The 60,948-nt window shown below is 31.6% G+C and overlaps 6 protein-coding genes and 1 non-coding gene across 14 annotated transcripts; 2 read left to right on the top strand and 5 right to left on the bottom strand.

Annotated features, from left to right (window-relative positions):
- Positions 1-5,430: 5,430 nt before the first annotated feature.
- Positions 5,431-5,514, bottom strand: TRNAL-CAA (transfer RNA leucine (anticodon CAA)). The gene has a single exon. It is a non-coding gene; the product is annotated as a tRNA-Leu (tRNA).
- An 885-nt stretch (positions 5,515-6,399) lies between these two features.
- LOC108827342 (uncharacterized) lies at positions 6,400-11,335 on the top strand. Of its 8 annotated transcripts, none has more exons than XM_056995190.1 (18): positions 6,400-6,453; positions 6,562-6,660; positions 6,839-7,063; positions 7,452-7,573; positions 7,659-7,747; positions 7,840-7,878; positions 7,960-8,053; positions 8,157-8,205; positions 8,332-8,420; positions 8,500-8,564; positions 8,645-9,144; positions 9,230-9,317; positions 9,390-9,515; positions 9,753-10,321; positions 10,483-10,621; positions 10,733-10,801; positions 10,887-11,003; positions 11,080-11,335. In XM_056995190.1, the coding sequence occupies exons 3-18, from the start codon at positions 6,843-6,845 to the stop codon at positions 11,191-11,193; spliced, it is 2,490 nt and encodes an 829-aa protein (XP_056851170.1). In that variant the 5' UTR covers positions 6,400-6,453; positions 6,562-6,660; positions 6,839-6,842; the 3' UTR covers positions 11,194-11,335. The 8 variants fall into 8 exon arrangements, with proteins under 8 accessions (XP_056851170.1, XP_018456219.1, XP_056851175.1 ...); XM_018600717.2 differs by having other exon boundaries at positions 6,401-6,453; positions 6,809-7,063; XM_056995195.1 differs by having other exon boundaries at positions 6,417-6,660; positions 11,087-11,335.
- Positions 11,336-23,572: 12,237 nt separating this feature from the next.
- On the bottom strand, positions 23,573-24,499 carry LOC108825169 (uncharacterized). The gene is made up of 2 exons (XM_018598499.1): positions 23,926-24,499; positions 23,573-23,757 (listed from the first exon to the last, which is right to left on the bottom strand). The coding sequence occupies exons 1-2, from the start codon at positions 24,497-24,499 to the stop codon at positions 23,573-23,575; spliced, it is 759 nt and encodes a 252-aa protein (XP_018454001.1).
- A 5,958-nt stretch (positions 24,500-30,457) lies between these two features.
- LOC108823318 (reticulon-like protein B3) lies at positions 30,458-32,088 on the bottom strand. The gene is made up of 5 exons (XM_018596492.2): positions 31,806-32,088; positions 31,309-31,489; positions 31,096-31,237; positions 30,948-31,017; positions 30,458-30,844 (listed from the first exon to the last, which is right to left on the bottom strand). Exons 1-5 carry the CDS (start codon positions 31,987-31,989, stop codon positions 30,669-30,671), a joined length of 753 nt encoding a protein of 250 aa, XP_018451994.1. The 5' UTR covers positions 31,990-32,088; the 3' UTR covers positions 30,458-30,668.
- A 10,060-nt stretch (positions 32,089-42,148) lies between these two features.
- On the top strand, positions 42,149-44,159 carry LOC108824191 (probable membrane-associated kinase regulator 2). The gene is made up of 2 exons (XM_018597564.2): positions 42,149-43,484; positions 43,575-44,159. Exons 1-2 carry the CDS (start codon positions 42,308-42,310, stop codon positions 43,631-43,633), a joined length of 1,236 nt encoding a protein of 411 aa, XP_018453066.1. The 5' UTR covers positions 42,149-42,307; the 3' UTR covers positions 43,634-44,159.
- Positions 44,160-46,045: 1,886 nt separating this feature from the next.
- Positions 46,046-46,955, bottom strand: LOC108826281 (late embryogenesis abundant protein At1g64065). Its single transcript, XM_018599667.2, has one exon. The coding sequence runs from the start codon at positions 46,880-46,882 to the stop codon at positions 46,235-46,237; it is 648 nt and encodes a 215-aa protein (XP_018455169.1). The 5' UTR covers positions 46,883-46,955; the 3' UTR covers positions 46,046-46,234.
- A 7,433-nt stretch (positions 46,956-54,388) lies between these two features.
- On the bottom strand, positions 54,389-60,322 carry LOC108828059 (respiratory burst oxidase homolog protein F). Its single transcript, XM_018601615.2, has 14 exons — positions 59,466-60,322; positions 59,202-59,361; positions 58,842-58,890; positions 58,239-58,352; positions 57,266-57,688; positions 56,545-56,931; positions 56,364-56,459; positions 56,153-56,268; positions 55,907-56,074; positions 55,669-55,828; positions 55,403-55,594; positions 55,192-55,320; positions 55,017-55,095; positions 54,389-54,770 (listed from the first exon to the last, which is right to left on the bottom strand). The coding sequence occupies exons 1-14, from the start codon at positions 60,115-60,117 to the stop codon at positions 54,661-54,663; spliced, it is 2,835 nt and encodes a 944-aa protein (XP_018457117.1). The 5' UTR covers positions 60,118-60,322; the 3' UTR covers positions 54,389-54,660.
- Positions 60,323-60,948: the final 626 nt, after the last annotated feature.

Here is a 60,948-nt window from a genome sequence, read left to right on the forward strand (position 1 = left end):
TCCGTTTTCCATGATCCATCCGTGAAACACCAACGTCCCGAACGAGCCGGAGTAACCTTATCCGCTGTATGTGTGCCTACATTCTTGCTCTGATCCACCTCTTTCTGTGCTTCCTTCCAAAGTAAAGTCTCTGTTGTTGCCAGTTGAAGAGTATCCCTAGGATCCATATCTATATTACTAAATACTTTATTATTTCGTGCTTTCCATATATACCAAAGCATCCAAGCAAATTGATGATCTTCCATTGATGGCCTGATTCTCCAGAATAAGTAATCCATATTCGAAAATAAAGACTGTCCTGGAAAGTGATCATGATGCGTTGGGATCTCGGAGAGGGCCCAAATTTGAACTGCGGGTGGGCATTCAAAGAAAACATGATTAATAGATTCTTCGGGTGCTCCACATCTATCACAATTAATATCCCCTTTAAGACCTCTTGATCTTAGATTCTTCCGAACTGCTAAACATCCTGAAACCATTTGCCATAGGAAATGTTTCATCTTTGGTGGACAACGAACTTTCCAACAATGAGCCTTAAGAGCAGTTAATGTAGGTCCAAACTCTATTACCCCCTTATCCCGATCTGGATATGCTCGTTCTACTTGATATCCTGATTTAACCGTATATTTTCCATTTTTTGTAAAATGCCAGCCATCCCGATCGACTGTTGGTATCCTACTCAAAGGTATACTTTCTACAATTTTAATATCCTCGGGATCCATAATATCCTGTAGGGCCATTAAGTTCCATGAACGTGATGTTGTGTTGATGAGAGAATCAACCGTGAGATCTGGAAGAAGAGTATTTTGTTTTTTGTTTGCTGGTCTCGGGCGGTTGGTTGGGAGTCAGGGGTCGTTCCATACTGATATGGAGGACCCTGATCCCACCCTTTTGATTAGTCCTTTGCTAACCAGAGATCTAGCAGAGACCATACTTCGCCAACCATAGGAAGCCGAGTACGATCTGATCGGATCCAGGGGTGAAGCATTCCTGAAGTATCGACCTTTAAAGACACGAGAGAATAGAGTATTTGGTTTCTCTATTAATCTTCATAGTTGCTTACCAAGCATGGCAGTATTGAAATCCGTAAAATCCCTAAAACCCAACCCTTCGTCGTCCTTTGGCTGACAGACCTTATCCCACGATTTCCAGTGCAAACCTTTTGTATTTCCACTAGGACTCCACCAAAATTGTGCTACCGCACTGGTTAGTTTTTTCACCACCGTTTTCGGTATTCGATAGCACGACATAATGTGGTTAGAATAAACAAATAATAATTGCAAAAAGGTATTAGAAAGTTAATTCTTTTTTAAAAAAATTATAATGTTTATTCTTAAACTCACTAAAGATAGAGAATTATAAAAGATAAATTCAACTTTTTAAAAAAATTATAAACAAACGAATTGTAAAATCCCACAATTTCAATTATTTAATAAAACTAACTTTATAATAAATACTAATCCATTTTAAAAGCCTAATTAAAATAAAATTGTAAAAGTACTCTTATTATTTTCTTATAAATAACTAACTTTCCTTTCTAATAGATAATTGTATATTAAAAATTATGACCAACAATAGCTACAAACATTTCACATCTATATTTAGGTTTAAGCTTCCACATATTATTTTTACAAAACACAATAGTATTTATATGAAAAGTATTACCTGAATATTTTCTTTTAATTTCTTGATACAACTCAACATTTTATTATCATTATTACATTTTGATATAACATAAGTTTCAATTTTGATGTTGTTGTTTACATCATATATTAAACAGATATTTTTCTATTAAAAATAAAATAGTTGCATAAAAATCATAAGGAAAAACTAATAAAATAATTAGTTTTCGTGTTTTTGAAAAAAGTATAAATAAAAGTTTAAAGGTAAAATAATCTTATTTTTCTTATAACTAAATAAATTTATTTTTTTGGATAATTCTGTGTTAGAAAATATAAAGCAAAAATAACTTAAAACATTTCACTTGATATGATTGCGACATGTGTCAATTACTAAAAAAATAGATTTTGAATGTGTCAATCAAAACTGACATTATGTGAAAATATTTTTTTTCATAAAATCTTAAATAAAAGAGATTTCTAAAAAAAAATCTTTTCTAATGTCAACCAATTAAGATTTTTTTTTCTTTTTCTTTTAAATCCTAACCGGAGAGAATTGTAAAATAATAATAGTAATTTTAATTAAAAATTTTAATGATAAACATGATACTAACAATTATTTAATTAACAATACAAATTGAAAAAAAACATTAGTGATATTGAAAAAAACGAATTTTGAAAATGCCATCTTTTAAAAATAATTAATATTAACTGGAAATAATTACTTGATAGAAATTTTGTTTTTATAAATCCTAGATGAAATATAATTGTAAAAGATTAAGTAATATTAATTTCCTTTTCTAAAATCCTAAAAGCTGTAAAAGAATATCTGATAGTTTTTTTCCCTTTTTTCTAAAATAAATCCTAAACAAAAGAAATTTTGTATCATATTTCTAACTCCTAACCAAAAGAGAATTGTAAAAAAAATTATTTTATAATATTTAAAGAGAATATGTGATGATGAACATAATATTAAAAATTCTTTAATTAACGAAAGAAGTGTAAAAGTGGTATTGATACAAATTGTTAATAAAAACAATTTTAAGATTATTTATTAATAACTAGAAATAATTATTTGATAGCAATTTCTTTTCTGAAATTCTAAAGATAATATAATTGTAATAGGTTATATGACAAATTTTCCTTTTCTAAAATATAAAAAAATGTAAAAGAGTATTAAATTTTTTATTTAATTTATTAATTATAATTAAATAGGAGATTTATAAAATATTTTTTTTCCTTTTTTAAAATCCTAGCAAAATAAACTTTTTAAAACTTAGTTAATAAAGCATTAAGTTAGTACATAAGAACATGTATAATATTTTCCTTGACTCGATTGGTGTATTTGACTTTGATTTCTTTTTACCTTTCATTCAATTTCTTATTTTTGGTTGTGTTGAGTTTAAACGTTTAGTTATAGTATATTCTTTAATCCTAATTGCAAAATTTACAACATTGATCTATGAACAATGATTATATAATACAAATATTAACTTGAACTTATGAGTGAAAAAAGGTTTTTAATTATAAAATAAATCTCACACAACATATGCAGAAAAATCATAAAACTATAATAAAATGTTTTTATTATGTTTTTATTAAACTAAAACATCAAACAAATATCAAACAAAACCCGTTGCAACGCAACGTGCTCATATCTAGTTATTAATATAAAGTGATGTTATTAAACCAATTTTTTGGAGTTAGCAAAACCTACAAAATCTCAAAATAAATCAAAAGCAAAAGAATGTGAAACCAAATCTAACTTTACATATTATATTAATCAACTATTGCTTATATATCTTGTTAATAAATTTTGTAATATTAATTTATAATCAATAATCTAATCTAATAAATAAACTTAACCATTCGTTAAGGGTAATATCGATATTAACCGCTCTAACTTTTAACGAGAAATCACAAAGCTAAATCTAAAATATACTCTGAATCCTAACAAAATCACAAAGCTAAATCTAAAATTGATCGTTTATCACTTCCCTCAAGCTCATTAGATTCTTCCAAGTACCATAGGAATAACACAAGCTATACGATAACGAAGCAAAATCCTAGCGAAATTGAAGCGAAAGAAAGCTGGGAGCAGTCGATTCGTACACGGATGAGGATCATAAAGGAAAGTTATAGTACCTGAAGTGGAATCAATTCCAGTGACGGAGTGATAAATCACCGGAGAGAGACGAACCCTAATCCCTGAAATGGTTTCTCTCTCTCTCTCTCTCTCTCTCTCTCTCTCTCTCTCTCTCTCTCTCTCTCTCTCTCTCTCTCTCTCTCTCTCTCTCTCTCTACCCGATTATAATGAGAACAAAGAGAACCGTTCCTGCTAGTATCGATATTAACCGCTCTAACTTTTAACGTGAGAGCTCCGTTGCGAAAAATCACTTCGCAAATAATAGTATAGATTATAACTAATATGTAAGAATTTTCAATCGAAAATAAAAATAATAATTTATCGTTATAATCTTTTAGTTAGTAATACATATATTAATAATTAATATAAAATATTTAGGCCTGCTTCCACGGACGAAACATCTAATTACTACTTATTGTAAAAATTATAATTGTTAATATGTAAACTAAATATAATAACAAAAAAATAGTTTATTTGATTAGATAATCCCCTAGACTATATTTGAGAAGTGATTTTGCCACATGTCTTCTCTACAATTATTTTCACAAAAATAATATGACATGGCTACTAAAATTGATGACATGTCTTATAGATTAATATGACATGGAAAATTATATTTAACGTTGATTTATATTTTTGGTAAACTTTTTAAAATATGGTAATAACTCATATATATATTACATTTATTGTCGATTTATATTTTTGGACTTTTAAAAATATGGTAATAACTCATAAATCATCATTAAAATAAATATATTCAATTATGGCATTTCAAATTTTGAAATATCATTTAAATTAAAAATATTTCAAAAATATATACATATTTTTAGGAAATTATAAAAATTAAATCATAAGATTAAACTAAATCATAAAATCAAATTAAATCGTAAAATCATTAGTTTCTTATATATATATATATATATATATATATATATATATATATATCAGATTTTATAAATATTGTTTAATTTTAATTTTTGACAATTATGAAATTTTACATATTTATTTGATATATTTAATTAAAAATAAATAGATAGAAAAATCTACCTAAGATTATAATTTTAAATATATACATGCACATTCTTAAATATAATTAAAAAAATAAACAAAATTGTTTTTATCTTAATTTTAATGTTCAGTTAAATCAAATTTATATTAAAATATTGATAAGAAAAAAATTATAATATTAATAAAAATTATCTGTTAAAAAATATTTTAAATTTTTTTACTGCACATGGTGCAGGAAATACCTAGTTTATTATAATTAATAATAGTAAGAATTAGCTAAAATCTAAATATATAGTTTAAAAAGAAGATAATTTATGTTGTTATCTCGGAATTTTTTTTTAATAAAAAGTTAAGAAAACTAAAATATATAACTAAATATTAATCAAGTAAAATTTTTAATTTTATATAATTGAAAAGAGGATATTGAGTGAATTTAAAAATTTATTTCTATATAATGAATATAATGTACAAATAATTTTAACAAATTATGACTAGTATGTAATAATTTTCAAATGAAAATTAAAATAATCATTTATCAATATAGTTTACATATATTAATAAGTAATCATAAAATATCTAGGTCCGCTTATGCGGGCAAAACACCTAGTAATCAAATAAAACCAAGAAATTGTATTGAAGGGAGACAAAATAAAATAATGTCAGAAGTGGGATTTGAACCCACGCCCTCTTTCGAAGACCAGAACTTGAGTCTGGCGCCTTAGACCACTCGGCCATCCTGACTTGTGTTAATCTCACACGTTTTGAAATATATAACTTTTAATTACATATTTTATCACAGGAGTTTATTTTCCTATAAACATCAAAGACGGCCCATCTGAATTTTTAAAGCCTATATATGATTGTTTCAGATGGGTTGGTCTCACAGAAGGCCCATTTTTATCATTCACAGTAACCTCAAGAAAGAACCCACTTACACACTCCTCCATGTATAGACAAATTCACGCGATATATTTGGGGCGTGAGATTATTTTTATATGTATTTATGGCAGTAAGATGGATGATTCAGACATGCTGCGAAGATATGAGACGCCATACCTTTTGATCTAAGCCGCAAAAGTATCCCCTTACGTGGATCTTTTCTGTAATCCAACAGCTAATAATGAACCACGCCTTCCAGATCTAACAGGCATGCTTTCTACTAGTTTCTGTGCCTCCTTGTATTTTATTTTATTTTGTTTCCAAATTTAAATTTATTAAGCTTTCGTTTTTTGGCACAAATCTATTTTAGAAATACCCCACAAACTATTCAGTTATTACAAATAACACCACAAATAAAATCATAATCTCATGTTACAGCGACTTATTTTTAAAGTATTTAAACATCATATTTCCTATAATTCTTGTTTATGATCATTTGTTTGAGAGGATAGTCCTATAATTGCCAAAAACTGAGAGTTACATTTATCTGGGACTAGAAATGCAATTGCAGATATACCTATCAGTAAATTAAAAAGAGTAAAAGAACTAAAGGGCATTAGAGTAAGAAGCGGCAAAATCGAATTAAAAACTGCCAAAACCGAACCTACTAGCCGTTGATTTCACGACACGTAAGCAAAGTACCGTAATGAGTCATCAGTTTTCATGTGTTCGTATGTATGTCACTCATCTCATAAAATAACACATTGATAAACACAGAGAAGCGATCCCAAGAAAAACTCTGTAAGAAAACCCTAAATCTCTCATTCGCCGCCGTCTCCGCCTCTTTTCTGCAGCCGGTGATGACGTATCAGTAGATCCAGTTTTAACATTTGTTTCTGTGATTTTCAGACAGTTGAAGCGGTTTATGTTTCGAGTTACAAGGTTTTCTGTTTTCATAAGAAAGTAAACTGCAGACGAAAAACCTTAACGGTAACCTTATACAACAAGGTTTATTTTTGTCTCTTGTTAAATAATTTAACTACTTGGAAAGTTCGTGTGTTTTGTAGGTTTGGATGTTATTATATGAATTTATCATCGTTACACTTATATTTCGTATAGATCTTTATCTGTAGTAATACTAATGCTCTGTTTTTAGTTTTTGCTCTTTGTTTTCGTTATTGGGAAGATCAATGGACAGCAAACAGATGTTGTTATCGGCGCTCGGCGTTGGAGTCGGTGTCGGTGTCGGTTTGGGCCTCGCTTCCGGCCAAGCCGTAGGAAAATGGGCCACCGGTAATTCGACGTCAAGTAACGCCGTTACGGCGGATAAGATGGAGAAGGAGATACTCCGTCAAGTCGTTGACGGAAGAGAGAGTAAAATTACTTTCGATGAGTTTCCTTATTATCTCAGGTAAATTTATAATCTATTTTATTCATTTTCTGATCATTATTTAAAAAGATTCTTGAGATAAATAGTCGAAACTTTCCAAACTTCAAGACGATAATACAACTACACAAGTGAGGATATAGAAATCATAAATTTAAAAAAAAAAAGTCAAGACAGGTTTTTTAACTTTAGCATAACTATTAAAATTAGATTATTATTAAAAAAAAACGGATAAGATATTCGTTAGAGTGAGAGAAATAAAAGTGAAGGCATGTTGTGAGTTTCTGTTTATGTACGGCGGGGATGGTCTCATTGTCTTCTTGTTCTGACACGTGGAACAAACAGTCAGATCCTGTGATCTTTTACTCCCTAGATGTTTGGAATTATTCCCATTCATTCAATGTTTGTGCAGTGAACAGACACGAGTTCTTCTAACAAGTGCAGCTTATGTCCACTTGAAACACTTTGATGCTTCAAAGTATACCAGAAACTTGTCTCCCGCGAGCCGAGCCATCCTCTTGTCCGGTCCTGCCGGTTAGTTCCCGATGATTTTATCAAAATATGTCCCTCTTTTAACCGATTTGATTGTGTTCTGATTCGTAAATCTGTTTTTTTACAGAACTTTACCAACAAATGCTAGCCAAAGCCCTGGCTCATTTCTTTGACGCCAAGTTACTTCTTCTAGACGTTAATGATTTTGCGCTTAAGGTACTTGAAACCCTAAAATAATTAATCTGTTTGTTTATGTGAGTTTTCTATGTTATGAACCTTATATTGTTTTTCTTTTTGTGTGTTTCCAGGTACAGAGCAAATATGGCAGCGGAAATACAGAGTCATCGGTAAGATGTTTCCTGATTTGGTTTCCATAGTGTTCCTTGTTTCTTGCGTATGATCTAAATTGGAAAATTCGTTATTTATAGTCGTTTAAGAGATCCCCTTCAGAATCTGCTTTAGAGCAACTATCAGGACTGTTTAGTTCCTTCTCCATCCTTCCTCAGAGAGAAGAGCCTAAAGGTAAATGTCTAAACCGACTCTACTTAACCAAGTAATGGACTTGGTGATCAACGAGCATTAATATCAAATGTAATTGTCATTGTTTGTTGATGACTCTATTTAGCTGGTGGTACCTTGAGGAGGCAAAGCAGTGGTATGGATATCAAATCAAGGTAATGTTTGTTCCCTTCAAATTTTGAAGGAACGTTACTATTTGTTAATTTTTTTTTGCAATCAAAGTATCAAACTACTAATGTGTAAGTTTATCGTTTAACGTCTGATGCATGATCTATATACAGCCCAATGGAAGGCTCTAGTAATCCATCTAAGCTTCGTCGAAACTCTTCAGCAGCTAATATAAGCAATCTTGCGTCTTCATCGAATTCAGGTTATTTGCATCTCATCAATGAAATTAAAACTTCAGTCTATATATTTGTGGACTAATAATATATGATTTTTATTTTCAGCGCCTCTGAAGCGTACTAGTAGCTGGTCTTTCGACGAAAAGCTTCTAATCCAATCTTTATACAAGGTAACGTATTATAATACTATGCAGGTAAGGTTGTTATTAGTATTGTTTATAACATGTTGCAACTACCAATTTAAGTGCAGGTCTTGACCTATGTCTCCAAGGCCAATCCGATCGTGTTGTATCTTCGAGACATCGAGAACCTCCTGTTCCGCTCTCAGAGAACTTACAACTTGTTCCAAAAGCTTCTCCAGAAACTCAGCGGACCGGTTCTCATTCTCGGTTCGAGAATCGTGGACTTGTCTAGCGAAGACGCTCAAGAAATCGATGAGAAGCTCTCTGCTGTTTTCCCTTACAACATTGACATAAGACCCCCCGATGACGAGACCCATCTGGTTAGCTGGAAATCTCAGCTTGAACGCGACATGAACATGATCCAAACTCAGGACAATAGGAACCATATCATGGAGGTTTTGTCTGAGAATGATCTTATATGCGACGACCTCGAATCGATCTCTTTCGAGGACACAAAGGTTTTGAGCAATTACATCGAAGAGATTGTCGTCTCTGCTCTCTCCTATCATCTGATGAACAACAAAGATCCTGAGTACAGAAATGGAAAGCTCGTTATATCTTCCACAAGGTTTATAAAAACCCTAACTTGTGTTAGAAGCAAACCTCAATGCGGATAAAGGTACTAATATATATTTTATTGCGTGGTTGGTTAGTTTATCGCATGGATTCAGCCTCTTCAGAGAAGGGAAAGCAAGTGGTCGCGAGAGGCTGAAGCAAAACGCTAAGGAAGACAAATCCAAAGTCTCTCTCTATTACTCTGTTTCTAGCTGAAAACAGAGGATTCTGACATACTCTGTTTCTTAACTGTTTCAGGAACCAAAAGCTGAATTAGCGGCTGCTGTCAAGCCAGAGACAAAACCAGAGAGCTTCACCGCTGCAAGCAGCAAGAACGAACCGGAGAAAGAAACTAAATCTGAGAAAGCAACCCCTAAAGCTCCGGTATGGTTTGACCTAATCTATCAGACTATTACTCACTATGTATCACTATAAGTGATTTATAAGGTTTTTTCGCGTGTAGATTAAGAAAATTCAAATGCTATTAAATTCTACCTAGAATATTGAGAACATCAATTATTTTGGAATATTTTTTTTTTTTAAACACCACTTAAAATGATATGGAGGGAGTATTTTTCTACTTGATTCAACTTCTGTCAATGGTGTTAACCTATGGAACAGGAAGTTCCGCCTGATAACGAGTTCGAGAAACGGATAAGACCGGAAGTAATCCCAGCAGAAGAAATCAACGTGACATTCGAAGACATTGGTGCACTTGACGACATAAAAGAGTCACTACAAGAGCTAGTAATGCTTCCACTCCGTAGACCAGATCTCTTCACAGGAGGTCTCTTAAAGCCCTGCAGGGGAATCCTGCTCTTCGGTCCGCCTGGGACCGGCAAAACAATGCTGGCTAAAGCCATAGCGAGAGAGGCAGGAGCGAGTTTCATAAACGTTTCCATGTCGACCATAACTTCGAAATGGTTTGGAGAAGACGAGAAGAATGTTAGGGCTTTGTTTACTCTGGCTTCGAAAGTGTCGCCGACTATTATATTTGTTGATGAAGTTGATAGTATGTTGGGACAGAGAACGAGAGTTGGAGAGCATGAAGCTATGAGGAAGATTAAGAATGAGTTTATGAGTCATTGGGATGGGTTGATGACTAAACCTGGTGAGCGTATCCTAGTCCTTGCTGCTACTAATCGACCTTTTGATCTAGACGAGGCCATTATCAGAAGGTTTGAACGAAGGTAACTTATCCCCCAAGCTAACCTACTTTTTTGTCTGCCTTTTTTACATTTAACTTGTATTAAGTAATGATAGGGTTTTGGTTTAGATTTTTGATTCTTCGGTTTATTCTGATTTGGTAGGGGTTTAGATTGGTTTAGTTAGTTTATTTTTCCTTCCATAGGATTATGGTGGGACTACCAGGTGTAGAGAACAGAGAGAAGATACTAAAGACATTGTTGGCAAAAGAGAAAGTGGATGAAAACTTGGATTACAAGGAACTTTCAATGATGACAGAAGGTTACACAGGAAGCGACCTCAAGGTTTGAATTTTTTTCTTTTGAATTCATCATTTTTTCTTTGCACATTTTGAATTCATCCTAAAATAAAAAAAAAAGAAATGATCTTTCTTGACCGTTGATTTACCTAAACAGAATCTGTGCACAACTGCTGCGTATAGACCAGTGAGAGAACTTATACAGCAAGAGAGGATCAAAGATACTGTAAGAAAATTATATCGTTCTAGGGTTCTTTCTCTCGATTCTTTTTGTTTGATTTTATTGTTATTCGTAATTAAATTTTTAAAAGGAGAAGAAGAAACAGAGAGAGACTACGAAGACAAGTGAAGATGATGAAGGGAAAGAAGAGAGAATTATCACACTACGTCCGTTGAACAGGCAAGATTTTAAAGAAGCCAAGAATCAGGTTTGAAAGAGACTGAAGCACATTTGTTCTGGCAAATATATATTTGGAAAATAGCGTTTTGAAATTGAAAACGCAGGTGGCAGCGAGTTTTGCGGCAGAGGGAGCTGGGATGGGAGAACTGAAGCAGTGGAATGAGTTGTATGGAGAAGGAGGATCCAGGAAGAAAGAACAACTCACCTACTTCTTGTGATGATGATGGATCAAATGAATAAAAGACATGGTCCTATGTTGGATTATGAACTAAGTTTGGTAATGTAATAATTATTATGATGACTTTTTATTTCATGGTTAATAATAAGAGAGGAGAAACGATGATATATTTAATATCTTGACCCTAAGATGTACTATTCCGAAAATACATATCTATAAAATTACACTTGATCTTAGCCAAAAGGCCGAGAAAGGTATAAAAATGTGGCTTTTCTTGGGGACTGTTTGAAGCTAATAAAGCAACTGGAGTGGGCTAATGGAGATAAGCAGTATAAAGATAACCATATATCAGAGGCCAACTCTACAATCTACGACATTGGAGTTTTCGCAAAAGAAAATCAATATAGCTTCTATCATGTACCTCGAATATTTACTAGTGTAGTTGATAGATTAGCTAAGAATGCCAGGACAAATAATCAATCATATGTAATTTCCTGGCCTTACTACTAAGCCATTGTACGTTCAAATTACTTCAATGAAATGAAAAGGTTGCCAAAAAAAAAAAACATATCTATAAAATTATAATACAGTCAAACTTCTATAAATTAATAATATTAGGACCGCACTAAAACTATGATTTTTTATTAATTTATAAAGATTATTAATTTATCGAGATACTAATCGAACAAAAAAATCAATTTGAAACTATGAAATTATATTAATTTATAGATTATTAATTTAAAGAGGTTATATTGTATGTTACTAGATTATATACCAATTATTATGCTTAATAATACAAAACAAATAAACAGTAAGACTACTAGACGGTTTCTGTACTATTGAGTAGAAATAACCTTTATAAAGTATTTTATCATTTTATTAGATTTTGTTTTAAGTTAATTAATTTTAAAGGAGTATAAAGTAATCGCTTGTAGTTTTTATTTAGTTTAATTTTATAATATGACCATATTTAAATTAATTTAATGAATTGTTTTTCTAAAATACTAGTTTTTATATTATTATAGTTATTTTTGAAAAATAAAAAAATTTCGTCTTGTTAGTTTAGTTAAAAAAATTTAACTTACAAAATTTATTTATTAAACCTAATGAACTGAATGCTAATCACTTATTGAGCTATTTGCAAAATCGACTCAAAATTCGAAGTCAAACCCAAAAATAACCTATGATTCTTTTTGAATTTCATTTATCTTATACACTTCACAAGTTCAGATTATTCACGAAAATGACACTAATTTTTTTCTTTCGAAATGACATTTCTACCTTCTCAACCTTATCATCTTCAAGTATTTACAAGATTATCATTACCATCAATACACCAATCACATGAATAACCAATTTGAAATTCTTAATGCACCTCAAATCGATTCACAGTTCTTCTTTCTCAATTTTTATGAACTAAAAACAACATATATTTCACTTTTTCTCCGTATTCATCCAAAAGAATCAAAGATTTTGATTCTAAAATTTTTATGATTCATAGAATCATTGAAGCTTACGATTCTTGGTGGGTCACTTTTGTTTGAAATTCTGGGTGCTTTGAGAAGACGTATGTATGTTAAACAAGTTTTCTCACTGGTTGAAACTATGACATCAGTTTTTTCCAGATCTGTTCGTTAGAAGACTTACATTATGGAAGTAGAATTCTGGTCAATGCAGATGTTAGTTTTGCAATTGACTTTTATATGTATTTTTAGAGACGACTTCTATGAAAGTCTTCCACTTTCCTTTGTTAACAAAAAAACTCGAAAATACAAGAGAAGACTTCCTGGTAAGTCATCTATGATAAACAAATTAATTTTGCATTTGACCAGATTGTGTCAGATTTTTGAGTTTTCCTGTCCGAAAAAAATAAAACTTCAATATTTTATTATAATTAGACGAATTTCATGTAAGTCGTCTCAGTTAACTTTTGCAATTGAAAAATAAAACTTAAATATTTACTTTTATCTGGACGACTTACACGGAAGTCGTCCGGTAGACGACTTAAACGGAAGTCGTCCGGTAGACGACTTAAACGGAAGTTTTCCAAGATTTTATTCTGAGATTCTGGTCAAACCTTGGTTATTACAGAACACTTATGTGTTAGTCGTCTACTGGGCGATTGTCATCCAGATAAAATTAAATATTAAAGTTTTATTTTTCAATTGCAAAAATAACCTGAAACGATTTACATGGAAGTCGTCTAATTATAATAAAATATTGAAGTTTATTTTTATTTCGAACGATTTAGAAGTAAGTCGCCCATGATAAATCAAATTTCTGACACAATCCGGTCAAAAACAAAACTAACATGTATATCTTAGACGATTTACCGGGAAGTCTTCTATGCTACCTTTGAGATTTTATTGTTAACAAAAAGTAAGTAAATATTTACAAAAAAAGACTTCAAAAGAAGTCTACTCTCTAAAAGTCTTCATTTGTAAATTTTCAATTGCAAAAATGATCTAAATGGACGACTTCCTAGATGTCTTATGCGTTAATGTTTAATAAACTTTCATTTTCTCTAAAAATATAAAGACTTTTTAACATTTTCTTGTTAATTCATGTATATTAGTCAATATTGAGACTTTTGAAAGCAATTTATAACTTAATTAGTGATATTTATGAGGTTACCAACATTAATGTTTAGTAATTAAAGTTTCTAACTTATCCGAGAAAACTTCCACGGAAGTATTCTATGTTAGTTTGTAAACTTGTTAATTACCTTCAAGATATGTTTTTTTTTTCTTGAACTTTCGAAAGTGTCAAGTAACTTCAAGAATGCCAAATCATATGTTTAATGTGTCTTCTTAGATCATAGGATATACTTTTTTAATTTTCATAAATTTGAAATTTCAATTTTCACTTAAAATTTGAATTTCCCCCTTAAATTTTAATTTCCCGCTTGTATTTCAATTTCCGGCTTTAAATTAATGTCTCCGAGAAGTTTTCTGAGAATAAGTCTTCCGGAAGACTTCCCACAAGACTTCTAGTGAAACTGTTATATGTTTGAACTAATGTAATTTTTTATTTTTTTGTGAATCTGTCTATGTTTTCTTGTGACATTTTTTTTCTTAGTTGTAGTAAATTTGACTAATTTTTTGTGTTATTTTGCTTTGCTATTGAAGCTGTATCAAAAACTTCAATAATGTCAAGTACTTTTGGCAAGATAATATTGTAGACATGAACATATTTATCAAAAATTTTCATTAATATGTTTTCAGATTTACAAAAAAATCACAAATAAAAGAGTACACATACAAAGACCAGTTGGTTTCTAGCACACCAGAGATGCCACAGGATCCAAGGGGCTAGATGTCCAGCGCTTAGTTCTGTTGGTGGGAGACAAGTCCTCCTGCATAGGTTCAGCCAAATCAAATTAAACTTAAAAAATGTTTACTATACACAAAAATAAATACATATAGATAAAAAAAAATTCAAAAAAAAATATTTAAGTTTTCCAAAATCTAACCCTAAGAATACATAAAATACTACAACATATGTTGCCAAACCCTAAACCAAAGAATATTATGATTCACTACTTTCACTCATCTATTTTGAAAACAATTCAATTTTATTATATCTTAATTTTTATCACTTAAAACTGTTTATAATTACATGATTTTAATTTTTCACTTATCAAAATATTTTTTACAAAAATTATATATTATTTTTAAGATCAGCTATACCAGAAGACTTCTATAGACGACTTACAATATCTTAGAAGACTTTTCGGGGCTATATTCATAAAAATGAGTTGTGGTTTTTTGTTTGGTCACAAGAGGCTGACTATAATTTCACAAAGCTTTTAAGTTACTTTTGCATTTGATTCAAGTTTGTGTATATTTTGCATTTAAATTCAAGTTTTGAGTCACATTTGATAAAAAGTATTCGAATCAGCTGAAGTATTCGAATCAGTGACATTGTGCAAGGAATTTAATTATTGTATCATATTTTATTAAAGTAGAGGCAGTATGGTTAGTTTAGTTATCCATAACACCTTACCTCTATCAAATATCTTTAAAACAGACAAAAGCTTATTTCTTAAAACAAGCAAATGTAAATTAGAAACAACAAAGTGCATAGCATGATTTCTAACAATTTCTGCAGTCGCATATAAAATGAATACATAATTTAACTTTACATGAATCAAAACAACTGTTTTCGCAATCAATATTATTAAAGCAACTCCCAAAATATTGATTTGGTTGGGCCAGCTTTGGTTGACATGATGCTCCAGCACACTCTTGCATATATTGTCCAGGTTTCATTAGTTCCCTTGCATTTGATATACATACACCTATAAAACAGAATTTAGTATATGCACTTTCATTCCAAATTTCGAACTATTTAGGCATCATATATCATCTACATATATACAGAGAGAGAGAGAGAGAGAGAGAGAGAGAGAGAGAGAGAGAGAGAGAGAGAGAGAGAGAGAGAGAGAGAGAGAGAGAGAGAGAGAGAGAGAGAGAGAGAGAGAGAGAGAGAGAGAGAGAGAGAGAGAGAGAGAGAGAGAGAGAGAGAGAGAAGACGAACATGAGAGGAGTGCGACCAGAACAATAAGCAATGTTGTCTTTGCTACTGTCATGTCTTTTACAATTTGTACTTAATGTATATGTTTTATAATTGTGCTTTGAGATTCTTATATGTCTTAGTGTCTATTTATATTATTATGAGGTGTATAAATGGTAGGTAAATATAAGATTTATTCTTTGAGTAATAAATTGTAGTCAATACATGAACAAAGAAGAAGAATAAAAGGAATCAAAGGAAATGGAAATGAATAAAACAAAGAACAAAATACAAAGGAAAAAAAATTAAATCTACAAAAAATTCAACCATTTCCATAAATTGTATAATTTCTTAAATTTTTGTTTAATTCTGTCTCTAAATTTGGTTACAAATATTGTTTTTTATATATTTCTTAAATCAAAATGAAGAAGATATTAAAATACCAAATGCTAATTAATAATTAAAATTTTACATCCACATAGAAAAAACTATAACAAACCTCCACATATATAGACTGGTGATAGAGAGGTTTACAAGAAAACACATCGAAAATTATTTTTTTTAAATATAATCGGATTTAGAATAGAAATATTATTTCGAAAAGTAAAATCTAATCATAATATTTCAGTTTTATATTATAATGTTTCTGAAATTTTTATATTTCTAAAAAAAATTTGGATTCTTAAAATTTATTTCCTCTTACTTTGTAAAGTTTAAAATAAATTTTAGGTATGAACTATTTAAATGATACTATCCAATCCTAAATAATAGATGCATATATAATATTAGTTGTCTGGTCTGCTTATAAACAAGGGTATTAGAATTGTTGTAATTATATTTCTGAATAATTATGTTCAAAAGGTTAAATAACACACAAATCAAATAATTATTCAGATAAACAATTGCTATACTTAGATGGCCTGAAAATTGCTAAAACGTGACAAAATCTCACTTACGACTTTAGACGAGAATGAACTCAAAACTACTATGACAGTTTATCTGATAATCGTAGAAGAAGATAAATGTCAAGTATCAAAGGATAAACATGAAGATAGAAGAAAAATGGAATATTTTTGCGAAGCGATAAACTCGACCCGGAGACAGAAAAGGAAATGGAAAGCCGACCTAGGAGGAGTATATAAGGGATGCCAAGGCGAGAGGCGCAAGGGAGAACGATTTTTGGAGCTCTTAGAACTCTATGCACTTAGAAACTTTAGGCATTATTTGTCGATATATCTATTTTATTGACTTACATTCATACTAGACTAACTTGCACAGGCAGTTCGATCTCTTGTTCCATTCTTTTTAACTGAACTATGTTCGGCTTAATCCCCAAAAGGGGTACGTAGGTAGCCTTTCATTAGGTCCAGTCCGAAATCAGTAAAACCTTTTTCATATTGTTTTTTGTCTCATGTTATCGAGCTGCAACTCAACTAGGTTTAAGGTTAAAGGTGGCTAGAACTAGGGAATTCGCTGCAGCTCATGCGGACGAAGCTTTTACAACCTTTTGCAATGATCACAATACTCTTACGCGGATTCGAAATAAAGATCTACTGTTTCCATAAATTTGTTTTATTGTCTTTTCATATTTTCCGCATTTATTTGGTCACTTGTCGTTGGCTCTCGCAGAAAATCCGGACCTAAGGGAAAGTTAGGATTTCCTGGCTTTTCTTCGTTTACGGAAATCGATGGTGCGAATTTCGGTTCCCACAATTTCCATGAGAAACCTTAAACCATGTTAATGAGCAATAGAAAAAACAAATATAAGATGAAGTACTTCCTTAAATATCAAAAGGTTCAAACTTTTACAAGATTAAATGGAGTCTTCAGAGAAAAGAAGACATGATCCATGTTTTAGGTCTAAAACTATTTATAGTAACTAAAAAACTCGAATCAGGTCAACCTGACAAACCTGGGTTTGAGCCAAAAACAAATGGATAAATTGGTCTCGGTGTCGGCCGCGGATGGGCTCGCTATGCGGCCATGGTCCGCAAATTGTCCATGCCAGACTTGACCTCTCTGCCTCGGATCCACAGACTGACTTCACCCGCGGTCTTGGCCTCTCTGGCCCGAATCCCAGGACGGAGTTGGTCCGCAGCAGCCGACCACATTGATTGTTATTTGCCATTTTGCCTAAAGATCAATCTTCACTTCTTTTGACCCAAGATGGGTTCAAACACCTCCAAAAACTCCAAAAGGATACTTTATCATCTAATAATTATTCAGATACACAATTACTATAATTATTCAAATAACACACATATCAAATAATTATTCAGATACACAATTGCTATACTTATATGGCTTGAAAATGTCTAAAACGCGACAAAATCCCACTTACGACTTTAGAAGAGGATGAGCCCAAAACCATTATGACGGTTTATCTGATAATCCCAGGAGAAGATAGATCTCAAGTTTCAAAGGATAAACACGAAGATCGAATAAAAATAGAATATTTCTGTGAACCAATAAACTCGATCCGGGGACAGAAAAGGAAATGGCAGACCTAGGAGGAGTATATAAGGGATGCCAGGACGAGAGGCGCAAGGGAGAACGATTTTCGGAGCTCTTAGAACTCTCTGCACTTAGAAACTTTAGGCATTATTTTTTATATGTCTGTTTCATTGACTTGCACTCATACTAGACTAACTCGCACAGACAGTTTGATCTCTTGTTCAATTCTTTTTAACGGAACTATGTTAGGCTTGGTCTCCAAAAGGATTACGTATGCAGCCTTTCATAAGGTCCAGTCCGAAATCAATAAAACTTTTTCATATTGTTTTTTTTGTCTCATGTTATCGAGCTGCGGCTCAATTATGTTTAAATTTTTAGGTGGCTAGAACTAGGGAATTCACTGACAGCTCTTGCGGACGAAGCTTTTTCAACCTTTTGCAATGATCGAAATGCTCATACGCGGATTCGAAATAAAGATATATTGTTTCTATAGATTTGTTTTAATGTCTTTTCATATTTTCCGCATTTATTTGGTCAGTTGTCGTTGGCTTTCGCAGAGAATGCAGACCTAAGGGAAATTTAGGGTTTCGTGGCTTTCCTCCGATTAATGAAATCGATGGTGAAAATTTTGGTTACCACAATCCCCATGAGAAACCTTAAACCTTAAAGCATGTTAATGAGAAATAGACAAAATAAATATAAGATGAAGTATTTCCTTAAATAATCAAAAGGTTCAAGTTTTTACAAAATTAGACAAAAGTAAAATCTAATCATAATATTTCTGTTTTATATTATAATGTTTTTGAAATTTTTATCTTTCTAAAATTGTTTTTGGCCTCTTAAATTTTATTGCCTCTTACTTTGTAAATTTTGTGTTTATACTATTTGAATCAAACTACCCAATCCTAAATAATAGATGCATATACAATATTAGTTGTCTGATTTCTTATATACAATGGTATTAAAATTGTTGTAATTATCTTTCTGAATAATTATGTTCGGAAGGCTAAATAACATACATCTTATTATATAAAGCTTGGTTTTTCAAAGTTACTAGTTAACACGATCGCGATACGTGGCAATTATAATTTTAAGATTGTGACATGTGTTAAAATACATATAAGTAAATAAAATCAATCTAATCTTTTTTAAAGACTAAACCAAAAATATTTAAAAGACTGTTTAATAATGCTAATTTTCCTTTATTCAAATCATAATTTAAAAGGTTATAACAAAAAATTGTCATTTAAAAACGATTTACAAAAAAACAATTAGTAAACCAAAAAATATAAAAGGCTGATTAATGCTAATTTTCTTTTATTCAAATCTTAGTTAAAAAAGGTCATAAACCAAAACAAATCTTATTATATAAAAAAGAAAAATGTAAAAGACTTTTTAATGCTAATTTTTTTGTATTCAAATCGTAATTAAGAAGTTCATAACCCAAAAAAAATTATTTACATATAAAAATGATTTAAAAAAGTAAAAGTAAATAAAAAGTAAAGATAACTATGAAAGAAATAAAACAAAGAACTGTTAAGAAATATTAAATAATGCTAATTTTCCTTTATTCAAATCCTAATTTAAAAGGTCATAACCAAAAGAAAATTTTCATTTAAAATGATTTAAAAAAACAATTATTATTAAACCAAAAATGTAAAAGGCTGATTAATGCTAATTTTCTTTTATTCAAATCTCAGTTAAAAAGTCATAAACCCAAAAAAAATATTATTATATAGAAAAGGAAAATGCAAAAGACTTTTTAATGCTAATTTTCCTGTATTCAAATCCTAATTAAGAAGCTCATAACCCAAAAAAATATTTACATATAAGATGATTTAAAAAAGTAAAAGTAAAAGTAAAAAAAAAGTAAAGATAACTATGAAAGAAATAAAAAAACAACTGTAAAGAAATATTAAATGCTAATTTTCCTTTTTTAAAAAAAAGTCAAAGAGTGTTTAATGTTAATTTTACTTAATTCAAACCCTAATTAAAAAGATCATAACAATGATTATTCACATCTATATGTAAAATTAAGCTCTCTCATATTTTTTCAGACAACCAAAAATAAGCGTTGCTTCAAGAAATATACAAAGTTAGGTTTTATATCCCGAACTTGGCATGTCCTTCTTTAATACATTTATTTGTGATTATAGTTATTGTTGTGTTCGTCCTATTGTTTATGACTTTTAGTTGTGATTATACTTATATAATACGTTTATTTATGTTGTGTTGGGTGACGATGTTATGCTTATTATTTGTGTGTGTTTCAACTATGCTTATTTATTATGACTATTTACCAAGAATTTTCAAGAAACAATGGTTTCAGTAAGTTATTTAACTTTAGATCAGTTGAATAAATCCTTACCGTCCGTCGTACCGTAGTACGTCTTACTAGAAAGTGGGAGACCAGAAATTTAAATAAGAATAATGAGCTTAAGGAAATGAATCTTCTCCTACTCAATGAGAAGGTTAATTTTTTTTAACTTTCTTTAGTTTTAATATTATATAGTTTTATTATTAAAAATAATTTTTTTATTATATAGGAAAATACTATTCAAGGTTATGTGCATCATTCTTTTATGGGGAATTTTCAAAAATACCACTTTGAAGGTACCATTATTCATCTTTACCACCACTAAGTACACATTTTCAAAAATACCTTATTTATTAAAATGTTAAAGACCCTTATATCTTTGTTTTTATATGCTTTTCAAAATTTTAATCCAAAATTCTAAATCCTAGACCCCCAATTCTAAACCCTAAACCCTAAATCTTCAACTCTAAACCCTAAACCCTAAACTATATACCCTAAATTCAATATCCTAAACCCTAAATCCTGAAACCTCAACTATAAACCCTAAATCCTCAACTCTAAACCCTAAACTTTATACCCTAAACCCTAAAACATCAAATCTAAACCCTAAAACATAAAATCTAAACCCTAAATCCTAAACGTTCAAATCTAAACCCTTCATTAAAAGTAGTGGTAAAATTAGTTAGTGTAAACATGAAAAGTGGTACTATGAAAAAGGTATTTTTGGCAATTTCTCTTCTTTTATTGAAAAGTTTGGAGAATGATTACGTGAAGGAGCCGTCATTGAAATCTGTAATTTTAATGTGCAAGATTGCAATAAAAACTACAGAGTTTCAGATCATAAATTTCAAATAAGATTGACTGAGAGAACATCAGTTGCATGTGAGATTGTGAGGTTCAACAAATACCTCAGATACCGCTTGTAATTTTTGATTCTGAAATTATGAAGATTTAGATCACCTGAAGGACTCAACATACGATTTATATGGTAAAATTCTTTTGGTCAGTTATTTCTTTATATATCTCCCCTTTTGTATCTTTCTTTCAACTTATTGCGTATTTTTAATTAATTTTCCTTTGAATAATCCTATTATATAACATGTTTTTGTTACAGATGTGATCGGATATATCAAGAACATGGAGAAATCAGATGTTCGTAGTCGGACTAAACTTCTCCTTCGAAGAGTTATTCTAACTTTATTGTTAAGAAGGTATATTTCAGTTCCAATTCTATTACTCAATTTCGTTTTTTTATTTTTTTATTTCTCTTTTACATTAAGTATCCTATCTTAAACAGAGGAATTGAGATACAAGCAACACTATAGGCTGAACAAACAGAATTATTTGAAGATAAATATCGTGCTGTGGAAAGTAAAAATATTGTTCTTTTCATGACAAGTGTTTTGGTGAAGACATATAAAGATGCAATTTATTTGTCGGCATCATCTGGAACAAAATTCTATTTGAACAATGATTTTGATTCTGTTTCCGACTTTTGAACAAGGTACTATCTAAATTTATTAAGTTATCGATGGTGAATATGATACTAAAAATTATTCATTTTAAACAAAAGTGTAAAATTAGTATTGATAGAAATTTTAAAAAGAGTAATTTTAAAATTATTTATTAGTAACTAGAAATAATTATTTTATGGCAATTTATTTATTTCCAAAATTCTAAAGACAAGATAATTGTATAAGATTATATAACAGTAATTTTCTATTTCTAAAATCCTAATCAAAAATGTAAAGGAGTATTTAATATTATTTTTTATTTTTTATTGTAAATAAAAAGGATATTTATAAAATAGAACATTTTTCCTTTTAAAAACTTATTTAATAAAACATTAGATTAGTATATAAGAAAATGTATAATTAGAAACAACAAAGTGCATAGCATGATTTCTAACAATTTCTGCAGTCGCATATGAAATGAATACATAATTTAACTTTACATGAATCAAAACAACTGTTTTCGCAATCAATATTATTAAAGCAACTCCCAAAATATTGATTTGGTTGGGCCAGCTTTGGTTGACATGATGCTCCAGCACACTCTTGCATATATTGTCCAGGTTTCATTAGTTCCCTTGCATTTGATATACATACACCTATAAAACAGAATTTAGTATATGCACTTTCATTCCAAATTTCGAACTATTTAGGCATCATATATCATCTACATATATACAGAGAGAGAGAGAGAGAGAGAGAGAGAGAGAGAGAGAGAGAGAGAGAGAGAGAGAGAGAGAGAGAGAGAGAGAGAGAGAGAAGACGAACATGAGAGGAGTGCGACCAGAACAATAAGCAATGTTGTCTTTGCTACTGTCATGTCTTTTACAATTTGTACTTAATGTATATGTTTTATAATTGTGCTTTGAGATTCTTATATGTCTTAGTGTCTATTTATATTATTATGAGGTGTATAAATGGTAGGTAAATATAAGATTTATTCTTTGAGTACTAAATTGTAGTCAATACATGAACAAAGAAGAAGAATAAAAGGAATCAAAGGAAATGGAAATGAATAAAACAAAGAACAAAATACAAAGGAAAAAAACTAAATCTACAAAAAATTCAACCATTTCCATAAATTGTATAATTTCTTAAATTTTTGTTTAATTCTGTCTCTAAATTTGGTGACAAATATTGTTTTTTATATATTTCTTAAATCAAAATGAAGAAGATATTAAAATACCAAATGCTAATTAATAATTAAAATTTTACATCCGCATAGAAAAAACTATAACAAACCTCCACATATATAGACTGGTGATAGAGAGGTTTACAAGAAAACACATCGAAAATTATTTTTTAAAAAATAATCGGATTTAGAATAGAAATATTATTTCGAAAAGTAAAATCTAATCATAATATTTCAGTTTTATATTATAATGTTTCTGAAATTCTTATATTTCTAAAAAAAATTGGATTCTTAAAATTTATTTCCTCTTACTTTGTAAAGTTTAAAATAAATTTTAGGTATGAACTATTTGAATGATACTATCTAATCCTAAATAATAGATGCATATATAATATTAGTTGTCTGGTCTGCTTATAAACAAGGGTATTAGATTTGTTGTAATTATATTTCTGAATATATTGTTGGAGAGTTCACAACGTCAAAGACGAAATTATCCATGTCCACCACTTTTACCTCGACCGCGATTACCCCGTCCACGAGCTACAGAATGCGACTGCATCTCTTTAACCTTTGTAGATGGCTTAACCGGCCTATCCCGAAGAAAAACTTTGTCTAGAGGAGACAAATTTTCCTTTGGGTCCAACTCCTCATCTGATAAAGATTCATCTTCATCGTCTGAAGATTATAAAGAACTAAAACGATTGGTGAGTAAATTAGAGCTAGACAAGCTCCTCTTGATTCTACAACTGGCTGGATCAGAATTTGTTGAGACTAGATTGGAACTAGATGAAGGCGTCTCTTTTGGGGAGACCAAACAAATGGGAGAGTTTGTTGGAGTATTACCTGCGAGGGCAGGAGTAGACAAATGTTCAGAAGCAGTATTTGGAGATCCTTGTCCAACATTCCCTTTTAATGAGAATGATGTATCTTTCTTTGAGGATGGCTTTTTTCCCCCATCGATGGTGATCTGATCTTTAAGCTTGATAGTGACATCTTCTAGAGTTATAACTGAAGCAAAAGTAACATCCATAATTGCAGTTGGAGTATGTGGGACAGTCACATTCAAAACTGAATGGACAAAGGTAGTATCTCTTTCCTCTTTGTCAACCAACATATTTTCTGGTTCACCTGCTGAAATGACACTTGTTACAATATTCCCAGATTCTTGAGATGATGTTTTGGTGCTTCCAGCTGGTTCAAGCGGCTGTCCTAAGCATCGTGAGGCTTTGTGGCCCAAATGACCACACCGTGCACACTTCGAAGGCAGCCAAGAGTACAGCACATCAACCAATGAGACAGAGCCACTCTCGTCTTCAATAGCCACTCTTTGAGAAAAAGGTCTATCTAACTTTATTTCAACCATAATTTTTGCTTCTCCTGTTAGAGTAGGATCAAGCCTCGGTTTATAGGTAAGCATTCTGCGCTTAACCTATTGCTCTCAAATCTGTAGAAGTTTGAATCTACACATTACTACAAATCTAAAACTAGTAGAAATCAATTTTAAACATGTTTATTGTATTCTATATATAGTAGAATACTGATTCTACGGATAAAGATAATCAGTTCCAAAAATATGGGAAGATAATATTTAGAAATATTAAATATTCCGATAATCACCAGTGACTGCGGAGGGAAAATGGAGAAGAGTAGGTGTTAGAGTTTTTTTAGTTAGTTTTTTATATAACAAATTTTAAATCAAAACAATTAGAGTTTTGATTGGATAAACTGGTTGGTTAAGTGTAGACCAGTATAAAGAATGGTTGATGGGTTATTAAGTTTTTAAATTATTAGTTTGGAGATAAATATTTACAATTTATGAATCAGGGAGAAATAAATTTAAACCTTTAGATTTAGGGGAAATTAGCATGAGTTCATAGTTTGGTGGATATCTGATGTTATAAGATAATTTTTGAGGGGAAATAGATCGTTGATCTTTTTTAGTTTGAATTTAAAATATCTGAACCGAATAGGTTAGTAAAGTTATTTTTGGTACAAATATCTGAACATATTTCAGATATATCAGTTTTATATACTTTTAGATTTCTATACATCAAAGGAAATCCATACGGATTTGGAGAACCTGGCTCCAAACCCACCCGAAATTTTATGTGGAGCATATATAATTTCAAAGCCCAAAAAAATTGATATCCAAAAGAACAGTCGTACCTAAACAGATATTCAAATGTTCACGCCTAACTGATTATGTAAACAAGTATAAAAAACTCTTTGTTAATCATTTTTAATTATTGCCACAAATGAAACAGTTTTGTTCGAACATGTCGAATTATTATGGTTAATATGTAAATAAATGTTGTCAAAATATTATAGTAAAAATAATTAATGAAGTAGTTAAAAACAAAGAGAAAGAAATGTAAAAGATATAATAAAATATTTCAAAATACTTAAGTTATGTTTTGTATTTTTGTGATAAATAAAGTCGAATTATCTTTTTTTATCAGTAACAACAACAGAATTATGTAGACTCTGCAAACCAAAATTGTAGCTCCATATTCATATGGAAAACAAACGACGATTGCCTTTCACTGCGTGCTAGACTGTATGTCCTTAAATTTTGCGTCCGTGATATATGAATGAGCTCTGAGCTGTTAAAACTTCTCTTCAAGACCTCTATATCTTTTAGGTAACTTGCAAAGGTTGACCATTCTTCTCGGTCAAAACCGTCTATGACAATTGATAACAATTTGTTGCAAATGTAACAATAAAATTCCTTAGATTCCTCATACACTCCATTGTCCAAATAAGCGCCTCTATTTCCGAGTGAAGTGGTGATTGACTCGCTATTTTATTCCTCGCTCCCATAAAACCATCAAAACCTTCCAATGTGCTATACCACCTTTGTTCCGAATATACATCTTGATTTTTCCATCATCCATCTGTAAAGCACCAACGACCTGAGATATCTGGTACTCTTGCCTTTACTGGTAAACGTGTTTGCTCAATGCCTTGTGTAAGTGAGACATGCGCCTCAGCCCAAAGTAAAGATTTATTTTCTGCGAGTTTAAGAGTATCTCTAGGATCAATGTCCAAATTATTAAAAACTTTGTTGTTTCTTCTTTTCCATATGTACCATAAAATCCATACAAATTGATGGTCCTCCAATTCCGGAAAACCCCTCCAAAATAAATGATCCGAGTTCGCAAAAAGTAATTGAGTGGGGAAAATGTTTTGATTCGAATGAATTCGTGAGAATGCCCAAACATGAACCGCCGGTGGACATTAAAAACACACATAATTCATAGATTCCTCAGTTACTCCACATCGTGCAGAAATTGTATCTCCTTGTATTCCTCTTACTCTTAATTTTTTCTTAACTGTTATACATCATGATACTAGTTGCTATAAAAAGTGTTTCATCATATGTGGACATCGAACTTTCCAGCAGAAAACATTCAGAGGAGAGACCGAAGGATCATATTCTGGTAGCATTCATTCTCTTTCCGGATACACTAGTTCTACTTGATATCCAGATTTAACCATATATATCACATTATTTGTAAAATGTCATCCATCGCGATCTGCTGTCTGAATTCAGCTTAAATGTATACTTTCAATTATTTTTACATCCTGAGGATCCACAAGAGTCGAAATGACCTGTAAATTCCATGTCGTCAATGTTGCGTTGATGAGAGAATCCACTGTAAAGTTCGGGTAAAGATTGTGCTGATTTTTATTTGCTGGTCTCAGACGAGTTAATGGAAGTCATGGATCATTCCATACAGAGATAGAAGATCATGATCTCTTCATTTTGATTAGTCTTTGCTAATCAGAGATCTAGCAGAGACAATATTGCGCCATCAGTAGGATGGCGAGTACGATCAAATTGGTTCTAGAGGTGATGCATTCCTGAAATATCGTCCGTTAAAAACACGAAAGAAAAGTGTGTTCGGTTTGTCTATCAGTCTCGAAAATTGCTTCCAAGCATTGATGTATTAAAGTCTGTAAGATCTTTAAAACTTAAATCTCTTTCATCCTTGGGACTACATAGTTCATCTTATAATTTCCAGTGCATACCTCTAGTATTGCTCATTCGATTCTATCAAAATTGTGTCAGTGCACTCGTTAGCTTTTTCATTACTGTTTTGGTATGCGAAAACTTTGCCAAATTATTTAAAAGTATATAATAAAGAAGGAATCAACAACGCGCTGGAGTAGGTAGGCGCATGGAGATGTTGCGACAAAAGATAGAAGAGGGAAAGAAGTTGTGACACGTGTCCAATATTGAAGCATCCTTCGTTGAGGTGGTAGCAGGAGAAGGGAGAGAATGCTACTTTATTGTAATATATATATATATATATATATGATAAAATTGTTATAATTAATTAAAATGAAATGAAAATCAGTAAAAATCACTTTAAAGCAGACAGTTCTTGTTTTATACTTAAGATTTAATAGAATAGACGACAACTCGATGAAAATGAAAGAACAAAATTATGTTATATACCCATCTTGCTTATAATATGTTGCTTTCGGTTTATACTCAAAAGACAGGCAGTGACACGGTAAACAGAAAGGTGCAGATCTCCAAACCTTAGCTAGCATTTTGTTTCGCCTGAATTAAATTTGCCTTGCCAATCTTCCAAGTTATTAATAAATAAGCTGACCAGTGATTACTGTTGGGATTGTTAAACCCATGTCCAACTCTTTGTTATCCGACTAGTACGATATTGTTCACTTTATGCTTTAATGACAAATCCGCAAGGATTTACTTTTGGTTTTCATTCCAAAAGGTCTCGTACTATTAGAGTTATTGATGCAGATAAATATTTGGAATATTTCCAAATATTTTATTATTTAATTTATTTATTATTTAGATATTTATCTTTACTATTTTAGGGTTTTGTGGCTTTCTTATATATAGCCGTCTAGGCTTAACTTTGTATTCAGTTTATGGAGTTTATGATGATTTAATAAAAGGAGTTTTCCAGAAGAGGATTTGATAAACCACTGAGAAGAGTATTCTCAAACCCTAAAGAGGTTTTTATAAACCACTGTGAAGAGTATTCACAACCCCTAAGAGCTTTTAATTAAGCACTGTGAAGAGTATTCACAAACCCTAGATTCGTGTATTCTTGGAATAAACGGATCTAGTTCTATCCCTAGAAGCTTCCGCTACATCAGTTGGTATCAGAGCCAAACGGTTCTATTATCTTGATCGCAGATGTATCTACAACAACAACCACTAGCTGAGATCTTGGAAAAGCTTAAACAAGATCATATCTTGGGAAAGCTTAAAAAAAATCTCAACAAGATTTATAAGAAGTTAGAACAAGATTTCTGCACGGCATTAAATAAGTTCGATGAGGCATTAAAGAAAAGAGAAGCAGCACGAGCTCAAGATGTGCAGTTTGATGATGATGATGACGAGGAGAGATTTATCGAAGAAGATATTTGTGTTGTCGACTCTGTCAATAAAGATGAAGTTTGTGCAAAATTCGGACGGGACGAGATCTGTGTAAAGTCTGTGCAGAACGATTTTCGTGCAAAAATAGGGCGAAGTTATATTGATGAAGATTTTGGGCAGAATCTTAATTATCTGCTTTGTGCAAAGTTTGTGCAAAAACGGATTTTTGAAGATTCAAGTTACAATCGGATTCGTGCAAAAACCGTGCGATACAAGCTATTGAAGATTCGAGGAAGAGTTTTTCCTGAAAAACGTTTTGGATTCGAATTCTACGATCAAGATTCGAGGGCGAATCTTCTCCAACCCAGAGAAAATGATGCAGATAAATATTTGGAATATTTCCAAATATTTTATTATTTAATTTATTTATTATTTAGATATTTATCTTTACTATTTTAGGGTTTTGTGGCTTTCTTATATATAGCCGTCTAGGCTTAACTTTGTATTCAGTTTTATGATGATTATGATTTAATAAAAGGAGTTTTCCAGAAGAGGTTTTGATAAACCCAGAGCCGTGCTTGTAGTCCAACTAAAGAGGCATTTGCCTTAGGCCCCTTGGAGATTATGAAATTTTAGGGCCCCTTATGATAGTTAATCACTCCTGATATAATGGTTTTAGTATCTTTATTAATATGTTTTCACCTGAGTCAAACCCTTTTTTACTCATATTTTCCTTATTGTTTTTCTTACCTTAACAAACATTTTAACAATTTTTTATTTTATTTTAAAGAGTAACAATATTTGTTTTTTATACCAAAAAAATTAGTTGTTTGTAGAAAAAAAAACAACAATTTTGTAAGAAATTTTTAAATATTTAATTTTTCTCTGTAGTTCTTTTACAAACTATGCATAATTTAAATTTTTATAAAATTTGTAAAAACAAAAAATTCAAATTTGCCTTGGGCCTCATAAATCCCTCGCACGGCACTGGATAAACCACTGAGAAGAGTATTCTCAAACCCTAAAGAGGTTTTTATAAACCACTGTGAAGAGTATTCACAAACCCTAAGAGCTTTTAATTAAGCACTGTGAAGAGTATTCACAAACCCTAGATTCATGTATTCTTGGAATAAACGGATCTAGTTCTATCCCTAGAAACTTCCGCTACATCAGTTATACATCTCTTTATATATTAGACACTCCTTGTCTGATTCTCCAATGTGAGACTTAGTTTGTTATCTCACATTCTCCCCCTCAAACTAAGGATCACATTCATCTCGTGTCCCACAACTGATTTTCAGGATCTTTTGATTTGATCTCTGCCTCACACACACCTTTCATTCCTAACTCATAGGACATACTATTCATCTCTCGAATGGTATTTAGGTCTTCTTGCAGATTTCTTGTCAACCGCTCTGATACCAATTGTTGGGATTGTTAAACCTATGTCCAACTATTTGTTATTTGATTAGTACGATATTGTCTATTTTGGGCTTTAATGACAAGCCCGCATTGATTTATTTTTGGTTTTCTTTTCAAAAAGTATCGTACTATTAGAATTACATATTTTTTTATATATTAGACACTTCTTATCTAATTTTTCAACTAAGTTATTTCCAACGTAGAACTTAGTTTGTTATTTCACAATTACGTGTGTAACCTTGTAAAGTCCTTGAGAGATTCGAAACAAGTAAAAGGAATCAAAAACTGACGACTATTCTACTGAATTGCTACAACTAGTTCAATTTGGTTGGTGCGTTAACTAGTGAAAATGATTCCCAGTTTACTCAAAAATTGGTTAACGTTTCTTCTTTCAGATTTTATTTATCTGAATGCATAATTAAAAGATCAAAACAAGAGCATATTTACAATCGTAAAAGCTTTTTAATAATGTCAATCAGTTCAGAAAGTAATTTTGCAAACCAAAAAAAAACTAGATGGACGAACTCCATTATGCCGTCGCAAACTCTAATATGGATTACTCAAATTCAAAGATCTATTACCATAACAGAGGACGCAAAGATATAAGCTCAAATTTAATATGGTTGTATAAAATTTGGTTAAACCCCCGAATAAAACCCACAAAGCAGATATTTGAGAGACTAAAAGGGTTTATTAACCAACACAGCTTCCATTACAAGTAAGAAAAAACAATGCTTCGAGATTTATATATCAACCTGGAAGACTCAGATGATGATGATGATGAGAGAAACGTAGACACTCTCTAATCCTTCTTCTTGAAGGCTCCTTTGGGGATTTTGCTCATGACCTTACTCAACACCTTCTCATCAAGCACAGCGTATTGCTTCTTGATCTCCTTCATTGCCTTTTCAGCAAAGCCATCTACTTTATCATCATACTTTTCGTAAAGCACGGGAACGGTGAAGAGAAGAACAGTTGCTGAAAGCAGAGAGAAGAGAGGATTAGATAACAGAAAAGAAAACACACACAGCATAGTAATTCAATGGATCAGATGCAACAACGGATCTGTATGGCGTATTACCGATATAGATCAAGGTCAAGAAGTTGCATGAGCTACCAACTTTGGACAAAACCCACAAGCCAGCAACAACCTGAAAACAATATTAGCGTACCAATGTTAAAAAAACAAGAAAACAACAATCTAATGTTGAACAAAAAAAGGTTTTTACCATAAGGAACTTCTTGAGATCTCTCCCTAATGCGATGTTCCTAAGAAGAGAAAAACCACGATTGATCTCAATCCTTAGTCCAGAAGCAAGCTGGAGAACGACTTCCTCGGGGATGTGAACTTCAGGGATATGAGGAGGTTTCCTGTAAAAGAAATGCAAAATAATCAATCATCCTTTTGAACATAACAATACAGTCTCAAACATTCAACTTACTTGTGAATGAAGGTAGTAGCACTAGACCACAAGAACAACACAGCGAGAGCGAGGATCGAGATGTGGCCGAAGAGAGTGAGGAGGTTGTATTGAAGTAACTCGAATAAGATCCAGGAGAGAGTTGCAGCACCCAACACTCCTCCTGATACCTTCTTGTTCCTCCATAGGAATATGTCGGCAGCTAAATCCAAAAACAGTGAACCACAAAAATAAACAGATCTTCTCATGTGTGTATAATATAAGATATTAGTTTTAAAAAAAACAAATCAAATCATTCTTCAATTAATACACTATATCTAACAACAAAACCAATCAACAGTAACGGTCAACTTAAGTAAGCATAAACAATACTTCACATTCGGACAGCTAGATTCCAGATCCGACAAGGAAATCTAACTAACAATGCTGTGCCTAAAAGTTCAGACCGAAGCGGAAACAGAAACCAAACAGCAAAAAAAAAAACAGCAGATTTAAGAAACAGTAGAAGAGATCCGTACGTTTGCCGCCACCGAAGACCTTGTGAACAGGCTTTTCTCTACCGAAGAGGCGGTAGATCTTCGTCTTGATAGAGGATTCTTTCTTCTCGTCATCTGAATCTGAAGAAGAAGAGTCATCGTGACCATGGATCTTCTCAGCGATCTTCTCCATGATTGATTCCTCGTGTTTGTGCTCTTCCGTCATCGTTACTTTACTTCCTTGAAACCTCCGCAAAAAAAAACCCTAAAACTCTCTGTTTCAGACGTGAATGAATGAGTGAGAAACGGAGATGAAAATGAAAAGACTCTTCAGTCACCTCTAAATAATAAGAGCGTTTGATACAGATTTAATCTCAATCGTCTATTTTATAACTCAACCTAAGCCGTTGATTTATCAGGGCAGGTACGGTCCACGTTCCAAATCAGTAGCTTGCTTTCTAAAATAATAAATTTGAAAAAGTAGACAAACGACCGTTAAATTTTAGTTTCCAGTCCTAGATGTCTCCGTTAGCGAATCGTTTAAATGTCTCCACATGGATAAGGAATAATGTATAAGGTAAAAAAGTTTATTTCAACATGAATTTTATGAATAGTGTAGAAAAAAAAAACAGAGCGAGTAAAAAAAAGCAGAGCGAATTTTATGAATAGAGAAGATTCGTGTTAAATAAGACTCGGGTGGTCTTGTCGTGGTGTAGAGGCGCATAGAGTGCGCGTGGTGAGTCCTATGAAGGTCCAATAGTGAGTTTAAGTTGGAGTTAGAGTTAGAGGAGGTCATTGGAATACAAGCGCATATGAGGTGGAGGCGCAGTCTATAGCAACGGTTATCTATTAGTTAACAGTCCGGTTTGTTTCTTCTATGAATGGGTTTGAGTTTGGTCTAGGTGTTTGTAGTCATATGTTTGTCTGTGTCTTCTAGTTTATGTGTTAATTTTCATTTTTGGTTCTCGCCCCGGGTAGTATCGTTTACTACGCTGGTCTTGCTTGCTTGATGTAATCTTTGTTAAAAAAAATTTATTAATCTAACAGACGACAACAAAAAAAATATAAATTTTATGAATTATGTATATTCCTTTTCGAATTTCGTAATGTGTTTTCTATGATAAACTAAACAAAAATTAAAAATACTATATGAACTTTATTATGTAGTGTCTTTTCATTCCAGTAGTTTATATAAAAAATATATTAATAATTCAATCAAAATTAAATTAATCTATATTTCATATTGAACTAAAAAAAGGTCAAAGAACTAATACAACTTAGATTTAAATAGGCCTTTTTCCCAGCTTGGATACGAGACGACATACGAGAAAGAGGGCAAAAGAACAATATGTGAACCGTTTAATTCGGGCCTGTAAATTTTTTTAAAGGCCCAAAGGTAAACCCCAGATACCCCTACATGAGTATTTTTAATGTATGAACCGAACCTTTTTTTTGTATGAACCGAACCTATATATGAGTTTTTATAAACTTTCAAATCTCTGCCAAAATTATATACCACGTAAGTTTAACGATGTAAAAAACGACTACTTAAATAAAAAAGTACATAACATTGAGAGCCTGACATATATAACCGCAAAGGTTAAGGTTGGAGGAGTTTATGGATATAAATTGTTGCGGTTTTAAATGTTTTCTAAAGATTTGTATGATTGGTACGACGGTTAAAAATTGGTGGGTTTGCATATTCTTATGACTGGTTAACTACCGGTTGCAATATTTGTTAAACAATAAATTTATATTATTTACATTTTCTATAATTATAAAAGTATTCAAAATTATAATATTATAATAAATATAAAATTTATATTTATAAAATCATAATATTAAATTTTTAAAAATATAGGAAATATTTTAAAATTTTATAATATAAAGTAAAATATAATATGTATACATTTTGCAATTTTTAGTTTATTTTTTAATTTTATTTATTTTAAAAAAAATATTTTATCCTCTCGCAATCGTTCACAACCGCAAATGTCAACTGGAACCAGCTTTTGATTTTAAGAGGTTCAATATTGTTTTAAAAGATTTATAGTGTTTTTTTATTATATTAAAATGCCAACAACCACTACCAACTACAAAAGCAGCGTTGGCCGTTGATAGTGGAGAAACTAGTAGTATATTAAGATTCTTTCTTTCTAAACTAAAACTAAAATCTTAAAATGACATTTTTGTATACGAGAATGTATTATTATATTATCTATTAATTTTAGATTCTTTTTGAAATAAAATATGTATACTAAATTGTTCTGGAAATGGGAAATGGAGTCAAATAAAAACAAACAAAATAATCCAAGTCAAAATTTTGTTAATTAGTTTCATCCGTAAACGTAATTTTTATGGTTAATAGTGGTTTTATCATTTTGTAACAACCATATAAAATGCTATAGACCATTTTAAAATGCTCTAAACCTCTTAAATTTAGGGTTTAACTAGCGTAACTGCAACAGTTGCGTTTGTGGTTGTATGCATTTGCGGATATACTAAACGTACAAATTTCTTATAAACACTGCAGTCATCCACATCCACAAACGCCTGCAATCGTTTACGTAACCGCCGTGCTTACACTAATCATATCCTAATTTCTAGATTCCTATTTTGAATGTCACCTTTAACTATTGTGTTATATTTTACTTTAAATCTTATTCACAATATCTTTAACTAAATATGCATTTCTAATCTATTAAAATAAAATCTTTTAAAAGAACTTATAATTGATGTGTTTACTACAAAGTATTTCACTTTTAAAATCGCATCTAGTTATACCATAATATATAATACTAATACATGAAATTATTTTAATATTAAAAAAAAAATTATTTTAATATACATTTTTGGACCCATTAAACATTTTCAGAACAATAGCATATATGGTTTCTCCTATAACATAAAACACATGAATTTAAGGGAGGAAAAGTATGTAGCTAGCCCTTAGCCAAATCATCTCTAGGGCGTACTATTGATCTAGCATGCCAAACAATTTCCCGACAAAATCAGATTTTCCTAGGGTAGTAATATCCTTCTCGTGATTAACATGATAAAAAGTGCATATGTTATACACCTCGTCGTATATGAATCTGGTATTATCTGAGATAATCATTTAACTAGATATAGGTAATTTGCTTAATCATTGAGGTGGACGGAAATAGCTAGCTGCATTGAAGCGTTTTTCTTTGACCAATAATAAAAGATTTTGTCAAATTTGGTGCGAGTCAAAATTTGAATCAATGCCATTTCCACTATAAACGTTTATTGTAGATTGGTGTAACGATTTCACATATAAAATGTCACTAGATCTTGTCCCGCGTTTTACAAACGCGGAATATTTTACAATAAAAATTTTACGAATAACTTAACAAATATTTTGTTAATTTAAAAGAGTTTATGTATTTAGAATATTTTACATTTAAATCAGTGCTTTTTAATTCGATCCGAACCAATTATTATACTGGTCAATCCGGTGATCTAATATAAAATATCTATATTTTAAAAAATCACTAAAACCCGAGACTAACCGATTGAACCAATGAATGACTGATATATAATCTAATTTGATCAAAAAATGTATGATTTCATAATTTGTCACCTTTTAATCCAAATTTTAAAACCGTTTATCTCCTTTTATCCATGTGGGGTGGAAAGAAATGTTTGTATTCAGCTACAAAATTTATTTTATATACTGCAGGAAATTCTATTTTTCTATTAATAGGAGTTTTAGGTATAAGTTTATATGGTTCGAACGAACCAACATTAAATTTAGAACTATTAGCGAATCAAGTCTATCCTGTCACACTCGAAATACTATTTTATATTAGATTTCTTATTGCTTTTGCCGTCAAATCACCGATTATACCTTTACATACTTGGTTACCTGACACCCATGGCGAGGCACATTACAGTACCTGTATGCTTCTCGCTGGAATCTTATTAAAAATGGAAGCATATGGATTGTTCGAATCAATATGGAATTATTACCTCACGCTCATTCTATGTTTTCTCCTTGGTTGATGGTAGTCGGTACAATCCAAATAATTTATGCAGCTTCAACATTGTTTTGTAATCTATGAAATTATGATGTTTTTACAAAAAAATTAAAAACAAAATGGTAGATAGAAAATAACTAAGTATAATGTTGTTTGGAAACATGGATAATAGTATAAATAAAAAGTATGTTGTTTGGAAACATAAATAGTAATATTAAAGATGAATCTTAATAATTTAATGTAAGTTTAACTATAAAGTAGAAAGGTGTATTTAATTTAAAAACTTATAAAATAAATGTTATGTCCAACACAATGTTTCTGTTTTAATAAAATGGATACTACTGCTATTCTATTCTTTATCATAGGGTAGGTAGATACAAATTAGATATTTGGGTTTACCATTAGAGCATTTTCATCAGAATAATCTATTTTCCTATTTAATTTGAATAGCTATTTGGATAGTTAGTGTCTTGAATATCCGAAATTTTTTAAATTTTTAGCGGATATCCGATTCGATTCGTAATAATTTAAAAAAATAAATAAAAAAACAAAAGAATATAAAAAATAATATTTTATAAAAATTACTTTTAAAATTCTAATACCTAATATATAAATTTAGTAAACAAATATACTGTTAAACTTGTACAAAATATAGTATTTATAATATTTATATATAATTCTTTAGATGTAAGTAAATATGCAAATAAGGATCATATATCCATTCATAAAATATTAGTATTTTTATTGCTTTATTTCTTATGGATATTGCACACTAGTATTTGTTTTTCTTTGTAAAATTACGGATATCCACATTTTTAGTTTCGAATGGAAAAAATTTCTGATATAAAATTGAACTGTTTAATTTTTTTTTTCTTTTGTAATAGCTGTAAGTTATTTTAAAATATCCCTTTATATTATTAGCACATAATTCTAAATTGTACATAATTTTCTATTTATTTTGTGTATTTCTCTAAGTTAGCAACATAGAGACCATTAAACATAGTGAGATTTGTTCCTTGTAAGTTGTAACAATGTCTTACAACCCAAAATCATTAATTCTTTAATTTCGATTGAATTTATTTCATATGCTAATCTGTGTTACTTCCAAAAAACTATACAAAATTGTTTATTTTGTCTGTTTATATCCTGATTATACCTCTAGTACATGAATGAGACTTTTCAATCTATTGATCCGATTTTGTTTCTCTACGCGGTTCTCTACACACTCCATATAAATCTGCAAAATTACTATGCATATTAATCACAATAGAAAAAACTTTACTTTATACTTGGAGGAATCCACTAAAGCTGAATTTCAGGAAGCCCTATAAAACACAAGAGAGTAGCTTCTTTGACTTGCTTTTGAAAGTGCGTTATCCTTTTGAATTTCATAAAGCGAATAGAAAAAAAAAACTTTTTTTTTGAATCGAAGAGTGCGTCGCATTAACTAGTTGAAAAACGTACCAAGCTCCATATAAAGTTATTTAATGGAGCATTGAATAAACTTCAATTAGAAACAAGTCTCTTTTTTTTTGTCACTTTAACTAGAAACAAACAAGTCTCTTAAACAATAAAAAAACAATAAATATATTTAAATTATTAATTAAAATGGACTAATCCCATGAATATAAATGAACTGGAAATAATGAAGTAGGAAAAAAAGTAACTATACTCAGACCATGTTCGTTTCGTGATCTGGACGCGGCATCCAGACGCAGACGCGGACTGATGTTCGTTTAATACTAAATAGAGGTTAAGTTGGACGCAGCATTCAGATATATTTTCATAACTCATCCAGATATTTCAGGATTTCTAGATGAGATTTTTAAACGTTTCCAGAAACACTATAAATTCATCCAAAAGTGTAAAAAGTCGATAATACCCTTAATTTATCCTAAATATTAGAAAATTTTACCTAATTTCTAAAATCCGAAAACTGAGTTTTCCAGACAAAACCGGAAAATAAAGTTTTGCCGCCAAAATCGAAAAACCGAATTTTTCGACCAAAACCAGAAAATCGAATTTTTTGGCCAAAATCAGAAAATTAAGTTTTTCCGCCAAAACAAAAAAATCAAGTTTTCACGCCAAAACCGAAAAACCGAACTTTTCGGCCAAAACCAGAAAACCGAATTTTTCCGCCAAAACCCGAAAACTGAGTTTTTCCTCCAAAACCCAAAAACCGATTTTTCCCGCCAAAACTAAAAAAATCGAGTTTTTTCGGCCAAACCCGAAAACCGAGTTTTCCCGTTCAAACCCGAAAAACCGAGTTTTCCCGCCAAAATCCGAAAAGCGAATTTTCCCAGACAACCCGAAAACCGAGTTTTTCGGCCAAAATCTGAAAATCGAGTTTTTTGGCCAAACCCGAAAACTGAGTTTTTCTGCCAAAACCCGAAAACCGAGTTTTCCCGCCAAAACCCGAAAATCGAGTTTTTCCGTCCAAACCCGAAAACCGAGTTTTTCCGCCAAAACCAAAAACCCGAGTTTTCTCGCCAAAAGTCGAAAAATCGAGTTTTCTTGCCAAAACCGAAAAAATGTTTTTTTCGCCAAAACCGAAAAATCGATTTTTCTTGCCAAAACCAAAAAATCGAGTTCTCCTGTCAAAACCGGAAAACCGAGTTTACCCGCTAAAACCGAAAAACTGGGTTTTCCGGCCAAAACCCAAAAACCGAGTTTTTTCCCCGAAACCCAAAAATCGAGTTTTTCTGGCCAAAACCCGAAAATCAAATTTCCGAGACTTAGTTAAATATTTTGTGTAAAAGTCATTTGAGTTTGATGTTATCATTGTTGTAAAACATGAAAATAGAGTTTAGTGTTTGTTATTGTTACATTATAATGTTATAAATCATGAAATATTGAATTTGATATTTATTTTTATTTATGTCTATTTTATTTGCAGTTAAACAAAAAAAATTACAAGTTAAAACATGAAAATTTAATTTCATTTTTTATAAAAAATGAAAATTGAATCTAATGTTCATTTTTATTTATCTCTATTTTATTTGTAATTAAACATATTTTTTTACAAGTTAGTTTCATTTTTAGATATTGTAGTTATATATATGTTTAGACCAAAAGAAAAGATAAGGATTTTTTGGTCATTTGACATAAAACTCATCAAGATACAAAAATACAGAATATAAAACGAATCTAACTGCATCTAGATACAGTTTCGAAACATATGATCCCAAATTTACAGAATCGCGAACGAACGACATCTGATTGCTACATCCAATTACTGCGCTCAGATGCTGTGTCTGGAATTCTCATCGAGTTCACGAAACGAACATGACCTCATACGAATTTACATACTAATATGATAACTTGAGGCCCACTAAAGAAGGATGATAAGGTAACTTTTGGGTCCACATCTAATGAAATCTGATTGTATAAAATTTTCGCCGAATAATGATTATGCTAATAATACGTCTTGGAACTACAAACTTTACACATATGGTGCATATTTACAAATCATATAAAACATTATCCAGATTCTTTCAGAATATGTTTCGTTTAAAAATAGTTTTACGCAATACCATCGCTTTTGTCGATATAACATTAAAAAGAGAGCTATGCGTATTATGTAACACAAATCTCGTAAACTTAAAACTAATAAACTGGCTGGAGAATATGTAGTGTAAGCGAATAAAGACGGACAGTTCAGATAAAAACAAAGTGTTATGGTATAAAGATACCACGGTAAGAATTAAATGGTGACTTAAAATTTACTGATATAAAGTGTATATGAGAATCTCAAATGACTGAAATATTTTTTCATGTACCAAATTTTTGATACGGGGAAAATAGTATAAAATGATGATTACATACAAAAATGGAGCTTGAGCTTTAGCTTTCGACAAAAATAAATTACAGGACAATTTTAAAAGACAAAAGGATTTCAAGCTCAGTCATCGTTAAAAAATTACAGCAAGTTCGTTGATACAAAAACACAAATTACATTAGCTCCTCTATAAACGTGCAGTAATTATTTGAAAATATTACCCCTACAGACACATTACGTGTTCTCAATTACACAAACAGACACTTTGATCACTTCACACACTTTCTCTTAGAGAAATGACCAATATAACCCTCATTCATAGCGTAAGTTGGTTTCTGAAATTTTCCTAACTAAACTCAACTCTAAAGTCATAATTCAGACATATCCAAACTAGTTAATGTGTAACTCTAAGCTTATAATTGTTTTAATTCTAATTAAACCAGACAGAGTAAACTGTCTCTCGTTAAATCAAAAGAGATTTTCCAAACCAATTAAATATTTTTGGTTCTTATTTTGAAAGACAATCCACTTTCTCTTGCTTCAGATTCCAAAAAACAAATTTTAATTTCCTTTTCTCCCCGACGGTTTACAGATTGAGAAATTAGAGATCTTTCTTCAACCCCTAACCCACTTTACAATCTTCGCCATTCTCACAGACTTCTGTTTTCTTTCTCTCCGATCTATCAATTGCGGCCTCTGTTCCGTTCCGCCGCCGTTGATTCCAAGAGAAATTTGCGATGGAAGTAGTGCATGTGGTAATGGAAGAGACAGTGGTGGTCGACATGAGGATGTATACATTGGTGTTGGATATGGAGATTCAGTCCAGTGGAAAAAGCGATGGCTATGAAGGTCATGGCGGTGGATACCGCAGTGGTTATGGAGAGGCGGTGGTGGAAGACGTGAGAGTGGATACAATAGTGGTGGATACCGTGGAGATGAAAAACATGAGGATAGGGGATACGAAAGTGGAAGTTTTGGTGGTTATGGACGAGGAGGTGGTGGATACCGAGGAAAAAGAGTGATTATGGATGAAAAAGTGGTGGATAAAGAGGTGAAAGAAGTGATTTTGTGGATACAATGGTAGTGGTTACCGTGGATGTGGAAAACATGAAGATAGGGGATATGAAGGTGGAAACCGTGGTAAAAGTTGTGCTGGCTATGAATGAGGAATTGGTGGATACAAAGGTGAAAGGGTGGTTATGGATGAGGGGTTGGTGGATACAGAGGTGAAATGTTGGCTATGGATGAGAAAGTGGTGGATAAAGAGGTGAAAGAAGAGAGGACATATATTGGTGGTGGAGATGGCTACTCGAGAGGAGGAGCTTGTGTTAGTTACGATGAAAGTGGAATGTGAGGGTTGGGATACATATATGGTAATTCAATCTAAGATTTTGCAAATTTGATCGGTGGATTTTCGTTTTGATCTGAGATTATGTTTCATATTTTAATTGTAAAGTTTTTTTTTCTTGATCAAAGTCTCCGGTAGATGAAACGATCTTGTTCCTAGATTGAATCCACAATTGTTCTTTTGATATGCAAATCTTGTGTGCCATCTCTCGATTTTGATTTGGTTAGATTTTGAACAAATCTGACAGAATCTGTTTTGATCTGCAAAAGAATTATTTTTTTATAGAAAATAATTTTTTGTGCTGCAGAGCAGTTACAAATAAAGTAAATACCACTTACAAAGTAAAGTGTTTCTTTACTTAGTCAAGTGTATCTCTGGTAAAAAAAGGACAGCTGTCTCAACAATGTGTCTCAATTCCATAATGTGTCTTTGAGCCAGAAACAAACACATAAAGTGTCTGTTTTTGTAACTATCTCTAATTATTTTATTTGAAGCTGTGAAAAAAACGAAGTTATTACTGTATTTTTTATTATGGATGTGTACTGTGTAGAGGGAGTAGAAAATAAAAGAGTACGAATACATACTTTAATGATATCTGACCTTTTGGTCTGACTGTCCCAGTCTGAAAGTCACGTGACTGACCTGCTCCCTACGCTTAACAACGCAAATCCTGGCCACGTTTTTTCTCTTATTCATCATCTATTTTGGCTCTGCTTCTTTGTAAAAGAGTGAAAATACAAAGTGAATTTTACAATACAAAACATGCTATTTTTCTTTTTATTCGTTTGTTGTTTTATTATGAATATTTTAGAACCGAAAAAGATATCAGAAGCCTTTGTTTTCTTATATTCTAAATTTCTAATGCTCAACTTTAAAACAATAAATTCATAAGTTCACACCAAACCTTAAAGAGCAATTAGCATCACGTTATGTAAACATGTTGTAAATAAAATAACCATAGTGTTAACATAAACTTGCCAATTAAGTTGTAACTCATCGTATTATTTTAGGCAGTAAAAACTTAGAACGTTAAAATTGTTTTTTGTTACACCGTGTTTAACTATTTTTTTGGGGTGTATAAAATTGTTTTTTGTTACAGTTGTTTCACAAATTTGGCAAATAGCAACGCAATTAAAAGTGAAAATATCGAATATTATCTTAAAGGAATAAATTTAATTAATGGTTTGAGAGAAAAAGAAGGATAAAATAATGAACTATTTAATGTTAGTGATTATTTACCACTTTAGCATTTATAGCTTTCACACTTCTCTTCCAAGCTCCCACCGTAAACCCTTCTTTTCTTCTCAAACTTTTATAGCAGAAAGAAAGTAAAAGGAGAAAACAAAAAAAAAGAACCTCACAAAGCTTACAAAAACGCAGCGTTTCGAAAGGGCTGACGATTCTGGCTTTCCCTACCATGGAAGCTTTCAGTCTCCTCAACTACTGGAAGAACAATGGTGCTGGTGGTGGCGGTAATGTTTCCTCCGGCCTCACCTTCCTCCCTCCTCAACCCTCCGACTCCTCTTGCCGTTACCCCGGCGAAGCCACCACCATTGTCACCTCCGTCGCGGAAACCGAGGAAGAAGAAGACGCAGGAGACGACGAAGGACCGTTCTTCGATCTCAAGTTCGCTGTTCCGCTTGAAGAAGAAGAAGAAAGTGAAGAGAGAGACGAAGTATCCGAAGATTCCGACGACGTCGGAGGAGGAGGAAGAACCGGAGAGGGAGATTCCGATGGTTGTGAGTATAAGTTCACGCTCTCGTCGTCGTGCTCCGGCGGAGAAGACGGAGCAGTAGATCATCAAGACCTTATCGTCTCTCCTTCCGGCGACGTTTACTTAAAGGGACAGATCGTGGAGGAGGAGGAGGAGGCCGAAGCACCGTCAACGGGAACAGAGCAGACGTGCTCCGTCAAAGCTCCGGCGGCTCAGCTATCGGCGTCTATTTTGAAATCAGCTACTAAGCTCCGCGTGTTCATGCTCGGCGGCGCGAAGAAACCGAAGTTGCTCCAGGCGAAATCTAGAGATCCACCACCGACGGAATCTCAACTGAAAAGTACCGTTACCGTTAGTTTAAAAGCGGAAGAAGTGCCTATAGTTTCTCTCTTCACTCGAGATAACAGCTCGAGAAACTCCTCCTCGTCCTCTTCTAATTCTCCCGCCACTAAGAGGCAAAACGACAGCGAGCCTGTCGTTTCGGAGGATAACCGTTTCGTGATGATGCAAAAGTATCTCAAGAAAGTAAAGCCTCTTTACATCCGAGTCTCGCGTCGCTACGGGGACAAGTCGAAGCACTCAGGCCCGTTAAGCTTGGACTCCTCCTCCGCTCCGACGGCGACTAAAGAGGAGTCTCCGGTGAAGAAGGCTCATAAACCGGGAAACATAAACATCAACATTCCGGCGGGTTTTAAGGTGGTGAGGAAGCACCTCGGTAAAAGCAGATCCTCTTCCTCGACGACGACGGCGATTCCGCCGCCGGCGACGACGGTTACGATGCCGTCTGAGTCTAGGAGACGTGACGACTCGCTTCTGCAGCAGCAGGATAGCATTCAAAGCGCCATTTTACACTGCAAAAGATCTTTCAATTCCTCTCGAGGTATCATTCATCTCCATTAACATTTTCTCTAAACATTTCTTCTTTAGTTTTTTATTAATCATTGTTACTTTGTTTTTTTATTTTTTTAAGATAAAGATCCATCGGTGTTACCAAGATCGGTAAGTGATTCTTCCTCTTACGACAAATGAAACAATCGTGTTATCTTTTTCTCGCATTAACACATGATAATTATGTTTATTGTAAATACTAGCTCTACTAGTATGTTTATAGCTTTGTATTTTGGTAAGAGTGGTAGCAGCTATGTTTGGTCATGTAGTGATGATGACTATTGAAACTTTGGAACATAAAAAAGAAGCTTATGGAGAAGAAGAAAAAATAGACTTCTTCTTCCTAGTTCCTCCTATTTCTCATCATCATTTTTTGAGAGAGGGGGAGAGTGGGGATTAATAACTTGAAATAGATATTACACAAAAAAAAAAACTTGAAATAGATACACACATAAAACATATTATATAGTTTATATTCAATTAAATTGATTGATGTGCTGTTAATCGTTATGCCCTATTGTCATATGGATTATAAAAAATTGTTGGTGTTGTCTAAAATATTTGACAAAAAGCAGTTTGTTAAAGAGAAGGCAAAAGATGCTAAACATGTCATTTTTGTAACTACGCTAAACATGTCACTTAATTTTAAATTTATTTCATTTCTTTCTTTTTAGTGTGTGAATGGTATATTAGTAAATATGGAATGACGGAAAGAGAAGTAAATGCGAGGCTTTATTGATATCTGAGATGGTGAAAGTTGAGACAAAAACAGTGAAAAACAGATTTACTTTTCCCTTTTCCTGTGTCAATGTGATGTTCTCTTTTCTTTTTGTTCGCAAGTGGTAAAAATATGAGGAAGAAACAACGACAAAAAGTAGAAGGAAGAAACGAATCCATAATTCGCACACAAAAAAGGTCCATAAATTTCAAGTTCCCGTAAGATATAGAGTAGGTTCTATTGAATAAAAAACAAAATTTAGCTTACTATAAAATAATTCACAAATAATAGATAAACTAATTTAGAATAATATTGCTCTTACTCTCATTTCAAATTTATCAGTTACAAAATGATCATGTGTGCACACGGGTTACAAAATGCATGTCGACTATTACATCGAGTTGTAACATTCAATGCTTACAGCCAAAAATCAATGATGTATTGTACTTATACAGTATTATGAAAACGACAAGTATGTAAGGATTTTTTAAATATATTTTTCATGTGCCAAAATTAAGTCAAATGGCCTAAGCGTAAGCCCAAGACCAAATATTAAGTATTATAGTCGGCCCACCGATTTCAGCTTTGTCCTAATTTCTGAGGTTCAAAACAGAATTAAAATACAGATTAACCGAATCGAAATTTTGGACAAAAAAGAATCCAAAACAATGAATCAATGATATTGCTTTCATACCAAACAAACATACTGAACCAATCCGCTTTTCTAAATGGTAAACGGTAATTGCTTAACTGGTAATTGCGTAACTAAAGTGAACCAATCCGCATTTCTGAATGCATGGATGGACCGGTATGTGAAGGTTGTAAATAGGTATGGGCATTTCAAGTATCTGTTCAGTACGGTTCGGATATTCTGGATATCAAATAATTCAGATAGGAAACTAGATGATTCATTTACTAAACTATTTTTGGTTCGGATTCGGTTCATATAGTTTTGGATACGATTTGGTTCATAGTAAAATTAAGAATCTAAAAATATCCGAAATTTTTCTGGTTCTCACTCCGTCTTTGTTTTGGTTCGTTTTCTTACAGCTAATTCATATAATTCAGTTTAAATATTGGATATTTTGGATAAAATATTGAATAATTAATATGGTTTAGTTTGTGTTAAAATAGTATGGTTTAGTAAAAATTCTTATATTTTTGGTTACTTTGGATATTTTGGATCCAAACAACCGAATAATTTTGGATAATTTGGATACTTTATAATAATTTATTTTTCAAATATTTTTAGATGCTTTTAATATATTTTAAAACTATAAAAATATAGTTAGTTATGTTACATGTCTAAATATTAATATTTTTATATTCGGATATCCATTCGGTTATATCAGATATATAAATTTAGAAACTATTCAGATATTTAAGGATTTTGGTCCGATTTTGGTTCGGATATTTCAGTTTGATTCCTATTTTTTGCGCGGCCTAGTTGCAAAGCTTGTTAACCTGATTTAGCAATATCCTAAATCAAATCCATCTCATCAGACCAATATATTAAACCGGCGTTCGGACCGGTACAGTGTTAGCTAATCCGTAGATGTAATGTGATGTATATGTGCATCTACGAGTCTTCGCGCTAAATTTTTTAGTTATGAATTTTGGAAACAAAAACATACCCCTGTCATTTACAAAGACCATGAAATTACGGTCTCGCAAAAGCACAATACAACAAAGAAATCTTCTTAACCGGATTACAAAACCGATTAACAACTACTAATCACCTTAAGAGGATGTGATGCCATTTGTATGTGCATGTATGAGTCAAAATGTGGGACATTAGTATTAAATAATGGGAAAGTCTACCATTAATGTATAAGTTGTTGAGAAAATAATTTGTCATTTTATTAACGCGCTAAACTTTATAGTTAACACCTATGAATTTCGTCAACAAAAAATATTCCGCGTCATATACAAAGATTACCCTGAATTACAATATCGCAAAAACACAAAACAACAAAGAATAATAATCTTCTGAGCCGGATTACAAAACCGATCAATAACTACTACTAATCACATAACAAATTTTGGATAAACTGACCGTTTAAATTAAGTCTCATGGTACAACTCATCACACCAACTTTCCACTGTCTCCTTCCCATCACTTTAATCCTCCCTCTGATCTCAGCAACGCTAGTCAGCTCCAAAAAACCAGACCTCAAATCCGAATCCAAACCCCTCCTATTCAATAACCGAAACGAACCGATCTCAGCCTCAATCCCGGTTACTCTAACCGTCTTATGAGCTTCTACTCTTCTCCCGCCAATCGTGGTCTCCCCCACAACTCCATGATCAGCGTAAACAATTCTCAACGAGCTATCCCCAAACTCGAAAGCCCCGAAGTTCGAGTTTCGAATCGAGATGTCGCTCACTAGCGTGGCGTTGAAGTAAGGGTTCGTTGAGTTGCTGCCGAATATGAGATCTCTTGTGGATATAGATACGGTTTCGATCTCTGGTTTTGAGATACGGAGAAAGATTAAGGAGAGGATGAGACAGACTGCGAAGACGATGACGATGATTGTTAAGGAGTAGACGATACAGTTCCCTGGAGGCTCCTCTTTCTTCGGACGCCAGATTCTTGGTCCGTTCTGTTGTTCTTCATCGCTCCGGCCATAGATTTCCGTCGGTGCTAACGTCATACGATCTTCATCAGCCATTTTTTTATTGGTGTTGTGATCAGAGGAAGAGAGGAGTTAATGGGAAAGTGTGTGGGTAGTTTGTTTCATTTGGCGGTTAAAATACGATTTTAGGGGGCTTTGGTGGGACACGTGGGAGATTATGATGAGTTAAGCGTTAAGAAGAGTCCTCATATAATTTACGCGGTATTTTTGTTCACTTTTTCCATAGGTTTTATTTCTTGACTCGGTTTTAATTTCTTCAGAAGTCTTTTCTGGAGGCCGTGGTTTCTTTTGTTTTCTTTATTTCAGATATTTTCTTTTTGATTGTTATATTCTGCTTTTGAAAATACTATATGTTTATGGCAAAATATATATTTCTTATAGCATCTTCAAGACATTGCTATACTAATATACAAATGCTATAATATAGGCAAAGTAGTGTAATTCATCTTTATTTTTCATCTAAATAGAAATTGTTGTTCTTTTCCTCCATTTATAAAAGAAGAAATAACATTCTTCAATTATAGGGTCATGTTTTTCTATTTCAAAATAATCCCATAACTTTCAAATTTTTATAAGAAAATACAGTAATAAAAATAGAATCACACTTTTATTACCTATTAATATGTTAAGGTAACTTTAATTCAAACAAAGCCATAATTTTATAAAACAAAACTTGTAAAAACTAAAATTAAATACAGTTAGTTTTCAATTTTCATAAACTAAAAGTAATTTTTTAAAAATAAAATAGTATCTTTTGAGAAATTTTTTTATAGACAGAAATAGAAAATACATTGAAAAGAATATGTCTCTATTTTAGAGATATAAATAGAGAAATACATTGAAGATTTGTCTTATATATTTAATTACCAAAGGCCAAATTTTAATGTACTTGATACCTTTTCCATTTTATTATTGCACCGTACTATATTATTATTCTTATAGCTTAAAATGAATCATTTCATTACTAAGTCTATAAACATACAAAACTAGAATAATCATGTGATACGTAACAGTAGGGGTGGGCACGGAGCGGATATCCGGATTTTTAAGGATATCCGTGATCCGATCCGTTCCCTACGAATATTCGATTTTTCAATTCGATCCGATCCGTAACTCTTCGGATATCCGGTGCACCGGATATCCGCGAATATCCGAATTTTTTCTGGTTATCCGATTCGATCCGTAAAAAAATAATAAAAAATAAATAAAACAAATAAAAATAAAAGAAAAAGAAGAAAATATAATAAAATAATAATATCTCATCATAATTTTTCAAAAAAACCATATATTTCAAAAATTTTAATAACTAAATAATTAATTTAGTGAATAAAAATATTATAAAACTCATATAGAGATATAAAAGTATATATATTATATAATTTTATAAACATGTATACATATATATTTATATAACGGATCGGATCGGATATCCGTTTCTAAAAATATTAGTATTTGTGATTTGCTTCGTCTTTGACGGATATTGAATTTTAGTATTTGCTTCGATTTGTTAAGTTACGGATATTCGGATTTTTCGGATTGAATCGAAACGAATAACGAATCAAATCAAAATTTACGGATATTTTGTCCACCCCTACGTAACAGTAAACAAGGGAAACAGAGACAGCTTTGAAAAGTCAGACGTTATTGAAAAAAGAATGAAAATCAGATGAGAAGAAAAGACAAATCTCAAATCAACCAATTGGAAGAATGCTAAATTAAATGGTTAATTAATTGTTGTTCAATTAGTTAATTAACGTCGACGGATAATTTGCAACCAAGAGTTGTGGTGGTCGGTAGTCAGTGGCGCAATGGTTCGAACTCTGTCATTCACGACTTCCGATGTTGGCATTTTCTTTGATTACTGAAGCATTTTAACTAGATTTGATATGCTTCACCTATTTTAAAAAGATATATGTAACTGCAAATTTAGTCAGTCAGTGCAAACTTGAGTTTATAAGTGCAGCTCCATCGACCGTATATTGAGAGAGTTTTCATCATTTTGAAAATAGTTAATTAAAGTAGGAGAATGAATATAGAAAAATTCTCACCTCAGAAGTCAGAAGCCATAAATTTTAAGTATCAGTTGTGAATCTTCAAGGACATATATCAGTCCACTGACATTTCATTTGTTTTTTTTTAAATAATATATAAATTTCTCTTTTTTAAGAACTGTCACAGTTTCTAGTTTCTGTTCGGAATCGCGATAGATGCTATCATGCGGTCATCGGACCTAGTGAGTTGTTAAAAATTAGAATAAATTCGAAGTATATGCATGGAGTATCTTTTAGTAAATTTTTAGTTTTAATCATACTAAATACATTAAATACCAAGTTAGAGTATATATCATAATTGTTGTTTCTTCAATCATACATGTAATACGAAAAACAAAAGAATCCACTCACCAAAATATATAGTTTGGATCATGAGAAAAAACAAAAGTATTAAGGATTGTATATTCTAATCCAGTTCTTCTTCAATGATCAGCAAAATATATAATCTTGATCTTGTAGTTGTTTCTTAGATGTGTTAGAAGTTATAGTTTTTTTTTTCTTTTGAAAAGAAGAAGTTAGAACTTGGTACCTGAAAATCTGAACCGAAAGAGACAAAAACAAGTAAAAATGGCTTCGCATGACAAAATTTAAAACTTCTAAAGTCGAGCTAGCAAATAAAATAGAAACATCATTACGTGACCCCATCCATTCAAGTAAACCTACAATTCACTAACTTAACAATCGGCAAAGTTTTTTTCTCAAAAAAAAAAAACAATCGGCAAAGTCAAACTCCATAAACCTAAAAAAAACTTCTCTACTAGACTATAAATGCTTTGCTAAGCATTTCCAACTCACTCTATTTTTTACTCTAAAATAGAGTTTAAATACAAATATTTTAATGGTACTCTATTTCTCACTCTAGAGTGAAAAATAAATTTACTCCAAATATAGAGTAAGTTGTTTTTTTTTGTTCATCACTCTATTTTCTACTCTAAAATAGAATACCATTGGAACAAATTTTATCTCTATTATAGAGTCATTCTATTTTAGAATAGAAAATAGAGTGAACCATTGAAGACGGTCTAACAACTTTAACAAAAAAATTAAGATACAAATCTGAATAAATCCACAGTTATGGAAAAAGCTTCGATAACTAAACAGTGAATGATTTAAAGTTTTTTTTTGTCGAATAATGGTTTAAAGTTTATTACCTTGAATCTGGTATAACAAGAATTTGCAACTGATGGACGATCCTGATTCACAGTGATTTGCTTTTGATTCACTGGATTGAGGAGAGGATTTGGAACTAGGGTTAATAGAAATCCTCAATTTTACTTTTGGTAAAGATAGATAATGGTTTTAACATTTTTATTAGTAATGCGGTTTTTATTAGGTCAGATTGTTTCTCAAAATAATATAACCAATTTTTTTTTATCCCAGACGTTTTATCAATTCCATATCAACGAATGTTAAAATACGCTTGGTGCAGACATAATTCGCTTTAACCTATGTTTAGCTCTCTTGTGACGGTTATGCGATCCTCTTCGGATAATTCGTCCAACGCAGCTATGCGGCTACGTTTTCGAACAGGACTTTTAGCCAATAATCCTGTTCTAATTAACAAAAAAAAATGAAATCAGCTTTATAAGAGGTTAAAATCTTGCAAAGTCTGGTTTGAAGGTTTAGTACTTGGTCAGTTGGTTGGTCCAGATTGCAACATTAGAACTAGTCCATTTTTTCCCATCCAGAGACCAGTATTTGATAGACCCACTTATCAAATGGGTCATACATTTTACTCATTTAGGATATTTTTTAAGAAAATGGGCTGTGGTTCAGAAGTAATAACGATTTAGAATGATCCATTGACAAAAATTTGAACTTGAAATTCAGCTTAGGATTTGGCAATCCGTAAGAGAAGGAAGTAAATTAACCCTTCTTTTGGTTCTTATCTATGCAAAACTGTAAAAAATTCTCAAGTAAATAAAACATTAATATTTTAGTTATATATGTTTTATTATTTTAAAACAGTTTATTAAAATATATTAAAGTAGTCTGAAAGCTTCAAATAGTTTTCTTTTGAGAACTGTTTCTTACTTTTATTTTATTATTATTTTAGTTTTAACATATTTAAAAAACTCAGGAAAGCTTGACATCAATTGTCTCAAAGAACACTCAATACACCATATTTGTTAGTATTTTAACTGTATCCTTATATTTATAATTTGATCAATTTTCTACAATTTCTTTTTTTTTCGAATTAACCAAATTATTTTGTTTTAAATATCCCAATAATATAATCTGCAAACTTATTTATGAAGGACTAAAGTCAGATGTTTTAATCGGGTTCAACTATTAATTAATTTGTTTAAGATTATTGTTAATCAAATGTGTTTTAGTTAAATTTTTAAATATAATCTAATTATTAGTCTCAATATAGAAGCTAATAAATTTAGGTCTAATTGGACCTTGGTACCAATAGTGTAAAGAAATAATTGATATCAGCTAAAAGTCTCTTAGACATTATTTGATAAGTGATTTTTATGTTTTTCTATGTATTATCACTATATTTCTATTCACTAGAAAAATACAAAATACTTAGTAAAAAGAATAACATGTCTTGAAGCTACTTGTGACATAAACATTTGCGTTAATGTTTAAGTTTACATTTTTGATAATTTTTAGAATTTGGTATTATCTTATAATCATCACTAAATTAAATCTATTCAAATATAAAAATAAAATAATAATAAATAATTGAAAAATTGAAACATTATTTAATTCTATTTTTGATAATTTAGAAACTATGGAAAAACTCTTCAGATTTTATACAACTTTGAGTTATAAATTTCTAATCCTTATACAATCATTTTCCTTTTAATATGTACGAATTTTCAAAATCTATTTACTTTTACTTTTTGATTATTACAAAAGAGTATTTATACCAATTTTTTAATTATTTGCAATTTGATTTAATTTTTTCAAAAAAGAAAAATGCAATATTATTTAATATATTCTAATTGAAATAGACAAAATTAGTTAAACTATAATTTTAAATATATACATAATAATTCTTAAAAATGTTTTAAAAACAATATATATTTCTTTTATTTAGTTACATTTTAATTAAATAAAAAAATTAACTAATATATTGTAAAACAAATAATAAATCTAAAACATTAAATATAATTCTAAATTCTCTTTTGTGTATGATCCAGAGAAACACCTAGTTAGTAAACCCCAAATATATGACATGAAAAAGTTACTACAGTATATTCTTCTAGCAAATGAGTAATCCCCTATATGCTTCTTAGAATCCTTAGAGAAATAGGTTGGTCCATATAAATATATAATAGGTTTTTTATAAACTAACAATAAATTAATTATTAATGCTCTTTAATATTTCCTTAAATAAAATTACGGAATTTCTAATGTATCTAAAGTATATATATGACAATTAATGATTTTGAATAATAAAAATTTGATAAAATAGAATAGAGTATCCTTTATCATTTTTTAAAATAAATTAATAACAAAAATTTAGATTTTTCTGTATGTGTTATATTTTAAATTTTTAAAAATGACTATAAATTATTAAAACTATTAAAAATCTCACATTGAAATTTTTGTGACCATGGTTTAAAGTTTTGTTACGACAAGATACAAATGATTACAAAATCATATAAGTAGTAAATCTTATTTAAGAAATATTAAGATTAATATATATATAATTAGACTATATACCATACAAATACATAAATATTTATGCAAAAAGTATTAAACTGACATGTGTTCAGCCTCATCATAAAATCAAAATAGGAAAATAAATAAAACTTTTATGATATGATATGATGATATGATATGATATTTACTATAGAAACATTTATGATTGTTCCGTTAGATATAATTACTATTTCTTTTTCTTTCTTTAAATAAAACCTACGAAATTACCATAAATGACTAATATATATATGACAACTAATAATTTTAATAATAAAGATTTGATAACAATTTATATCTCCTCCATCATTTTTGTTTAATTTTATATTATTAAAATAAATTAAACAATTAAATTAGCTATAAATTAACATTTAGATTTTGTTGTATATGTTATATTTTGAATTTAGAAAAATGAAAATAAATGACTAAAACTATTAGAATTATTATGTTAAAATTAATGATCAAGGGTTTAACATCTTTATTATAAAAAGATACACATGATTTTAAAACCATATGAGTGAAAACTATTATTTAATAATAAAAAATATATAGATTAAACTATATACCATATAAGATTACATAAATATTTTAATTTCAAAACTTTCAATGAATTTTCAAGAACATTTATAAATTATAAACTTATTAAATTTTTCACATTGAAACCGATTAAACTGAAATATGTAAATATGTATATATTTATAACGACGCATGAATATCTATTTGTTATATGAGTTGAACTATAATTTTAATTTGTAAATCACTTGAACTATAATTAAGTAACAATTAACTGCAACTGAGACTTCTTATTTTTTAGTCTTTTTGTTTTATTTTAACATTAACTAAATTGAAGTAAAAATTATAAATTTGATGGACAACAATTAGTTGAAATTTTTTACAACTTTTTTATCTTTAAATAAACAGAGTTGTATTCAATCGAAGACATATTAATTTGATGAACACTAAATATGAAAGAATAGAAAAAAGTTTCTTTCATGCTTCTGTTTTTTTTTCAAAATTTAGAGTTTTGATATTAATTCTAGATTTAATTATTTTATTAGATGATAGAAGCATTTTTTATTTTTTATGTTTTTATTTAAATATATAATATATTTTAGTTAAATGACTTTTTGACAATATGACTTTAAAATTCGTATAACATATAATATGATCTCAAACTAAATAATTATGTTTTTGGTATAAAATCGAATAAACTGAAAATAACGATATATAAAACCAAATCAAACCGAAGTAAATATGGATTTAGAATAATAGTTATATTTTACTAACCGAAATACCGAAAACACCGAACCTAACCAAAACCAACTCGATATCCGGATTGAACACCCATAATCCAAATGAAACCGAACTATTGTTTCATTCTCCAAAACATATTAAAAATAACAACTTCATTCCGCGCAAGGTGCGGATCTTATCCTAGTTTAAATTATTTTTTGTGTATTAAACTTCCTGCATTGTACATCTTATATAAATATTTAAGAACAATAACGATAAAATATTATAATTCCCTTATTTCCCAAATATCCTCCCAATAATCTAGAAGCTCTAGTCTCTTTCACCGACTCCACTGAATTTTTCAAAAGAGCAAAAGAAATCTTTAAGAAATATAAAAAATCCCCGAAAAATGTCTTCTCCCTTCCTAATCACATGGACCTTATCAACGCATTATCAGCTTACGTCCTCTCCGTTCCGTGCAGCTGTATTGCACTTTCTCCACAAGCGAAAACGACTTCGGATTTACACATCACAGTCCTTTTCTCTCACCAAACCCTCACCTTCTAGAATCTCTTATCTCATTTGCTTGATATGCAAGCAATATAGTAAATCCTAAATATATAACATGAAAAAGTTACTGCAGTGTATTCTTCTATCAAACCTCCCTTTTATATGTTTCTCCTCTTAAATATTTACACGTATGCCTCGGTGGATATAGACCTAGAGAACATGTGGAACTAAAAGCTAACACACTCACTTTTGACGGCGTGTTAGCGTGTAATTGCTTTGAATTAAAGTATGTATGGGGGAAACGGGAGTGAAGAGATTGATTCTATACTATTACGTGGCTTTAGGTTTCTTCCTTCTTGTCTTTTAGAAATGCTCCTTGTGGAACTCAAACTTCGTTGAACCCTTTTGGTTGAATGTGTTGCATAGTTTGCTAAGCTCTTTGCCTAGAACCGGTACTCCGCAGTAAAACACTCCTGCCAAAATAAAGAAATTCAAAGATTTAAGAATCATTTTGATGCTTTTTTATTCTTATTGTTGTTTGATTGTGATGGAGAGTGAAAGCTTCCATAAAAGCAGATACCCCTCAAAATACGCTGAAACTCATTGCCGTATATAAAAATGTTAAAGAGTTGTGTGGACTAAATTGATTGGACGTAAAGATCTTCTCTTTTTGTTTACATATGAGAAGATTGGGAAAGCATAGAGGTAGTGATAGATACCTATTCTTGCATTGCAGTGCTTGGAACTTAGCTTAGAGAGAACCTTTTTCCAGTTGGGTCTTGCAAAGTGTGTTCTGACCTGAAAATTGAAAACATAAAATTTTTAGTTGTGGGGTTCATTATTCCACAAATGAGAAGTTGGGGACCGTTTTGAGAAATCAAAAGAATCACGTACACTAGTGCCAGAGACAATGTCGACTCCATTTTTGGCATGGTTAAGAGCTTGAACCATTGTAATGAGAGCAGAACGAGCATCACCTTCTTCATACACACTTGTCAAATAGTTATGCATCTCTATCACACCCTATTTAACACACAAAAAATAGCAAATCAATTTTGATATGCTCGGGAAAGTGCTTAGTGATTCTCTTAGAAAATGCTTTTACCCGTTGGTCAAGCTCTGCTACTTCGTTCATGACGCCTTTGAACCAATCGAAAGAGCCTTGTTCTCTTGTGACCCAATAGAAGTAAGCATTTGTGGTTTTTAATATTTTTTTTCCTCTCGGTGTATTAGCATTGTTGCCGCTGTTGCTTCCTGTGCTGTTCTCTGATGATCTACTAAAATCAGAGATTGAATCCTGGAGATGTAAAATATATTCATCAAATTCACATCCTCGTTAGTTGTTTGGGGAAAAAGAGTTTAAATATTTACCGCTTGCTCCTCCATTTTAACAATGTTGTTGAGCAAATCTTTCAATATACTGATAAATGGAGTTGCACCAATGCCAAGACCAACCAATAAGAGAACATCATATTTTCTATAGTCTTGTGCTGGTGCACCATAGGGTCCATCTATTAGCAGCTTTGGCAAACTGTAACAACATTTAACTAAACACATCAGAATTTGATTAATTAGAGTTTTAAAGTCTCTGGTTTACTTTTTAATATACCTTTTCTTTGTTGTTTCATCGGCTCTAAGAAGTCCACTTTTACCGGCAACCGGTGGCTCACACACTTCAGAGAATACTCTTTTGAGTTCTTGAGTCCAATCTCCGAGCTGTCTAATGTGAATACTGAGATAATCATCTCCAGGTGCTGAAGTAATGGAGAATGGATGCCTAAATCAAATACAAATTAGTAAGAAAGGTTTATTTGATTAGTAAGAAAAAAAGTGTCCTCCGTTTTTGTAATATTACCATTCAAATGGAGAAACTGCTGGACACTGAACGAACATGTACTGTCCACTTTTGTAACGAAACTGAGATGGTTTTGACATTTGCAGCGTCAGAACGTTACCAGGATATATAGCAACCTAAGGGGAAAATGAAAAGAAATTAGATTTTTAAAATCGAGATATGATTAACATTAAAGAAAACAGAGTACTCTGTTTTGCTTTCTTTCACTAACCTTTAGAAGTCGAACCGAATAAGAACCGGACCGGAAGTACCTAAGTGTTCTTTCTCCACCATAGAGTAAAACTGGTACTGCAAGATACATCCATGTCTGCAAAACCAAAACTTCTCAAAATCAATATCAACATAACATTTTGTTAATAATTAATAAGCTTCCAACTATATCAAAGACTTACCGTGTGAACATACCAAGGTTTGGCGAAATAGAGGAAGATACCGTGAAGGACAAGCAAGACATAGACGATGATGAACAAATGGTGCGAATACCAAAAGGCATTAAAGCCAGTAAGACGATCGAATGGCTTTGGAAGTTTGACGAGGTTACGTCTAAACCATCTTGTTGCTAATGTGAATGAAATAGCCATCAAAATGATCATTAAAATCCCTGTGATTCCTTCAGGTCCCTTAACGAGATCAAAGTAAGTTGGCTGTTTGTGCTGAAAGTAGTGAAACAGATAGCGATTGTAATCATATTCCGTGGCTCTAACTATTCTTGGGAAATCACAAGCAATATGGTCTCCAACATGAAGGATCACTGCTACTACAATGGCTCCTGCTATTGTCTGCACGTTAGACAAAAGATAAGTGAGTTATTAAAAAAAGCTTTTTCAAACCGAACCAAAAAGGGAAAGCGAAGTATAGCTGTTTAGCAGTCAACTTCCAGTGCGTGCACAAAGAATATGAGCCCCACATTTATCTGCTTTGCTAGACAGACAGCACATTGCGTTCGAAGAGGTTTTTGTATCTAATCAGTGTTGTTTTTGACTTATAGAGTGACGAAAAGAAAGTTCTAATGGGACCCCAAGAAAATGCTAAAAAGTAACAATCAAATAAAAACAAACAAAATAAAAAAATAAAGTTTATATTTTCATGGGTTTATTGTATATGTTCACTAACCTTGTGGAAGTTGATGTTATCATCAAAAGGAATAAAGTAGGAGAGTCTTGTGGATCTGAGCCAAGTAATTGTGTTTCTGCAAACTGGGAAAAGTATAAGAGCCATGTTGAATTTAAGTGTCTCTGCTGCTCCTTTTGCTGTGAGTAAGCAATAACCCATCACATGAAATGCATCTTTTTGCTTGTATTGGAAGAATTTCCACAAGAACAATCCAATCATGATCATGATCCATAAAGACAGAACCCATATCCTTTTCCAATTTTCTTGCATGAAGTAGACGAAATCCGAGCTCATTCGATGTATTCTGCTGTTCTTTCTTAACCCTTGAAGGTTTTGGCTCAATGCTTGGCTTGTATAGCTCAATGCTTGACTGTAGTTGAGGTATGTGTCTTTTTGTAGAAGCAGAGTCTCTAGTTGCCATAGCTACACAAGAAAACAGCAGCATGAGATCTTTGTCTTATTGAACTTTCATAACAAAATGCTTATGAGTTAGATATATCATGTAACTAGACAAGCTTAAACAGTAGCATGCATTAAATATTAAACTCTATTCTACTTTAATTGGACATTTGCAATAGTTTAATTGTTGTAACTACTTCACCTACAATTTGAGGTCATTATTGAATGTCAAACTTTAGCTAATGGATTAGAAAGGAAAAGGAAAAGTTTATACTATATTTGAGCTACTGAATAGAAGGATCTAGGTGTCAGCAAATGAGATAGAGTAGAAAAAAGTAAAACAGAAAATAATGTAACGCCAATAAAATTGTATTTTATATACCATATGTATTGAATTCTATTTATGGGCGGCGGTTTGGCATACTTTATTCGGTTTGTGTAACGAAAGTTGAACTCTTTTTGCAGAATATAATATTCACATCATGCAAGCACGGAAACAAAACATGTGATGGCATGAAAATTCAATTATCATTTTGTGACATATTTAAGATACAGAGTATTGGGACCAACCAACCTCTATGTAGCCGAGTCTTTCAGGGTCTAACTCCTCCATAATCAAAGCTGCATATTCCTCTGCTTGTTCTTTCAATCTTGATAGCTTATTTGCAGATGCACTCAGCATTATAATCTGTAATAATCAATTTTCATTTTTTGCAAAAGATAAATGGGATAGGATCTTTCATAATGTTAAGTAAGACATCTCTATTACGTATTGTGTCACCGTCATTAGATATAGTAAACCAACTTGAATATTTAGTCAAAACCAATTAAAAAATAACAAATTTCAACATACATGCCACCTTAGTTACAGATAAGAATCTAAAAGACATTGGTAAAATATAAAGGTCAAGAAAATTCGCATTTTGTTTCTCTTTATTTTTTATAATATAGATGGAGTGGTTAGAATATCAGCATTTCATGCGATTTAAGGTCACCAAATCCCCGCCTAACTTTGAGTATATATATATTTTTTTTAAACTAATTTGAATTTGACGATAATCTAAAAATTTAAATATTTGTTTAGCTGAATAATTAATGACAAAATCAGTGACGTTAATTGTCTGTTTGTTAGTTTAACTATTTTTCAAACTACAATAGTCAACATTTAATTAATTACCTCCTTTACTTCCTCTTCTGTAATTCTCCCATCTTCATTCTTGTCCACTCTGTAATTTCCGACAAGAAAATGTCATTAATAGATTGCGATCGACTGAGTATTAATGAAAGTCAAAGGTTCTGTAATAATAAAACAATTTAGTATAATTAAAACATACGCATCGTCAGGTACAATAATTCCCGCACACATGCAAATTACCATTATCATAACTAAGAAGACTGATCTGGAGGGGATCGTTTATAGTAAAATGATTATTATGAGCTTTAAAGATAATGATTATTAGTAGGAAAAATATGATTACGAGTAAGTAATCTCATTACTTAATCATTAAGTAACTTTCTCTTGAAAAAAGAAACTTACATGTCGAAGAAGATCTGGAGTCGAGAATCGAAGCTATCGTCGTTGATTTGCAACCAATACTCGTAAAGCTCGTCGTGACTGATCTTCTCAACCTTCAATCTCCTTCTCCTGCTCAATGCGTCGTACAGTTCCAATGCAAACTCCTTTGAATCTTTCATTCCTGAGGACCAAAACAAAAACAAAATCAAGTTCTTGTAAATAAAAAAAAAGCATAATCGAGTTCTTGGAATTAAAAAAAAACATATATATAATCGAGTTTCGAACCTATGCACTGTGCGAAGTCGGAGCGATAGATGTAACCGTTCTTGGCAAGCTTCTCGAAGTTGGTCTGAACATCGTTCCACCCTTCAACGTTCTTGTTCTTATTACTGATGAATCTCAACCCACGTAGCGCTCTCTGAGCACTGGACCGAGTCCGATCCAGCTGAGCTCGTTGCTTCCGCAAGGCTCGTGCCTCTAGAGCCGAGTTCACCATCCCTCCTCCGTTTTGGTTCGCCGAGGTTAACGTACCGGAGAAGGAACGAGACCACGAGAACCGCTTCAGCTCGTGCGACAGCTGTTTCGCCTTCGCAACAGCTTCCGCCTTGAGCTCCTGCGAGAACTGCCGGAGCCGGTTCGAGGAGGTGCGTTTCATCGTCGGAGATCTCGAGATCGACGCCGGAGTCATCATCCCCCCGCCGGCGGAGGTTTCGTCGGAGGAGATGTCGATGTTGATGGCGGTTGCAGGCTCGACGCTTCGGAGGACGATGGTGTCGTCGTCTTGGAGATCGATCGTGACCTCGACGAACTCTTCGCCGTAACCGCCGTTGGAGCATTCGGTTCCGGGGGAAGTGGATGCACTTCCGACGGCGAGTCTTCCGGCGGAGACGGAATCGAACGACCACCGGCGACGATCGTTCTTGGAGAAGGGCCTCATTGATGAAACGAACAGTAATTAAAAGGATGAAAGTGTTGGGGGGAAGGATGTATATACACGTAGCATATACAGTATATGTATTGGTAGGTGGAATCTTTGAAAGGAAGAGAGGGAAAGAGAGAGAGAGAGATCTCAAACGCGTCGTGGCTCAGTGGAGAAAGCCATTTTTCACGCGCTGTGCATATCTGTGCTTTATAGGCGAGGTGAGAGAGAGAGAGAAAGTGATGCAGAGGTAAAAAGACTAGAGAGAGAGAGAGAGAAACGCACTGAAGCAGAACGTTGACGAAGAGAGAGGAAACACGGCCCATGAGTTTCGAACTCGACCGGCAAAAAGTTTGCGCAATATGCTCTTTTTGGAAAGAAAAAAACTTTACAATAATAATAATGATTTTAATGTTTTTTCTCTTATAATTTTTTTTGTTATTAACTGATAAAGATACAAAACTATTTTGTTTACTAGAAATATTTGGTTTTATACTATTTACAAAAAATATATTTGGTTTTATTATTTTCTAAGGTCATTTCCAATGGTACACAAAAAATATTTCTATATTTCACTCTAAAATAAAATAATTCTAGAATTAGATTTGCTACAACGGTTTCTTTTATAATAGAGTTATTTCATATTTGGAATAGAAAAACAACATTAATTTATAATCCATTCTAAAATAAAATTGCTCTATTTAGAGTAAAATATGAAGATATTTTTTGTGTACTATTGCAGATGGTCTAACCCGAAACACATCAAATATATAATATTTAAAATATGACATATTATTCTGTAAAATGCATGTTAATTCGGAATTACTGTACAAAGAAAGTTAAAATATT

The sequence above is a fragment of the Raphanus sativus genome, chromosome 9, assembly GCF_000801105.2.
Source record: "Raphanus sativus cultivar WK10039 chromosome 9, ASM80110v3, whole genome shotgun sequence".
Taxonomy (NCBI): domain Eukaryota; kingdom Viridiplantae; phylum Streptophyta; class Magnoliopsida; order Brassicales; family Brassicaceae; genus Raphanus; species Raphanus sativus.

Excerpts from the sequence above, each read along its gene's own strand:
- LOC108827342 (XM_056995190.1), top strand. The coding sequence starts at position 6,843 with ATGGACAGCAAACAGATGTTGTTATCGGCGCTCGGCGTTGGAGTCGGT. Across the intron at positions 7,748-7,839 it reads TTAATGATTTTGCGCTTAAG|GTACAGAGCAAATATGGCAG; the intron begins GTACTTGAAACC and ends GTGTGTTTCCAG. Across the intron at positions 10,802-10,886 it reads AAGAGAGGATCAAAGATACT|GAGAAGAAGAAACAGAGAGA; the intron begins GTAAGAAAATTA and ends AATTTTTAAAAG.
- LOC108825169 (XM_018598499.1), bottom strand. The coding sequence starts at position 24,499 with ATGCTTACCTATAAACCGAGGCTTGATCCTACTCTAACAGGAGAAGCA. Across the intron at positions 23,758-23,925 it reads GTCTACTCCTGCCCTCGCAG|ACGATGAAGATGAATCTTTA; the intron begins GTAATACTCCAA and ends TATAATCTTCAG.
- LOC108823318 (XM_018596492.2), bottom strand. The coding sequence starts at position 31,989 with ATGACGGAAGAGCACAAACACGAGGAATCAATCATGGAGAAGATCGCT. Across the intron at positions 31,018-31,095 it reads ATCTCAAGAAGTTCCTTATG|GTTGTTGCTGGCTTGTGGGT; the intron begins GTAAAAACCTTT and ends TATTGTTTTCAG. Across the intron at positions 30,845-30,947 it reads CTTGACCTTGATCTATATCG|CAACTGTTCTTCTCTTCACC; the intron begins GTAATACGCCAT and ends CTCTGCTTTCAG.
- LOC108824191 (XM_018597564.2), top strand. The coding sequence starts at position 42,308 with ATGGAAGCTTTCAGTCTCCTCAACTACTGGAAGAACAATGGTGCTGGT. Across the intron at positions 43,485-43,574 it reads ATCTTTCAATTCCTCTCGAG|ATAAAGATCCATCGGTGTTA; the intron begins GTATCATTCATC and ends TATTTTTTTAAG.
- LOC108826281 (XM_018599667.2), bottom strand. The coding sequence starts at position 46,882 with ATGGCTGATGAAGATCGTATGACGTTAGCACCGACGGAAATCTATGGC.
- LOC108828059 (XM_018601615.2), bottom strand. The coding sequence starts at position 60,117 with ATGAGGCCCTTCTCCAAGAACGATCGTCGCCGGTGGTCGTTCGATTCC. Across the intron at positions 55,096-55,191 it reads ACATTGTCTCTGGCACTAGT|GTCAGAACACACTTTGCAAG; the intron begins GTACGTGATTCT and ends TTCAATTTTCAG. Across the intron at positions 54,771-55,016 it reads GCACTGCAATGCAAGAATAG|GAGTGTTTTACTGCGGAGTA; the intron begins GTATCTATCACT and ends TTATTTTGGCAG.